Consider the following 72089-nt stretch of genomic DNA (forward strand, 5'->3'; position numbering starts at 1 on the left):
CTTATGTTTTTCGTAACTGGTAATAATCAACCCAGCAGATCCACTAATTATAAAATGCTTCCAACTTGGAAGAGGCTTTTAAACTCACATACATAGTCATCCTGACAGTGATTAGTACGCTTATTAGCCCCCTATACCAAAGACCAACATCTGCTCTGGACTTTTCATAAAAAGTGTAATTGTGTCCTTTTTTATTAATAACATTTAAAAAAAATTCAATATAAAGTAAGAATGTAGCTAATTTGCCCAAAAGGATGTTCGAATCTAGATAGATATACCTTCAGATGTATATGCGCAAACAATACAAAGACACAAATGCACCAAGATGGGGAGATGCTGAAACATCCACATATGTGCAAACAGACAAAAACAGATAAACAGGCACACAAACAAAGTAATCCAAATAACCAGCACACACATACATAGCCACACACAAACACATTTAAACAAAGATAAACAAATAAACGCACATGCGGACATACACAAACATACACTTACCAACACAAACAGACAGACTCACAGTATCTACAAAATAATTCTTGTAAAACTATTGCTTTTTGGTGAATAATTACAGAACTTGAGCTGGAAAATGCATCATTGAACTCTATTTTTTAAAAACAATCTATTGGGGTAAGACACTCCCCCACCTCCCAATTCGGATACCCAGGCAAAGTTAGGATTTGGTCATGTGTCCAGAGCCGGACTGGGATCCCAAAGCATCACTGGCAAATGTTGTCAGACCAGCCCTCGTAAGGTGCATAGTGATTGCAGTAATCAAGCCTGACCACGAAAAAGAGGGTTTGGGGAGTTCTCCCGCCAAGAAAATCTGGGCAAAAATGCTGCATTCTACAACACACTTTTCTATATTTATTCAATTGTGAATGATTACCTTACAGTGCAGAAGGACAGGACAATCTTTTTTAGGGCCCTTCAATGATTCCCTCACTATCATCTTCCAACAGTGCCACTCTTCACTCCATAGCCCCTCTCTCACATGTATTTTATTTGTTTTATAGTGCCTCTCATACCAGTGTAGAGCATCAGAGCACTTTACATCACACACAAATTCAGAGACAATGAATCATACATGTGTAAATTAGTTTACATAAAATGTTGCAGAAGACAAAGGGGACAATTAGGTGGAGCATTCATGTCATCCATACAGGTGGTCATTTTTTGAGAGTGCTTGGTCTGGAGAAGCGCAAACTCAAGATTCAGAACATAACGCAGCAGTTAGGGTTGGTTTTATATATATGAATGTATTTCCACCACAACAAACCCTTTTAAGCAAAATTAAGATATGAAAGACTCCAAAAAAACATAACATTCTAACCTGTACCATGCAGCTCTTTGATGACACTTCATAGCTCACTCTGCTAGATTATGGTTCTAACCAATGAACTGCACAGTAACAAAAAGGTCTCTGTGACAAAAGCATAACCCACTAGGCTATGCACATAAAATACTGTTCTGTGACGTGCATGGCACATGTTCATTGAATCATACAAATTATTCCAAACTCAAAACTGCCACTAGACAAAACGCTTATTTCTCTCCAGCAGGTACATTAATTACTAGAATTATCCTGACACTTTTATTGTTGCCTGAAAACATCTGGGTGTACAAGGAACTCTTCAGCGGGTTCTTTCAATGGGCCCCGTAACAAGTAAGATGGCGTGTTAGCAAAGTGCAGAAATGAGTTATCATGGAATGGCATTGGAAGACCAGTTTGGTACCGTAGGAGCGTCCATTTTGGGAAGTTAGAGACAAATGGTATGCAAAGGATTTTTTTGTAAAGAAGAGGAACTAGTGCATACATTTGTGGGAAATGAGGGACATTTAGGGTCATGCAGAACGTATGTGATTTGACCTGATGGGGAAAGATTGTACTATTTATGAGGCAGCCGGTAAGACAAATAAGAGGGTATCAATCCATCAATCAATCAATCAGGGGTTTAAAGAGTGCTCTACTCACCCGTGAAGGTCTCAAGGCGCTGGGGGGGGGGGGGAAGCGGCTCCGGATCTGTGGAAGAGCCAGGTCTTGAGGTCCTTCCTGAAGTGTGCAGGGTAGGGGAGTGTCTGATGTTCACAGGGAGCTCATTCCAGGTCCTGGCTGCAATGTAGGAGAAGGCTCTCCCGCCTGTTCTGCTTCTGAAGATGCGGGGGACCTCTGCTAGGGTGAGGTCATTGGAGCGGAGGTTCCTCTTGGGTACGTGGAAGGATATTCTCTCATTTGAGGTATTTGGGTCCAATGTTGTTGAGGGATTTGTAGGCGTGGGTGAGGAGTTTGAAGGTGACCCTCTTCTCGACAGGGAGTCAGTGGAGGCCTCATAGGTGTTGGGTCATGTGTTTGTGACGTGGTGTCCCGAGGACGAGTCTGGCTGCGGCGTTTTGGATGGTTTGGAGTTTGTGTAGAAGGGTTCTGTTGATTCCGGCGTATAGGGCGTTGCCGTAGTCCAGTCCTTGAAGTGTAGTGGTACATTTAGACGCCACGACCGTAGTGGGTGGGGAGATGCCATTGAAGGACTTACTGCGTGATATCCCCGTTACGATACAAATTAGTCACATGCAGATATCACAATCAGGAAGGCATGTGAATATGATTATAAGTGTAACGAGGGAGCGAAGTACATTGGGCCACACACGCTAGTAACCCACATGGTCCTTTAAACAATAAGGGGGCGCGTTTGCGTAGCAAATAGTACACGCAAGTAATTAACATGGGGGACATGATAGATTGTCGGCAAACATCACTAGTAGCCAGCCATTATGTTATAACGAACCCACATGTAGTGAGTAACAAGTGCATGAGCTTAGGCTGTGTTAAATCTATGTCCTAGTGTGCAATGATATTATGTTTTATCCTCATGCACTTCAGATATATGAATCCGCGGTTAGCGGGCAAGCAGCTCAGAACTATCCGAGGTAGCATACATCCACCTACATTAAGGGTTGAGGTATGCTGTAAATGAGCAACCCTAACGGTAAATATGAACAATAGAAGTGTTGCAGGCATTGTTTTCATTGAAGCAAACCAATGAAAGTTGTAAATCGCTTTCTTGAATGTGTGTATCCCCTATATGAGTAAGTGGGGAGCCAGACTGAATGTATGTGTTTTTAATTTGTGTTTCCCTTAGGCGCTGACAGATACAAAACTGGTCAGAACTAGCAAAGCAGAGAAGCGAGTCGACCCTAGCCCTGAAGAAGTTGCCGCCAATCTATACAGGCAACGAAACATGTTGGTTTTAGTGGACAGCCACACAGCATAGAATAAAAGTTTCAAATAGCGAGTGTGGTATTGTCCGGTTTTAACTGGGAGTTATCAGACTCAGTCTCCCTTGTCCCAGGGTCGACACTCACTTTATTTTTTGGAACATAGACACAGTTTAGATTATTAGTTCCACCTGACACTAGTTATTAGAATAGACACAACAATTCTTGATTTATTCCTTATCTTCATTTCGGACGCCAGTTGCCTATGATGAGAACGTGAGGTAGCAGGCGAGTACCAGTCTGCACAGCCTCGTTGGGGTTACTTCCGTGAGGCACTGCCGGCCTCCTCATCTTTTTCCACTCCTCACTTTGAGGCATTGTAACAGGCACCACATCTGATGGTCCTGTCGGGTTTGAGTTTTCTCTTCCTTCCTTCTCTTTTTCTTTCCCACACTTACCATTGGGGAAATAGATCACTAGGGAACACCTTTTTCTAACCACACCTAAATATTTAGGAACTTTTAGAGCCAGTGACACTAGACCCCTTTTGACGATTGGCAAATAGTGCTGCAGAGACGGTTCAAAATGCAACAGTTTGTGCAAGTGCCAAGGTTCTTGATCTGGTATCCATTTGAATGTCTTACAGAGGATGTGCAGGCAATTGAAACTAGTGGAGGCGACGGCGTTGATCTGGTGGGTCATTGAGAGGGAGGAGTCAAGGATGATGCCAGGGTTTCTTGCGTGGTCTGTGTGGGTGGGTGGATTCCCAGGCAGGGGCCACCAGGTGTTGTCCCAGGCGGAGGTGAAGGGTCCGAGGATGAGGACTTTGGTTTTCTCTGAGTTGAGCTTCAAGCAGCTGTCTTTCATCCTGGCTGCCACGTTCTTCATTCCTTCCTGGAAGCAGAGTCTGGTGTCCTCGTGATTCCTCTTGAGTGAGAGGATGAGCTGGGTGCCGTCGGCGTAGGACACAATGCTGAGCCCATGCTGTCTGACGATTAGGGCGAGGGGGGCCATGTAGATATTGAAGAGCGTGGGGCTGAGCGATGATTCTTGGGGTACTCCGCAGTTGATAACCTCTGGGTTTTGCCAGGGAGAAAGGATTGAATCCAGTTGAGGGCGGCTCCTTGTATCCCCGCGTCATTAAGTCTGGCTGCGAGCATGCAATGTGAAACAGTGTAGAAGGCTGCGGAGAGGTCTAGGTGGAGGAGGGCCGCAGTATGTCCCTGGTCGAGTAGCATGGGGATGTCGTCAGTGGCGGCAAGGAGGGCAGTCTCGGTGCTGTGGTTGCTGTGGAATCCAGACTGGGAGGTGTCTAGGATGGAGTTCTCTTCGATGAAGGTGGTCAGCTGAGCGTTTACGAGTCTCTCAATGACTTTGGCCGTGAAAGGGAGGAGAGAGATGGGACGGTAGTTTTTCAGGTCCGTTGGGTCGGCCGTTGGTTTCTTGAGGAGGGGTTTAACCTCCGCCCGCTTCCAGTCATCTGGGCAGATGCCGGATCTGAAGGAGGCTTTGATGGTCCATCCTAGTTTGGGTGCGATGGCGGCGGCAGCCCTGTGGAATATGTGCAGTAGGCAGGGGTCCGTTGGGGCTCCTGAGTGGGTTTTTACATGGTCGCAGTGATGTGCTTGACGGTGGCAGGATCCCAGGTCATGATGGTTGGCTTGTCGACAGCAGTGGGGAGGGGGGTGGTGTCCGGCGTTGGTTCGCTGAAGTTGTCGTAGAGGACCCTGATCTTCAGTTGGAAGTAGTAGCTGAGTTTGCGCAGAGTTCCTGGGATGGTGTGACGTCCGTGGCTTCGCTGGTGGGTTTTGTGAACTGCTGTATGACGTTGAAAAGTTCCTTGGCATTGGTCGCGTTGGTCTGGACTTTGTCTCTTATGAAGGTCCGTTTGGTGTCTCTTATGCGCTTGTGGTAATCCTTCAGAGCGCTCCTGTGGACACAATGCTGAGCCCATGCTGTCTGAAAACTGAGGGTAAGGTTTAAATTGCCGCTTGGGCGTCTTTAAATCACTTAATCTCCCCGTGCCTAACAAAAATGAATGTGTCCATCTGTAACTAAACTGGTGCTCATGTAAAGCGCTCTGATGCCCGATTTCTCGGGTCTAGTTCGCGCTATATAAAACTATTCAAATATTATCAGAAAACCCATCCTGGGGCATGTCAGGAAGAGCATTGGTAAATCAGTGGTGAGATGCTTTATAGAGTTCTTGTAACAAAGGGACGGTGGTTTTCCATTTTTTGTTAAAACACACCTTGACATCATTTTCACAGAGGCCAATAGAATCTTTCACTTTGAACAAAAATCCACAGCTCTCAGATTAATGCCATAGCTGCATTTACACACACTCCATTAGCGCAATCTAAGAAATATGATTTCTAAACTAGTAACTAAAAACGTTGAATCTAATAATTCTACAACTCCCCATACTCTTGTGGAATCTGCCTTTTTCAGAGAAAAGCATTGAATAATTAGTATTGTACTGTGCTGTGCATTTGTATAGCGCTTCATACCTGTTGTGAGAGTACATAATTGGCAGTGATTTTTGTCATAGTGTGAGAAAGTGGATTATTAGTTGAAGTGGGCGAGAGTCCTCCTCTACTAATGATGGCACTGTTCCTTGCTAAGTCTAGTTACGTCTCAAAGCAGACAGTCTTAACTTAGGAAAAATGTGTAGAGCATTTATCAGCACAAAAACTGTTAAAAATAAAGTTATCCCCACACTATAGAAACCCCACACAAATGTATAAAAATAGAAAACATGTTAACAAACAAATAGATACCAAAACAATGAAAATCTGATGAACGGAGCTTGGAATCAAAAAACTAAAAATGCAACTCGTGGGTATCTTGTTATGCTAGGCTAAGTCATAGAGAGGCTAACTATACTGGATTGCAGGTCGGTTACTGAGACCAGGTTGTCCAGGTGGAAAGTTTTCCTTTTGACTCAGGGCCTGATTATGAATTTGGCGGTGTGGGAGCTGTCTACCATGACAGAGCCCTGCTCCCACACCGCCAAAGTTGACTGCTGCACGCCTGCCAAATTACTAGTTTCCTTGTGGTCTGGCTGCTGGTGCTTTGGCGGTACCACAGCTGTGCAGTTCAAACACGCCATATGTGAGCCTTAGCACTTCAGCACTGGGGGAGCACCAAAGCAAGTTCCTACATGGCATTTGAGGAGACCAGAAAGGCTGTCTTGATTCACTTTGCATCTGGTGGGAGCTACAGGGGGGAGCGCATGGGGGGAGTATGGACATCCCATGCACCCATCCATATATCGACAACCACTTGGGTTTGCTCCAAAATAGTACACCTACTAGACAGAGGCATTATGAGGGGAAATGTATTTGGTTCTCCTCTTTACTTCTCTTTCCATGTGCAGCACAAATACACCGAGGAGTATGCCTTTATGGATTGCTTTTGTGCAGGAAGGTATGCCTTCCTGCACAAAAACAATCCTGCCCCTAATGCAGGCACCCTTGCACCATGGTGCAATGCTGCCGGCATTAGTATCTGCCAGCAAATAGTGCACAAGCGCTGGGAGAGGGCAGATATACACCATATCTCAGTAGATATGGCCCATATCTGTTCTCTCCCTTTCACGCATTGCTTTGCATAAAACAAAAGTACATTTGGTCCTAAGTACAAAGGTAAAACTTCTGACTGGATCAAACATGGCTTCCTGGCTTCATCATGGTCAATATTAAATAGCATCTTTCAGATACAACCAGATGACAGTGGTTGGTGCTTAATGTTTTTTTCCACTATTTTTTATTTAAATTGTAAAAAAATGCACGTCTCCCACGTCTGACATTTTGGTGTCATTTTGTGCCTTAAATCATACTCTCTTTTATGAACTTGGAGATGAATGTTTATTGTGTTGTGTTATGGAATTTGTAAACTGTTCTGGAACTTCAAATACTTTAAATGCAAATGAATCTAGAACAAACTATTCTGTATATTGGTGTTTACATATAAATATTGAACTGAGCCACATTGATTACAATGTAGCCTTTTGCCACATATGCACACTTAGCGTCTGGAACGTTTGTTCTTGCTTCATTTGCATTTACATGGGGCTTAGGTGGAGCCCTGGTCTCCTAGTGCGCTTGAAGTATGATTAAGATTGTTAACATACACACAGATTTGTACTATTTTTGGATTACTTTGAGCGCATTACTACAATCCTTCATTTTATTTAAAAAAATGTAGACATTTTTTTGTGTTAAGCCTGCATGCTCTGTGCCATAACTAGCAGGAGTTGAGCTCAGGTTTACATTACTGATACCTTTACTGAACCTATCAAGACAGTGACATTATAACTTGCGATGGACTCACATCACTCCACCTAATAATCCACTAATTTAGCTTGATTGTAAAGAAGTCTTAAACTAGGATGGGGAGCTTCCTCATAGAACCAAAGATAGAAGTTGTCAGGGAGCTAGAATGGGTTTGCTTTTACTTAGGATGGGCTGCAACTGCGGTATGGGTTGCTAATGTTGTTGTTTTTTTTAGAAGACAGTTGTATGGGTCAGATGGATTAGACGTAATTGGTCCTTCCTCAGTGCTACTCTGAACACGTGAGATTACTGGCTCATCTTCCTCACTGCCAACTGACCTTTTATAACCCTCCTTTTCCCTTCTAGCCCATGGTCCACTTAATGTCACTTTAATCTAGAAAGAAGCTTCGAGAAGAACTTACTTCCAGATGGTTTTACATTTCCTCAGAGAGGATGGTAAGAATTATGTGTCTGATACAAGACTGATCACAACATCCTCTTGTGCAAGAAGCCTACATTTCGTGCTGTGCCCCCACCTCAGGAAGATGAGGTGTATGAGACTCTTGCTGCTGTTGAGTTTCCTAGGACAATTTCATTTAGAGTCACTAGTTTCAGCCATGCCTACAGTCACTGAGGCACTGAGAGACAAGGGTTTTGCTTTTGGTACTGGTGATCCCAATATTGATGGAGAGGTGATCTACCCGTTTTCCTGTACAGAAGGGTGTGCTGCAGGTATGCCTCATTGCACACCTTGGCGAAAGGCTGAAGGCTTGATGCCAGTGGTAGCAACAGCCATCTTCTCTTCACTGGCTGCTTACTATGCATGTTACTTTGAGCACCATCTTCTTCCCTGGTCCAAACTTCATGCCATCCCTTTACAAAAAAACAAAAGGAAACAAAAATCCCAAATAATGGTGGTGAAGAGTCTTTAGGATAGGAAGCGGAAGTTGAAATGCTATGTACAGAAGCTTCACTCTCTATGATACTGTCCCTGTCATATATACTAAAAGAAAACCAATTAGTGCTAATAAAAATGTTACCCATATTTTCTGCTTAGGTAAAAATTCATTGAATTTCGAGTTGATTTTCAATGCCCGTTTTAAATACAACAATCACACTTGGTAAATCCTACTAGTGTTATTCCTATGTTTCCCCAGTATGTTTTTCTCCAATTAAATCTTGTTTACATGAGGTGAGGTGATCTAATGACGTAATCTTGGGCATTACGTATCACATTCTAAAACGAAATGATAGGAATTAAGGGGGATTACACTGGCAAAAATGAAATTTCATCCGGCTTTTTCTTTAAGCGCTTTTAGTTCCAGTTTTTTAAACAGTTTTAGTTGCTGTTCTGAATGGTTCTAAAGTCATTCAAACTGATTTAAACTCCCAGGGGCATATTTATTATCAAATCATGCACAATAGCGCAGCTTGATAGGTAAAGGGCAGGAATGCACTGTACTTCAGATCGTACAACGCACTCCTGTCATTTCCCAACAATGGCGCACAATGTGCTAACTAGCAGCAATGCAGACCTCCTTGCCCCATCGTGCTGGGCCTGGTGGCTTAATGGACTAATGCGCCCACTGTATAGGCCTGTGTTCAACCTCATAGGCACAGGTTTGAATCCCAGTGGGTCCACTCAGCCTTTTGTCGTTCTGAGGTTGATAAAAGGAGTACCATTGAGTTGGGTGACAATAAACATCTGTTATTCAGTGCCACGATACCCTTGGGTGAACGTGCGCTTTAGAAATACACATTATGTTATGTTTGTAGGCAGGATTGTTTTTGTGCTGGGAGAGGCACCTCCCTGCACAAAAATATTCCTCAGAGGCATTTTCTTCTTTGTAAGTGTGTTGCAGAATGCATCAATCTTAGAAAGAGGAATTAATGAGGAGAGATAAATATGTTTCCCCTCATTGTACCTCTGGTGGGGAGGTTTACGATCCTGATGCTTTCCCAGGTCTACCACTCTTGGTAAATCTGGGAATTGGTCGGAATACATGGGTGGATGTGTGGAAACACCCACACTCCACCCATGTAATTCCCTCACCACGCAGTGTAACGCATGGCAGCAACTTGGTCTGCCTCGCATTGTACTAGATTTACCAAGCAATGAAGGGCCACCCAGCATGGTCTTGCATGGCTTGATAAATCTCATTGTAGGTTTTGCGCCACCCTGCATTGCCTTGCGCGGTGCAGCGAGATGCACAAGATAGGGTACATATGCCCCCCACTGTATAAATATGTTTCAGCAAGGTTTGATCCAGCTCACCTATCCCTAGTAATAACATCCAAGACACAGATAATGTTAAGGTATTAAGGTGTTTGCTGGTATTACTTCCTTTCAAACGTATAATGCAACAGAGCTAGAATAAATTGAGATACCTGGGAAATTTACTCTGACACCAGGTCACATTGCAAAGTTAACAAATGTTAGCCATTCGCCAAATTACAAAGTACCATGTGCAAAAAATTAAAGTGCTAATTCATTCATTCAACCATTGCTTTGTTTTTTTCTCACTGAAATGCTCCATGTGCGATGAGTATGTAGGCATGTGGAGCCCATAGATCACTGTGCCATTGAAAAGAAACTGTACCTCACCGATAAGGCCCAGGAAGCCCAAAATGGATCTGGGGTTGTGTTCCTTTTCAAAAGGGACATTGCCTAGTGTATCAACCTGGACTGGTTTTGTTTGGAGCCCACATATAGTGTTGATAACATTGCTATTTTCATATTAGAAATTGCAGTCAAATACTAATTGCAAATTGCCGAGCTTTACAGAAAGCAATTTAGGGTTACTGACAAATAAGGGCAAAAAAGGCTAGCATAAAGTCACCATACAGCAGGCTAGCAGCATTGGAAGTAAAAAAAGAGCTGGTTCACAAAAACAACAGTGGAATTACTTGCTTGGAAATTTTCGCAAACAACATTGACTACGAGAGTTACTTGGTGAGCTGGAGAACTACCATCAGGGCTCCAGTCCAACTCTATTTATACTTTATATAGTGCAAAATTTGCATCGTTGGAGGCTTTGTTGGTTCCACAAGTTTGACCCCTCGCCTTTCACCCCACAAGGACACAGTGGAATTCACACCCTGGGATGGCCATCACTCATGTCCCTACTCAAAATCATCATGCCCGGCATCGTGGTCCAGGGTTGGGCTCATGCCTAATGGGTCTTCATCCATGTCAAGGACAATGCACTGTTTTCTGAAACAAAATCCCCACTTCAGAAACACAGGGCCCGATTCACAGAACTAATTTAAGACAAAATCCTAAACTTACTACTCATAGTATTCACAGAATGCACTTACGACTGTCCTAAGTTTACATCCGCACTTGGGCCGGAATTTACGCACCCGGATTGTAAGCTACGCACCCGGAGTGGAATTTCCACCATTGGGCCGGAATTCCGCTTCCGGGCTGGAATACCCACAATCTGGTGTTAATTGACTATATCTGATGCATTGTGGGTATTCCGGCATGGAAGCCGAGATTCCGGCCCGATGGTGGAAATTTTGCTCTGGGTGTGGAGTTTACACTCCGGGTGGAGACATTCCGGCCCGAGTGTGGACGTAAAGTCGTAAGTGCATTCTGTGAATACCATTAGTAGTAAGTTTAGGATTTTGTCTTAAGTTAGTTCTCTGAATCGGGCCCAAAGAACTTTAGCTGGGTCGATACAACAAACACGGTGTATGCTCGGCAAAGTTCAATGTTTTCACTTGAACGGACCGACCATCTGCTTCACTGAAGGCAAAGAAATCCGCATCTGCATTAAAATATAACAAGAAGCCCTCCATCAGTGAATAGGAGGAATAACCAATCCAATAATAATGAAAAATGGGTGTGGGAGACAATGTTTGTGCTCCCTCAGAAGGATTCATCCTTTTGCTCCATTTTTCTAACATCACATTCAACCAGGTTTTATTGATCATATTTCTGAGGAGGTGAAAATCTGTACCAAATTTAAAAATATTTGTCAAAAGACAGAGAAGTGTGTTAAAGAGACAGAGCAGAATTGCACCATATCAACTGAGATATGGTGCCGTTTGCCTCTCTCCCTGCGCTAGCACACCTTAGGCTGCTGTGTTCCAACACACACACTCTTGCATTGTAGTACAAGGGAATGTGCATTCTCACAAGCGTAGACTTCCAATACAAAAAGTATACTTTGACATAGTTTAATGCTGTTCCACTTTGTATATATGCAGTACAGTACAGCCCACATACAAGGTTGGGAAGGTGCGGAGAATTTTAAAAGTTGCTCCACTGTTAGCGCCGTCCTCAAGGAGGCGTAATTTTTTCATGCAAACCCCTGTCTCAAAATATTAATAGATATGCATCAAGACACAGGGGTGACTGCAAGGGAATGCCTCTGAACTACTCATTGGAAATTCCCTTGAAGCAAAGTAGAACAAAGAAGCACCTGTCACTACTTTTTATTACCTTTGTGAACTTCTCAACACAAATCATGATTTGCATTGGAAAGTAAATCCCAATAAAACACTTTGCACAGAGTTAGGTTTACATTTGTTTTGAATACCTGGTGCAAAGTGGTAGCAAATTAACACCCTCCTCTCCCTGTCTGCAAATATTAATAGATATGGATTTGTGTCAGAAACCATGGGTGGTTACATGGAAAGACCCAGGTACCACCCAAGGGGCGCCCCTTGAACCTAAGTAGACCAAATTAGATCATAGCACTACTTTGTGTTAGTTAAGGCAACTTTTCAATACAAATCATGATTTGCAGTGGAAGTAAATTCCAACAAAACACTTTTCACTGGATTTGATTCATTTTTGTATTAGTAAATTCCATTGCATGAGTGAGATTTAACCTTTAAAGTTGAAGATGCATTATGTACATGTTATGGGGCAGATTCACAGAACTAATCTGAGATAAATCCTAAACTTACTACTTTTGGTATTCACAGAAGGCATTTAGTAGTAGTAAAGTTAGGACTCCTAACTTTACTACTACTAAACTGAGACAAAATCCTTACTTTAGGACTTTCGGTTTTTACAAAAGGCCTTTAGTAGTAGTAAAGTTAGGAGTCCTAATTATACTACTGCTAAATGCCTTCTGTGAATACCAAAAGTAGTAAGTTTAGGATTCTACCTCAGTGTAGTAGTAGTAAAGTTAGGAGGCCTAACTTTACTACTACTAAATGCCTTCTGTGAATACCAAAAGTAGCAAGTTTAGGATTTTATCTCAGTTTAGTAGTAGTAAAGTTAGGCGGCCTAACTATACTACTACTAAATGCCTTCTGTGAATACCAAAAGTAGTAAGTTTAGGATTTTACCTCAGTGTAGTAGTAGTAAAGTTAGGAGGCCTAACTTTACTACTACTAAATGCATTCTGTGAATACCAAAAGTAGCAAGTTTAGGATTTTATCTCAGTTTAGTAGTAGTAAAGTTAGGCGGCCTAACTTTACTACTACTAAACGCCTTCTGTGAATACCAAAAGTAGTAAGTTTAGGACATTATCTCAGTTTAGTAATAGTAAAGTTAGGAGGCCTAACTTTACTACTCCTAAATGCCTTCTGTGAATACCAAAAGTAGTAAGTTTAGGATGTTATCTCAGTTTAGTAGTAGTAAAGGCAGGCAACCTAACTTTACTACTACTAAATGCCTTCTGTGAATACCAAAAGTAGTAAGTTTAGGATTTTATCTCAGATTAGTTCTGTGAATCAGACCCTCAGTTCCAGATGTGACATACTAAAAAGCAGGGCTTTTGCAGCAGTGCCTACAGCTAATGAAACAACTATGTGAGCCATCAGTCATTTAAATACTATTCACCATTCAGAAAAAAATAAAAGGCTCAACAATTTGCAAAATCCTGGGTAGCAACAAAGAACAGCATGTGCATGTAGTGAACCTGGACAGGCATGTGACCCAAAACCTTTAGCAAAACAATGCTTCTGGATATGTTCGATTGAATTTGTATATTTTCAAATGTTGGAGTGTGATGTAATACCCGAATTCCAGCTGCTGTTTAGAATAAATATATTTTAAATGTAATATATAAAAATTATATGCAGAAACATCTTCCTTTTTCTTCTCTACTGCATAAACCCCACACCAGGGAGATTTCATCATTTTCAAAATTTATTTGCGCTTACTTAGTACTTACTGTATACCCAAAGGCCTTTACAAAGCAACATACAAAAACAGCACATGAAGAGTAAAAAAGAAAGATGTGTCATAAATAATTTATGAGATGTATGGAGTAGATTGTACCAGACATCGGGGAAAAGGCTAATGATAGTGAGCTCTTAGAAGACAAGAACAGAGGTAAAGGCAATTATTTGTAAGAAAAAAATAATAGTTTTGCAACTGGCAAGCAAGTTCAGTGGGAAAGCAGGTGGGACGTTTTGCTTATTATTAGCACAGTTTATATAAATGAGGCTCATCAGAATCCTTTCCACTATATTAGTCAATTAAAAAATGATACAGCAAGTTTGAAAATAAATATTTTTTAAACATCATGGAAATGTCAATCAAAGTTTTGTCAAAGTGCAGCTGACAAATCAGTCTAGGTGCAGGACAATCCAATATTATGATTAGTCTTCCCTGTTTTCCGATTTTACTGATTTTTACAGATAAATACAGACAGAAAACTATTTATTTTTCTGTCTGTATTTATTTTTTATATGTGGACAAAAACGGAATTTGGGTTGTTTTTACAGTGATTCTAAATGCTTTCTGTCATGACCACCAGGCAAATAGCTCTGTCGACCAAAAGGTAAGGCCGAAGGGGTGGGCTGGAAACGACCCTTGTTTGCCCACTGCCAAGAGCGCTGAGCCGCGCCGAGCTGCACCGAACTGCGTTGAGCTGCGCTGAGCTGCCTCCCGGGCCGGACCAGGTGCCTCAGAGGTGAGCGAAGGAGGACAGAGGTGTCGCCGCACATCCGCCAGCTGAGCCTGCTTGAGAGGCTGAGCGGTGCTCGCTGACCCCTGGACTGAGCCGATGCCTCGCGTAGGATTCAAAGAGGTCCAACACGTTGCATCACCCCCCTTCGGGTGAACCTGCCACATCTGGGATGGGTATTCCCAGACGTGGGACCCGTGCTCACTACGCCACTGGAGTCAAGCTATCCTGGCTGATGACGGCTGATAGCCAGAAACAGGTCCTAGGACGCTTGATTCCGGTCCAGGGAAGACATGGCTTGGCAGTTCGGGCTGGACTGTTCCCATGAGGCACAGGGTCAAGACTGATTTGCATATGGCCATGTCTGAACTGGGGTGGCGTATTGGGCAAAAGAACGATGGATTTAACCCAGATCTCTTGACTGGGGGAGAATGTCTGCATTGTCAGCATTCCGTCCATCATTTGTTTGTTGTAACGCTTTTCGCCCTAAGTGGGATGGGTATTCCCAGAGGTGGGACCCGGGCTCACTACGCCACTGGAGTCAAGCTATCCTGGCTGATGACGGCTGATAGCCAGAAACCGGTCCTAGGACGCTTGATTCCGGTCCAGGGAAGACATGGCTTGGCAGTTCGGGCTGGACTGTTCCCATGAGGCACAGGGTCAAGACTGATTTGCATATGGCCATGTCTGAACTGGGGTGGCGTAGTGGGCAAAAGAACAATGGATTTAACCCAGATCTCTTGACTGGGGGAGAATGTCTGCATTGTCAGCATTCCGTCCATCATTTGTTTGTTGTAACGCTTTTCGCCCTAAGTGGGATGGGTATTCCCAGACGTGGGACCCGTGCTCACTACGCCACTGGAGTCAAGCTATCCTGGCTGATGACGGCTGATAGCCAGAAACCGGTCCTAGGACGCTTGATTCCGGTCCAGGGAAGACATGGCTTGGCAGTTCGGGCTGGACTGTTCCCATGAGGCACAGGGTCAAGACTGATTTGCATATGGCCATGTCTGAACTGGGGTGGCGTAGTGGGCAAAAGAACGATGGATTTAACCCAGATCTCTTGACTGGGGGAGAATGTCTGCATTGTCAGCATTCCGTCCATCATTTGTTTGTTGTAACGCTTTTCGCCCTAAGTGGGATGGGTATTCCCAGACGTGGGACCCATGCTCACTACGCCACTGGAGTCAAGCTATCCTGGCTGATGACGGCTGATAGCCAGAAACCGGTCCTAGGACGCTTGATTCCGGTCCAGGGAAGACATGGCTTGGCAGTTCGGGCTGGACTGTTCCCATGAGGCACAGGGTCAAGACTGATTTGCATATGGCCATGTCTGAACTGGGGTGGCGTAGTGGGCAAAAGAACAATGGATTTAACCCAGATCTCTTGACTGGGGGAGAATGTCTGCATTGTCAGCATTCCGTCCATCATTTGTTTGTTGTAACGCTGCAGGCAGCTGAGAGCAGATGCAGGCCGTGCGAGGGACTTGCTCCCTGCTCTGTAGGGACAGCGAGCTAGGTGTCGGGTGCGATCCCACTCGCGGGCGCCCCCCGGCATGGGGAAACGGTGCACTTGGCCATGGTTGGTGCTAACCCTCTGCACGGGACTGGACTGATTTTGCCACAGGACCGGTCATACTTTTACTAATGCTCTCACAAGAAACCAAATAATTCATGCTGATGGCCGAGTGCTGAGCACGTCTTCTTGAAAAGTAAAGGGGCTCTACTCCAATTAACAATGATTTATTGGGAAGGTGCAGGGACTTACCTGCAGCACTGCTAATACGCAAAAGACTCCCCCCAAGAAGGCTGGAGTGCTCCTGCCCCTTGGCTGCACAGGCGCCACCATTTTGTCCTGGTTGCAGAGAACCAGCAACATTTCCAGGGATTCCAGGGGGAGGAAAACTCCTCCCCACCTACTCTGAGGATTCAGAGAAACTAACAAAGGACTAAGTCCTCTCCCACAAGCCAGGTTGAGAACCTGGAAAGAGGGAACTAAAAAAGGACTTATTCCCCCACCTATACTGAGGATTCAGGGAAACCAACAAAGGACTAATGGGTCTATTAGTATGGCGGGCAGATTGCCACCACCGGACCGGCGGTGGCAATCTGCCCGCCATCTGTTCTTGTTTCACCCCCGACATATTAATATGGCAAGGGGTGCCGCAGCGGACGGAAAGACCATCCACCGCTTTTGCGCGATTGCCGGCTGAGTGGAAAAGGGTCATAACAGGGTGGCAGTGCCTTGCAGGTACCACCATCCATATTATGATGCCTGTAGTGGGGATGCCTTTCCATGGCGGAGACCCTGCCACGGAAAGGCATGTGGGGAAACTACTCTGGGGGCCCATTGTGGACCCCCGGGGATGGCTGCACCGGGGGGTACCTATGGTACCCCCCTTCATTGCCATGCACAAGGTGGCAGGCTCCACGCGGTGCCTGTCACGTTGTGCATGGCAATACACAACATGGACTTTAGCATTGCGGCAGGTGCTGCTCACAGCACCACCTGCTGCAATGTTAATGTCGAGGATACGCCTGCCAGTGTGGGGGGCGCATCCTAATTGGCCTGGCATGACCACCACACCTCTGGCAGTTGGTCACGTCTTCCGTTACGATGGCGGGCGGACAATGTTCGCCTGCGATCGTAATGAGGCCCTAAGTCCTCTCCCACAAGCCAGGCTGAGAACCTGGAATGAGGAAACAAAAAAGGACTAACTCCTTTCTCTCAAGTCAGGCTGAGAAATAGGAAAAAGAAAGCGGCCTCTTACCAAGATGGAAACAATACTACCGGGGAAACAGGACTCAGGTCAGAGAAATACTAAGGAATCCTACTCCTCTTCCGCACCACTTAAACTTTGCATAATCTGTCTTTGCCAACTACATAGGCAGGAAGGGAAACACACACAATATAAATATAATAAGAAATTTACAATAAACTCTGGATAAGCTCCCACTCACCAAACCACTGAGAACGGAGCTAGTCCTTGACCATCTCCAGCACCTCTTAGATCTGCCCCTCATATACCAATAGAATGGGGAGTCCTCTTGGTGGTAATACGCCTATCTGCAAGCACACAACATCAGGGCACCCACTGAGACAAGATGATACCTACCACATCAACTTCCCTATGCCCCTCTGCGCCGAAATGTCTGAAACCCCATGGCCCAACTCTTTCTCCGTTATCTTCCCCCCAATCTCTCACTTAAAGCGAAAAGAAACTTCAAACATAGGCTGATTAGACAACACCCGGAAACACTCTTCACTGATGTATACCACTGCTCCTCCACAGGCCAGCAAAAAATGGATCTCATTTTCCACACCTAGCGATCCGCGAAATGGAACACCATTCTTAGAACCCACCTTCACATATCCAAAACAACTAGCACCCCTCTCAGCTGCAAACTGGCGATCTCTAACTCAAACCATCCTACGCACACTGGCAACACCTCTGCAACCATTTACAGCAACTGTATAGTCTTGATTCAGGCCAACAATGCCAACCTAGACTCATTTGATTCTCTATTCCCCATGCTATGGAACGCCTATACTCATTTACACTATAACCACTTGCACAACTCCCTATCCCCCAACCTACTGATCCCCCCTGTGAAATCACAAAACAATCCCAAGACTCATCCCACCAACCCTAATTTTTCCCCCCTCTGACTCCACCCTCTCCTCCTCTACCACTATCCCTCACTCGAACACGAAATACTTCTCGTCCAGAACTATTCCGAGGAACGTCTCTGCTACGATTCCCCAACCCCCTTCCGACCCCCACCTCTCCCTTCCCTTACCACAAATCACTTCCCCACAGGCAACTAGTGAAGCCCACCCTCAGTCAATGCCTCCCAACTCACACCTTCGAACAGCACTCAACAAACTACTGTCTGAATCACGACTAGAGTTCTCACACCACATGTCCACGGCTAACCACAGGAGCAACACAGGTACCAATGACACTGTGAGCCACACTCTCACTGACAGGCACGTTCCACCCCTGGACTGTCCCGCTCAGGACATCTTGAACCTAAACTCCCCTACCCCCTCCTCACTGAATATGACTCAGAGACGTTCTCTGCTGGAAAGCCAACTAGAGATTGTAATACAGGGCATAAACACAATCTTATACAACCTCACCACACATCTGAAGCCTACCCAACACTTACACCCTCCACCCACAGACACAAACATTTAATTCTCAAGTCTTCCCAAGGCACAGTGGCACAGCTGGAACTCAACCCCCTCCATAAACCAGCCTCAGAGACCCAAAAGAACAAGCGCCGCAATGTCCTTGAGAGAGGTGACTGATCTTGCCAACTCTTATGACTAATCTACAACTGTCAACCCCGACAGGCAACCAGCCTTCCACATCAATATCCCCGTGGCACCTCCCATAAAGAAACTCAACAACAAGGGGGCGACCAACTGAATGCTTATAAACTGCAGATCTGCAACCAATCATGCAACAGAACTGGAAGAAACCTTCCTAACCAATGACATCGATATCACGTTCATCACTGAAACTTGGTTTAATGAGTCCTCCTCCCCAATCATTGACATGCTTGTGCCCCCGGGTTCTCAATCATCAATAAAGACAGAAAGAACCATGGTGACGGTGGGATTGCAATCATCCACAAGAGCAACATGACCATAACTGAAACTGACTCATTCACCTATAGCACATTTGAATATCTAACCTCCACCATTAAGACAAATGACAACAAAACGCCATACTGCCATATCCTCTACCATCTGCCAGTCAACACTCCCACATTCACAGAACACCTTTCTGACCTGATCACACACTTCTCACTCTTGGAGTCCAACAACATAATAATAGGTGACCTTAACCTCCATTGGAATGATGAAAATAATACTGTGATCCAATCCTTAAACGATCTTCTACTCAATAATAATCTTATCCAACACTGCACAGAGCAAACCCATAACAGAGGTTCAATCCTTGACGCCATTATAGCTCACGAAGATACAGTTACTATTGACCACATCCTTCCTGTCGATTGGTCAGACCACCACACCATTCTATTTCACATTAACCAAATGACTCATTGCCTACCCCGTACGCAGGAATCACTTAATTGGGTGAGAAATCCAAGACAGATTCCCCTTGCTGACCTGAAAGAAAGGATAAGATCACTATTTCCCCCACCACAAGCGACCTCTCTACAACTGAACTTACTACACACTACAATGCAACAATGACAACCATACTAGACCAAGTAGCTCCCTTGAAACAAAAAAAAGTCAGGAGCATCCCATCGAGGTCCTGGTTCAGCACAGACCTAAACTCTGTAAGACACCTCAGAGCTGCAGAAAGACTCTGGCAGGACAACCCGTCCACAACCCACCTTGACCAAATCAAAGCAGAATGCAGGAAATATAAAAACACTTCAAGAATGAAAAAACGACCTTCTTTCGTGGTGCATTAGACAAGGCCAAAAATCGGCCCACAGAACTCTTCAATTTCATTAGACATCAAACATTAAAGCCTCCCTCAACAACAGTGTAGGCCTCCAAAGACTTATGTGACAACTTTGCCAATTTTTTTTAATGATAAAATCACTAAGATTGAGTGCTCCCTTGATGACCACCTCCTGTCATCCAACAAAAGTCCGCCCCCCTGCAAAGAAGGCAATAACCCCTATACACCCCCTAACAACTGGAAGTCTTTCAACTCCATCTCTGAAGAAGAAATCATTGAAATGATTATCAGGTCCAAATCCTCCTCACACATAGCAGACCCTATTTCTGCCCAACTGGCTAAAAAGCTCAACCTCGCCCTAGCCCCTCTCCGGACCAAGATTATAAAAAACTCCCTGAGAACCGGAGTCATGACAGACTGTCTTAAAATCAGCCAAGTCACGCCATTACTAAAAAAACGAGCTCTGACCCAAACATTCCCAATAACTTCAGGCCCATCTCCAATCTCCCATTCTTAGCCAAAATCCTGGAAAATTGTGTTCTCCTCCAACTTAACCAACACATTGACAGAAACAACCTTCTGAATACTCACAAACCGGGCTTCAGAAAAGGATGCAGCACGGTGACAGCGATCCTGAATGTCATAGATGATGTCTACAAATCACTCGATACAGACCGATGCTGTTGACTCATACTCCTTGACCTATCGGCAGCCTTTGACATAGTCGACCACAAACTGCTCATTAATGTACTCCGCAAAAGGATTGGAGCAGATGAGGTGGTCCTACAATGGTTGACCTCCTTCCTTCAGAACCACTCCCAATGAATAAAAATTAACAACTTCACGTCTGACCTTCTCCCTATACCAGGGGTATCCCTCAAGGATCAGTTCTCTCCTCATCTCTGTTCAACATCTACATGGAGCCCCTAACCACCATACTCAAAAAAGCCAACATCCCCCTCCACCTCTATACTGACAATACCCAGATCTACCTAGAAACTTCCTCAATTGGAGACATAGAGAGTAAATGACACTCTAAGAGAAGTCCAACACTGGCTATCCGACAACCACCTAAAACTCAACCAAGATAAGATGGAAATCCTTCTTATATCCAACAAAGAACAGGCCCCCCAAGTCACAGAATGGCTAAAAACCACTGATGCTCTTAACTGCAATCTCACCCTGGTCGACTCTGTGAAATCCCTGGGAATCACTCTAAACCCAAACCTAAACATGGACAAACATGTCAAGAACACTGCAAAGAGCGCATTCTTCAACCTAAAACTACTCAACGAAATAAAACCCTTCATCCCTCCCAATGATCTTAAACAGGCCACACAATCCCTGGTTCTGTCCAGATTGGACTACGGGAATGCAATCCTCAAAGGTACAGCAAAATCTCACTTAGCTCCCCTCAGATCAACTCTAAATTGAGCTGCCAGGATGGTCACCAGAGTAAAAAATTACGACCACATCTCTCCCTCTCTAAGAGAGCTAAAATGGCTCCCAATTGAAATGAGTTCCAACTTCAGAACTGCTTGTCTCACACACAAAGCTCTTTACACTGGTAAACCTGCCTACCCGCTTCCAAACTCAATAAGGCAGGCCAGACAAGGAATTGCAGGAGTACTAACACTCTATTTCTCATTCCCCCAAAAACTTGCAAACAAAAGACCTTATCACGCTCCTTCTCTGGAAATGTGCCAAAACTTTGGAACTCCATCCCAGTCCATATTAGGACTAACTCTTCCTTCATTAACTTCAAAAGTCAGCTCAAAGACCTCTTCCTAAACCGAACTCATCCGAATGGATAGCTGCTGCTCAACGAGACAGAGTTCCTCTGTCACAGGAATCGAGCCCAGCGCAGAATATAGACACTTCGATAAGAAGGCACTTACATTACCTGCCTTTTGACTTGCTCCCTTGTCCCCCCCCCACCCTGAACAGGATTTGATACAAGGCAATGCTGTTTATTGAAATACTCTGGGGGATATTCACAAGGAAGTGGCGGAGAGAGGCGCTTAACGCCTCTCTCCGCCACTTCGGAAATTCAAGGCTGCACCATATTCACAAGGATATGGTGCAGCCTTGCATTTCTCCCTGCGATGGCGCTGTTTCACAACTTAGCGCCAATGCAGGCACCCTTTCACCAGAGTGCAAGGTTGTCTGCAAGCAGGGAGGTTTGTTTATGTACAGGAAGGTGTCCCTTCTTGCAAATAAACAAACTGAAATGCCAGTTTGTAACTTACACATGCAAGTTACAAAACGGCACTTTCAAAAATGTTTTTTTTATGTACAGGAAGAGGCACCTTCCTGTACATAAACACACCATGGCATTTTGCTTTTTCTATGTGTGCTGCACAAAGCAGCACACATGGAAAAAGCAAAAACGAGGAGAAATAAAGCATTTCTCCTTGTTTCGCCAACTTAAGACCAGGGTTGTCCTGGTCTTAATTTTGGCGCTACCTCCTATTTATGCTCCCCTTGTGATTAGGAGGCATCGTCAAAATCAATGGGTGTTGTGGTGGAACACCCACCACAACACCCACTGCACGCCCCTTTCACGCTAAACACAGCGTGAAAGGGGGCCTTATTCACAAGGCAGTGTTAAGCTACGTTAAGTGGCTTAACGCTGCCTAGTGAATAAGGGCGAGGCCCCTATCGCCACCACAACATCACTGAAGTGAAGTTGTGGTGGCGATAGGGGCTTGTGAATATGCCCCTTTGTGTTCAATTGCATCACGATAAATGTTGTAAAACGGTCTGATACCTTCAGGTCTGGCCAGCGCTATATAAAACTCTTAAATAAATAAAGTAAGTAAGGAGGTTAAAAAATATAGGGAATTTTAGTAAAGAGCCTTAAACAGCAATATATATGCACAAGGTTGATATTAAAATGTGCATGTTTTCTTATAAGAGCATATTTCATCATCTGAGTGTGTTTATATCCCTGAACCCAGCCAGTCGTTCAAGCATTAGTGCATATTTATCTGTCAAATTAATGTAGAAATATACTCACTTCAGATTCATTTTTTCACAAAACCCAAAATAAATATGGATAAATACTGATAAAATGAGCAAAAAGTAAATATGGATACATACAGACAGAAATGTCAAAAAAACAAATACTATAAAACCGAGAGCCCTAATTATATTCACACTTGACCGAAAGTGCCCTTTGGGTGCTGCCACTGAGGCAACGTGTTTCATGTGAACAATCTTCTTCAGGGCTGCGATAGAGGCAGGATATCTAGAGGAAAGTTGTAGCCAATCACAATCTCCATGCTGTCACAGTACATTTTTATTTCTATATTGAAGTTAGTCATTGCAACCTTTTCTCATTTGGCTTTGAAGGAAGCAGGCTGCTAAACATTGTTCTAGGCATCTTTCAGTGACATCTATTCTTCATTCAGTTAAAACATTCTCCCACAGTTCTAATTTAACTTGTATGCAAGTGGTACAATCTTAAGCGAAATTGCAGAATCCCATCCCCAAATCTGAGCCTATTGCTGTATTCTGGTCATCATACTTGCCAGATTTTCAATGTACCTACGGCCATAAGTTCCCTCTCCTATGTGGGTGGCATTATTCCATCCACTATCTGGCCGAAACTAGTTGCCCTTCATCTCTATTGTGAAAACTCAGTTTCCTCGAAATATCAGCTGTTGAAAAGGTGCAGTTTTCCTTACACCACTCTTTCTTTACATGCCTTGCCTGACGTTTTGACACACATCTGTGAACTTCTCGGCATTTCACCAAAGTCTTGGGATCATCCCTTTCAGAAAGTGGAAAGGCATTATTAAATATGTTTCCCCTTCTTTTGTGCTAGATGCTACTGGCTGGTGGCTTTTAGGAAGGATGTTCCACAAATTCCAGGTCAATTGCACCACTTCCAGCATGGTCTTTACTTCCTACTTGGCTTCCGAGGAGGTTACTTTATCTGATACTGGAAAATAGTGGGCACTTGGGTTCATTTCTTGTTTGCAGATTTATTGTCAAGGTTGGGACTAATGCAGCCTATACAGCTTCAACTATGTTGTAAGAATTTCAGAAACTTTTAATTGTATCCAAAAGGGGACCTAACTCTTTGCTGCGTTCCTTAGAAATTCTGACTTGTGTCCTATCAGACTTTATATATAATCTTCTATTGTCCTTGGTCACAGCTCCTGATATTTCCCTAGAAGATCATCATCATAAACTCTGGGTAAAGACGTGGTAATTGAGAGGTCAAATGGATCACTTGAACAATATACCCTTTTTTGGTCCTAAGTACAATTCAGTTCAATTAAATTCAAAATATTATTGATTAATAAAAATGTTTACAATAAAATCTAGTAGGACTTTCTAGAAAAGTTTCAAAAGTTTCAAAGATGTAGTGACACCAAGGCACAATCATTAACCTTATGGCCTTGTACCGGTGTCCCATGAAAGTGATGTGGATCTCCACTCCTTACTCATATTCTTAGAACCTCTGCTTTTCTCAGATCCCCAAAAAGCACTAAGGTTATGTTGGGGGTTGAATTTTTCAGTTACTCTTGAAGTACTGAGATGAGTTAATCATGAGAGCAACTTCTAAAGCAATTGCAGATGTCTGCAAGACATGCAGTATACAAACACGTACACTTCTGCTAATATACTTTCCTAATATTCTACATGAAATACCAGCAATTGTAAAGCGCACAGCTACCTCCAGAGAGGTGTCCCGGTGCTGGAGGCCGTCTGGAAGATTAAGCGTGCTATTGCCCAGAGTCACAAGCTGCTAACCTGCCGCCGGTGTCTGAACCGTGAGCCCCTGTGTTCCCGAGTCAGCCGCCCTGGCCGCTGCACCACACCTCTTTCCTCTATATTATATCCCCCATTATGTAGCATACATCAGTGAAGGCTTTTTTTATCCCACTTATGACTTTGTGGTTAATACCTATTGTGTCTCAGAGATTGTTCTTAATCGTTAATTGTAAGATTATTGCAGTATATAGAAAATGCAATGAAAATAAACAAGAAAAAGTACCAATAACGTGAGTATTTTACAAAATCTCAGTTTCTACACAGATGAAGCACTTTTTATTGAAGTCATGAGAAGCACATGGGACATTATTTATGGCAGCCTTACGTCACTTTTGCAACACGTAAAGTAGTACATGCATGATGCAGGGCTCTGAATCAGATTTATAAAACCACGCAAAGCCTCCATGCATGGCTTTGAGTGGCCTCATACATTTTGAGTAAGGTGACACAGCGCAAATCACTGCATTACTTTATTCAGCGCTCAGGAGGTGTTCCATGGACGTTTCTGTGGGTGTTTTCTCACAACACCCATGGATTTTGACATTGCTCCAGATTTACAAAGTAATGTAGACCTGGGGAAGCACAAAAACGTTATGCCTCCCCAGGTGAAGAGTAACAATGATAAATACATTTATTTCTCCTAGTTTTTTCTTCTTTCTATGTGTGCTGCATTATACAGAAAGTGGAAAGCACCTCTTAGCATTGTTTATGTGCAGGAAAGGGCCCCTTCCTGCACAAAACAATCCTGCATGCAACGTAGGCACCCATGCAACACGGTGTGAGGCTGCCTACATTGGCGATATGCTGCCAAAATGGTGCCAGCACAGAAAGAAAGAGCAGGAATGCACCAAATTGAATACCTACAGGCATTCCTGCCCTTTCACTTTGGTGTCCATTTCTGCAATCCTGGAATCTTATGAGTGATATCAGGTGCCCTGGCTGCCTTCCAGTGCATGGCAGAACTACGTTTACCTAGGGCCAATGCCTTAGCTATAAATCAAATCTTCATATGTTTTAGCTCGGGGAGATCTACTAAACATAACTAGCAGGCAGACTGGTTTCTTCCCGGCCCTGTTAGCTCTTGTATAACATCTATTAATGCAGATCGATAATATTGTATGAAGGGACACACCCAGACCAAAATTCAGCCCGGGTTGCCTTGTACCTCAGGCAGGATGCTAATGACCCTGGGTACATCTTTGCTAGCCTAGCCACTGAGAAATAGGTGTAGTAAAAAAATTATCTGTGTATATTTTAGAAAAGGGTTACTATTAAAAGTTAAAGTATACCTATTGCCTGAAACTCAACTGCAAGAAAACGGAAGACCTCATCCTCTGTTCCATTCCCTCAGCTTGAGATGACACCTGGTGGCTCCCCACACTCGGAAACCTCCCCACCCTGACAGACGATGCGCGAAACCTCGAAATCATACTAGACTCATCACTCACTATGAACCGCCAGATCAACGTTGTATCCTGGACCTGTTTCAACTCCCTCTGCATGCTCCAAAAACGTTCAGAGGAATCCCCTTGCAGAAAAACGGTCACACACGCCCTCATCACTAGCAGACTGGACTACAGCAACACCCTCTATGCCGGAATCAACAAAAAACTCCTTTACAAGCTCCAGACCATCCAGAACGCTGCAGCCAGAATGATCCTAGACATCCCCCGCCATAACCACATCACCCAACTCCTCCGCGACCTCCAGTGGCTCCCTGTCAAAAGAAGAATAGCCTTCAAGCTCCTCATGCATGCATACAAGGCCCTGCACAACATCGGACCAGCATACCTAAACGACCGCCTCTCCTTCCACACAGTAATGAGACAGAATATCGAGGGTAAAAAATTCGACCTACCGTAATATTGGGTTAAAAATATTATGGAGTGGAAATATTGAGTGCAAGAATATCGTTGTCAAGAATATCGATTTGAAAGTATGTAATATCAATTTTAAAAGTTAGAAGTTATTAATAACGTTTGCAAAAACGTAGCTGTTTGAAATATCGATTGTTTAATTATTGTTATGTATTTTAGCATATATTTTAAAAGTATGTGATGTATATTTGTATAAGCATCGTGTATGTTTTTAAGATGTCAAGCTTTTAGCAGTTATTGATTTTATTGTAATTAACTTTTGTGTTTTTTAGTGCCGTAGCCGGTTGTGGGTTTTTATCGGAATAGGGTGGGAAGTAATTTAATTATAATAAATATTTTTAATTTATTAATATTTATTTAATTGAGATTGGTTCTGTTTGGTAAATGTTAGGTGCGCGTTGTGTTGTTTATAAGGGTAAAGGGTGGTAGGTACATTATTGTTAATTTTTTAATAATTAGTTGTTAATTAACATTAATTAATTAATTGACAATTATGGTAAGTGTGTCATCAAATTTAGGTGTGCCTTGAGACCCTCACGGGTGAGTAGCACACTTAAACCCCCCTGATTGGTTGAGTGATTGATTGATTGATTGGTTGATTGATTGATTGTGGAGTTTATGGGGTAAATGGTGGGAAGTAGCTTATGCTTGATTAATTAATAATTAGTTGATCATTAATCTTATATAATTAATTGAGATTTAATTAGGGCAATTATTTATTTTTGTGTGTGGGTTTTACTTTTATAGGGGTAAAGGGTTGGGAGTAAATACATTTTACTTATTTATAATTAGTTGTTAAATACTATTAGTTTTTTAATTGAAAATAAGTTTTAATTGTGTAAATAATTTTTTTTACAGTTCCATTTTAGCTGAGGATTGTGGGGATTATAAGGGTAAAGTGTGGGAAGTTAACTAATTTTTATGAATTTTAATTTGTTTTCTAATTAATAATATTTCTTTAAATGGTAATTAATTATGTTAATTATAAAAGTAATTTTTTTAAGAATTTAGATGTGGGTTGTGAATTATGTGATGTTATAGGGTAGGAAATGAAAAAAACTACATTTTTGTCATAATTAATGCATTTTTCTAAATATTTTCGAATTACAAAATAAGTATTTGTTTGGAATTGATGTTTTAGTTTATTCAATACATTATTTGTAGGTATTTGTCATATGTATTTAATATGATAATATGTTTCTATTTTTATATTTAATATTAAATATATTTGTATTTACATATTTAGCGTACTCATATATTTAAAAAAAATAATTGTTCTTGTTAATATTTTTAATTTTGAACTGACTGGATTGGGAATAGTAATTTTTATCCCTCCGCTATCCAACACTTTCCCTACTGTTGCACTGACTGGAGGGAGAATCAAAGATTTTAACCCTCTGATTTGTTAGAATGTATATTAAATCTCATTTATTTTTATAAATTAATTTTAATTTTAAATCTATTTGATATTTTATTATTTTATTTTATATGTATAAAAAACGATATTTTGTACAACTATATGTTTGACATCTATATTTTTTTGATATTTTTGTACTTTCCTGTTTAAGTATAGGGGAGTTGATATTTTTGCATTCTATATTTTTATCTCAATATTTTTTTATTTACATTTTTGAGGTTGATAATCAAGAGAAACCTCCAATTAGCCAACCTCTTCTGGCCTCCATGCCACTCATCTACAAGACCAGAATGGGTACAGTCCTTCTCCTACCTCGTAGCCAAAACTTGGAACGACCTCACCCCCACCTCTGGTAAAGTCCCACACTGCTCCAATTCAGGAAGGACCTCAAGACCTGGCTCTTCAGTTGACCCCAGCACACTACAGAGCCACCTACCCCCCCGTCCCTTGAGACCCTCACGGGTGAGTAGTTGCTCTTTACAAGCCTCTGATTGATTGATTGATTGATTGATTGATTGATTGATTGATTGATTGATTGATTGATTGATTGATTGATTGATTATAGACTAGGATGTGGGTCTAAGTTCAGCTGATGTTCCCAGGTACTGTTGTGGTGGAATAGAGAGTAGGGGCCAGAGAAGTAACTCACTACTTAAAAGTTATAATTTGTGAGTTGTTAATAGTTTGACAAATGCAGTCATTGCCTTTTATTCATGTTTTAGGTTTAGCAGCAGGCAAGTATTGCTTTTCATGGTTCTCAACAGAGATTTTGTCTTGGAGAAAGTCACACTGGTGATAATGTACTTGTGCAATGCATATAAGCTTTAATGGTATTCTGGCTTCCATTTGTATCAGTGTAGGTCTCATAGAATTGGTAAAACATGACTAAATGCTACAGATATTAGCCTTGCTGATGTATAAAAGTTTACTTTAGCTAGGACAATGGTCTCCTTCAGGTGATCCATGAAACATGTTTAGCCTCCGTGCTAGTGAACTAAGATCCAAGAATAAACATCCTGTTAGATGTTTCAGACAGGTTTAATTGCTTATATTTTCGTGAGCATGTGAAGTAGATTTGCAACTGTCTTCCTACTTTTGATATGTTTTCAATGGTGACATTGACATGTATTGCCAACGTCCGTGTGTTAGCTGAGGCTTCTGATGAGGTGACCAGTGGTTCACATTGTTAATCTTTTCATGGACTTCTGATGAAGGTTTTCTTGAGTGCTGAAGCAGAAACTTATTTTTTCTGGCATTTAGCTTTAGAGTAAAGACTAATACTTTTTTGGGGAGTGAGAGGAAACATCTTACATTCCCAATGGTGTTTAATTATAAAACCTTGCAGTATAGCTGCTTGTAATATGCATATTGAAGAACAAGGGCACCATGTTCCCACAGCAATCAGCATTTGTAGTGCTTCAAAATAGAATTTTCAGATTGTGATTGAGAATATTGTTTACTTTTTGTGGTCCTACATACATGAAAAAAGAGTTGTGATTAGAGGATTGCAGTTGAATGAATGAGGTGGAAAACTTACTTGAGAGTCACGCAATGTCACGCAATGCAGCTTAGCAACAACATCTCCATCTGGCTGCTGATGTATTGTTTTCAAAGGCAGAGCTAGAAGGCCACCACTGATGGAAATGTGATAGTCTGCCTGAGTCTCAATAGAGTGGGTGGACCTTCAGTTTGGCAGACAGGGTATTCTGCCATATTTGTGGCAGATTACCCTGCCAATAAACTCCACATCAACCTCTCCAACAGGACCCCCAGCAGGACAATGCTAGAGGCTGTAGCCTGGCAGGTCGCGCAAAGTCAGATTGGGCAGGATTTACTGAAGTCTTCTTTCAGGTGGCAAAAAGGTCATAGTGTGATCAACCTGATTTCTTTTGCCCGTTGAGGTCGGATTTGGTCAGATACCTTGAGTCCTGCTTTTGATCAAATATAAGCTCCCAAAACTTCCAAGACAGCATTAATAGTCAGGAACTCCATCCAGCAGAGACCACCAGCACACTCCAGATACATTTACCACTGGTCACTTCTCTATTGGTCACTCTCGAAAAAAATCATCTTGCAGCTTTTTATGTTCTTAAAGCCACACAGGAGATCATCCAACTCACCCTTTCCTCTCGTCCTGGATTCAAGTGAGACCAGGTCCATCATATCCTGTCCTTGCACAGGTCACAAATAGCAGATCCAATCCTCTTCTCTTTGTCAAATGGTCTGGTTGTATTCTGAGGAGCTGGTTGATGAGGTGCCACTTTTGAACAAATCACTAGCCAGTGGGTGGAGGTGACTCCTGGAAAGTCCGTCACTAATAGTTAAAAAACTTCCAAGGGCAAAAACTCCTAATTTTGCAGCACATCTGTTTGCCTTACTACAAAGTATCTAGTTTGGACCTATTCTTAATGAAATCCAACATGGCAGAACAGGTTTTTCCTTAGAGGAGGCTTGTGGCCTAGTCATAGGTGTGTCTAGGAAAAGAAGCAGTGTAATCCTCCTCAATCACACCACATTGATTGTAGCACCTGTGCCTCCCTTCCAATGGGATGGTGCCAGGATGGCTACATTCTATCCTGGGTCTAAAAGGACTCTTTTTCCCAGGTCACATTTTATACTTAACTATGAATGGTCAAGCCGTACCCAGGTACCTTTCAAATTAATGCATTTCTGGCCCCTCCCCAAATGTTTTTTCTGTGAGATAATGAGTCACATATCTCACACCCAGGTCTTCCTGTCAAAAGGTCCAAGCCATTGCTTCTGCCTTGGAAGCTTCTTCACAATGTATCAATGGAAAAGCACTGACCAGAGGCAACAGTTGCAAGCCTAATGCTAATTAGACTACTGGAGATTCAGGCAGGTGCAGTCTAACTTTGAAAACATATTTCTTATGTATATTAATCAAAACTCCAGGTTCACCATTGAATTGGACTTTTAATAAGCATTAAGAATAGTGGTGGAATGGATTCTTTAACATATTCTAAACCAAAGGCTCACAAATAATGCATTAACAGTCACTTACTTAATGTACTAAGCTTAATTTCTTACATGATCCTATTTTAATACTAAGCAGCCTACCTTGATGGCTAAAATTCCTACTTAGGGGTGACAGACTTTGGGGTCCATTAGGATGGCGGGCGGACTACTGTCCGCCCGCCACCCTACCGGTACTGGTGCCGGCTGCCAGAGGTGCGGCGGTCCCGCACCGCCAATTAGGATGCGACCACCTCTGTGGCAGTCGCATCCCACATATACAACATTGTGGCGGGCGGTGCTGTGAGCAGCACCCGCCACAATGTAGTAAATGCATGTTGTGCATTGGCATACACAACGTGATAGGCACAGCGCGGAGCCTGCCACCTTGTGTATGCCAATGTAGGGGGGCACCATGGGTACCCCAAGTGCATCCTCCCACCTCCCCACCCCATGGGGGCCCGCAGCAGGGCCCCCAAAGTAAACGCCACATGCCTTTCCATGGCGGAGTCTCCACCATGGAAAGGCATTAAACCGCCAACATCATAATATAGATGGCGGTGCCTGCAAGGCACCGCCACCATATTGCAGGCATTTTCCGCCTGGTAGGCAATCGTGACTATTGCCTACCGGCGGAAAAGTGGTGGACGGTCTTTCTGTCCACCGTGGTACCCCCACCATGCTAATGTGGAAGGAGTAAAAGGTCGTCCGCTGGGGTGTTTTGGCGGGGGGATCGCCACCGCCGGTCGGGCAGTGGCACTCCGCCCACCATGCTAATGGGCCCCTTAATATTTAAAAGAATGATTCCTTACTGACAAAAATTGGTATTTTGACAAGATCACTTTCAGGTTTAACAGCTTCAGAAGTCATGCTGCACATTTAGGCCTTAAACCATGTTTTCCTTGGCAAACTTCTAGATGGCACAGTATATGCTGCAGTCTATAGGTGCCATTTACCTTTCTGTGCCTCTGGTATATGTTCTTGCACCACAAACCATGACCTTAATGGACACTAAAATATGCCAGTTGGGGAGTACCTAATTTTACCATGTTTTTAAGAGTCAGAACAGATACACTATGGACTGGTCAGCAGTGCCCCTACTGTACAGAGTTTGAAAAAAACAGCAATACTGGTCAGCAAAAAAAATGGGAGTTACTACTCAGAATAAAAGGATTTTGTAACATTAGGAAAAGGGGCAATGAAAAGTGCACTGCTGTAGATGGCAAAAACTCTAATTATGAGCAATGAAAACTATGAGTCCTAAAAAAAGCATTAGAAACGAGCACTAAATATTATAGACACTTAGGGGCAGATTTATGTTCCCTGGTGCATCCCTGCAAATCAGCAGGGATGCGCCAGGGAAGATGCGTCACGCAGGTTTGCCCTTGCGCCACCGCAGATCCGCCACATTTACAATGCGGTGCATCGTGGCACAAGGACAAGCAGATGCGTGACGCATCTGCCGGCGTAAGTTTGGCGCAGTGCTGAAGTTGTGTCGCAAGCGCGATGCAACTCCAGCACTGTTCCCTTCTGCCCTCTCCCTAACATGGTGTGTCACGCCTGGCGCCTGCTTGAAGCAGGCATAAGGATTAGACGCACCAGCGTCGGAAAAGTGACTGTGTAAAATCATGTAGATTTCACTGCGTCACTTTTCCAAGGCTTTTCTCCGATGTAAGCTCCCCCCTGCATACATTAAACCTGACGGGGTTTAATGTGACGCAGGGCTTTACAACGTGACGCATCTCCCTAGATGCGTCACATTGTAAATCTGTCACAGTATGGCGCTAGCTTCGCGTCGCCGCTGCATCACAAAAGTGACGCAACGGCGGCGCAAAAGTGGCGCACGGGGCTTGTAAATCTGCCCCTTTATAAACAAATAGAAACTCCCTGAACAAGTAAATGTTAAGGCAGAGCTGGTACCAATGGGTCCAAAGACCAGTGAGGTCCCTGCTCCAAATTGATAGTTGAAACAGTAGTAATAGCAGTCATCTCCTGAACCTGTTTGGTGAGGGGGAGTTAACAAGGTAAGTGGAGGAACAAAAAAAAAATTTGAAATAGCAGTAAATGTAGAGAAAATTCAGCAGAAGCAGAAAAATACAATAGGAAATGTTTCAAGTGGAATCCTGAGCTTCTTTAATGGCATGTTGGCGAATGTGATCAATGTCTATGATAAGTAGAAGAAGACTAAGGGGCATATTATCAAGAAACGGCGTTAAAATTATCGCCGCTTTAAGCGGCGATAATGGGCTTGATAATATGCCCTTGAGAATTCCCATAGAAGCCCATGTTCTGGTGTCAACATGGGCTTCTATTGGAATTCTCTGCAGCATATTATCAAGTCCATTATCGCCGCTTTAGCGGCAGTTTTCTGCCGCTAAAGCGGCGATAATTTTAATGCCGTTTCTTGATAATATCCCCCTAACTTGTTCAAAGCCTCTCCTGGTTGGAGCATAAATGTGTCCGTTTTATGTTCCCATAAAGGTATCTAGTGGGTGGATCTTTTCCAAATAAGAAAAGCATAAAGATGGAGCTCAATAATGACCATCTTATCAGCTGACATCAGAGAGGAGAAAGGTGAAAATGGGAAACTGACATTACAGACCACTCTTATGTAGTGCTGGTAACTATGATAGAAACATAATACAACAACTTTTCTGATTCCAAACTGGCTAGAGAAGCCTTCCACTCTCGCTAAATAGCTGTGCATGTGTAAAGCTATTTTAGCAAAGCACAAAATAATATATTAAAGTCATTTGCAATGTTAACGTGCATTCAAAGTGAGTAAAATGCATATTTTATTTTTGAAAATGTAGTAACTAACCATAATTATACATAATAGGCCACAAAACTGTTAAAAGGCAGCGTTGCTTAAAAATTGTTTGATTAAAATATGCTGATGCATGCTTTGTATGTTAAGTTCTTGACCTTTTCATGATTACGCTTTTATTAAATAATTGTTACACATAGCTCTGCAAAACGTTAGTTCTTAATTTCAGGAAGAGTTCAAAATGCCTGTTTAAAATGTATTATTTAGTAGAATTAGGACGAATGATCACATATAATGCAGAACCAGAATTTAATTTGTTTTCATTTTACATATTTGCCTTTTTTCCCAAGAATGACATTTTTAAGAAAATGTTCTTTCATTATTATGAATGTTTGGGTTGTTACATAGTTTATTGTTAGCTAATGATTCATTTTCTTCATTAGAATGATATAAATGTAGTTTCATTTGTGAAAAAGGAGCTCACGTGAAGTGGGATATTTGAAACTACAAAGTTTCACACTTGAAGGTTCCTGTCTGAATGCTATGGTATCTTGTGTGAAAAACCAAGGAGTGAACCTGTTCCCAGGAAAAACCTTGAAAGATGATTGGACCAGAGGAAGAGAAGACGCAACATTTTCTGCAACATTGATTTTGATGGTTAATATTAGTACGTGTTCCTAGAGTAGGTTATTGTCATTCCCTTCATTTTTTTTTTTTTGCCTTTACCCATACACCATTGCTCATTGCTCTTGCTACTGCAAACTTTCCCTTGTGTTTTTCCTTATTGCTCTGAGAATCTACTGAGTTTCGTGGACCTCTCTTTTTGGAAAGTTCAGATTTATTGGTTATTGATTTTGAAGATTTAAACTTTATGCTTAATCTCACTCTCTTTTGAATTTGAACTATTTATGAGCTCCTGCTGACGCCTTTTCACCCTATTCTTAGAGTATTCCTAGAGTTTCTTACTTTTGAAACACACTTAATGCATTGTATTTTGATTGACTTAACCATTATTTCTTTATCAATTCTTTAACAGATTGATTATTCTGAGACCGATATGATTAAAACGTATGAATCTGAATAAAGACTATCTACTTATCTTTGAAATAGTAGAACCCTTAAAATATTCAATAACTCTCACAATTGACTGAACTTAGGTAAAAATTGTGAATAACATTTTATATGATGATTTTCTCCTGAATTTCTGTGACTCAACGTCCAAGGTCCTTGTCCCATTGGATGAAGTACATCAGGCATCAGCCCGGTGTGTGTTGGTAAACCTTGATTTGTTTAAATTTATTCATGCTGCAGCACATGTGTAATTTACTTTCTCACCTTGGAAATGTATGAAATAGTTCTGTAAGTTGAGTGGCACAGACTATTTAAACTCCACCAAAATGAAACAAAAATGAACTTGCTTGGAGTAAACCCCGCTATCCACATCCAGATATCCTGCATATTATTTCCGAAACTATAAATTACCTAACAGCACCATATGCGTGCAGCAATCTCTTCTTCGGTGCTCCTGCTGCAAATTAACTTAGCAAACTACCCAATCTCCAAATAGAAAAATACGGCCAAGAAGCAAGAGTAACACAAAGAATCCTATTTTTGCTCCCACTTCTGTCCAAGTCAGGATAAAACCCTGAAGCACATAACCGAAATGCTCCTAAAATGAACATGTGTGAAACCTTGAAAGAAGTGACACATCAAAATTTGCCCTGATTAAAAGGAAAACTGTGCCTGGACTGGTCAGGTTTTGTAACCTTTGCTTACTGAAAAAAATCAGCATCCATGAGTTCCTATAAAATTGTTGAACGTGGGACACAGATTTTTCCATAGATGCTAAGAAGAACTTTCAACATAACTCCTTCAAACATCACAATTGACTTTGCTCTAACTAGAATGAGCCCACAAAAAAAATCCCTAAAATTTACCTTAGATGCTGGTCCTGTCTCTGTCCATATTTCATTCTGTACCCCAGTGCTAAGAGGAACAAGTCATTTGAGAAATTGTGCTGAAGGATCTCAAAGCAGGAAGAATTTGAATGAACAAAAAGCTAATGCCCCGATTCACAAAGGCAATCTGAAACAACATTATGTGTTGGCAGTTCGGGCTGGACTGTTCCCATGAGGCACAGGGTCAGACTGATTTGCATATGGCCATGTCTGAACTGGGGTGGTGGAGTGAGCTAAAGAATGATGATGGATTAAACCCAGATCAGTTGACTGGGGGTGAGTGCTTGCAATGTTCAACACTCCGTCCATCATCCCCTTTGGTTTTGCTTTGTTTGACCTAAGTTGGCAGGGTATGCTCAGATGTGGGTCCCTTGCTCACTTTGCCACTGGATTCAAGATAGCCTGGCTGATGAGGGTTATGAACCCGAAACCGGTCCCAGGATGCGTGTTTCCGGTCCAGGGAAGACATGGCTTGGCAGTTTGGGCTGGACTGTTCCCATGAGGCACAGGGTCAGACTGATTTGCATATGGCCATGTCTGAACTGGGGTGGCGGAGTGAGCTAATGAATGATGATGGATTAAACCCAGATCAGTTGACTGGGGGTGAGTGCTTGCATTATTCAACACTCCGTCCATCATCCCCTTTGGTTTTGCTTTTTTCGCCCTAAGTTGGCAGGGTATGCCCAGACGTGGGTCCCTTGCTTACTTTGCCACTGGATTCAAGATAGCCTAGCTGATGAGGCTTATGAACCCGAAACCGGTCCCAGGATGCTTGGTTCCGGTCCAGGTAAGACATGGCTTGGCAGTGCGGGCTGGACTGTTCCCATGAGGCACAGGGTCAGACTGATTTGCATATGGCCATGTCTGAACTGGGGTGGCGGAGTGAGCTAAAGAATGATGATGGATTAAACCCAGATCAGTTGACTGGGGGTGAGTACTTGCAATGTTCAACACTCCGTCCATCATCCCCTTTGGTTTTGCAATATTCGTCTTGCATCTGGCAGAGAACCAATGGATAAAATAACATTCATGGAAGAAATGATATTATCACTATTAGTCATTGTAATCTGAATTAACACAGTTCTCTAAATCAAAACTTTTTGACTTCACTGCTAAGGCCATGTAGTGGATGGCTGACACAAATTTTTAAGTTGACAGGGTTTTTTTTATGACTCAGAAGCTATGTTTTACCTCCCATCGCCACGTACAACTAGCCACTTTACTACTGCAAAGTTTTCTACAACTGTCTATTAAATCATGCCAGGAACTCGTAATACAAGTGACAGTGAGAAAACCAGTAGGCTCGGAATGAGTCTCACTTCTATCCCCCCCTGAGTGCAATGCCCTCTGAGGTCTTGGCTTTTCAAAAGGCTGTCACCCATTACATTGATGGTTTAAGAGACTTTAAAACTCATGCTTACCATAACCTCAATACAAAGCAGTTAGTGAAATTGATACTCCAGACAATATTATCATAAAACCAGCCAACAACTATTGCTGCAGGAGCAAGATGGCACTTGCGTAACATGCCTCCACGCTCACTGCTCTCCTCCCGCCTCGCTAGCTCGAAGCTTGGCTACATCGACTGAGCAAAGCGAGGGGGTGCGGGGCTGCTGTGAAGAACCAGGAGAGTAAATGCCACCGGCAAGAGAACACCCGTTGATATGGACATAGGGGCATTAAGCGAACGGCCCAGAACTGCCTGGACTCAGCGGTGGTCTCGCAGCTGGCACAGCACTTTTCTCGGCTCGGGACCAAACTGCTATGGACTCAGGGAGTGCTCCTGCCCTTTTTCCCTTAAATCCTTCATATATTTTAAGAGCTAGTCCCTTAGAATTCTCTAATAAATGGCTTAAGAAAATTGATGATGTTTTCCCACAGTTTTTATGGGCATATTCAAGATCCAGAAGATCACTTAGATGTCTTTCGATCCCATAAGAGAGAAGGGGGTGGACAATGCTGAATCTTTAGATATATTATTGGGCCACTACTTCGCAGTCTGCAGCATCTATCTACAGGTACAGACTGATAGGGAGGCCGAGGACCGTACTCTTTCTCCCTTTGAACTTTTAATCAGTGTAGAGGCATTGGGATGTCTTTGGAGACAACTTGAGTTCAGTTACTATAAAAAAGTTCATCTTAAGGCTCTTTTAGGCGCTAATAACTTTTATGTGTCTGTTCGTAAAATGATGGGAATGGGTAGATTGAACTTTTATACGCCCCTTCTGAATAATAAGAATGTACTGGAAATCTTTAGTGATCAATACATGCTCACCTGGTTCAATGCCGAGCTGAACAGAGTATGGGCATTTTTTCCTCAACTGATATTGTATCATTTGATAAACTTCAATCTGAGATTGCCATTAGGGAAAGGGATTTTTTTTACAACCTCCAAATAAGAGGTTTTCTGCAAAGTGAGGGGCAGGACCAGCAGGGTTTGTAAAAAATTAATTAGTAGACAGACTGATGGGTCAGAACAAATGTCAAATGGGGTCAATATACCACCTTTTGAATGCCACTATGAAAGATGATTTAGGAAATTACTCTCTAAAATGGTAAAAACTAATTTTGGATATAGGAAATTAAATTTTTTGGAGCTTTTAAGTTAGCACAATTTGTCTTAATGTTGGAAAATTTACAAGCTCAGTTTTACAAGACCTGCCTTTTTCTATATAATACATCTTATAGGATTGATAAAAGGGGGGATGGTAAAGAAACTTGCTGTCCCCGGTGCTCTTTGCATGGAACAGATATAGTACATATGTTTGCTTTGTGTGAAGCTCTCGTATCTTTAAACAAGGAAATCACCAGATTTTTTAATGCTGAACTTAAGCTGAAGGTATTCATGACTCCGTCACTGGTTTTATTAGGAGTACAAGAAGGAGAGGTGGTAGAGGCCAGCGGATCCTTGCTTTGTGTCTATATGTCTATTTTAAGATTATGTATCGCCTCAGCTTGGTTAGATCCTAACCACCCAACAGCAATGGCTGCCTCATTTATTGTCGGTCTGTAACCTAGAAAAAGCTGTTTATGCAAGAAAGGGTAATCGGGCATGGAAGAAGTGTCTGAGAATTTGGGTACCACTAGCTGAGTGGACGGGTCATATCTCTAATTAGACAGACACATTGGATCTCTTGACTAGGTGCTTGGCAGGTATTGCACTTGTCACTTTAATTAGGAAGGGCAGCTTCTAATCTAGGCTGAAATGTATTGTGCTATGGTGAATTGTTGTTTTTTATTTATTGCATCCAATTAACTGTGCACGTGGTATGGGAGATGGACATTTTTGTTTTGTGATACATCTTCGCAAAATGTGGGGTAGGGCGGGATAGGGTGGGTTCTTGTGGGAAAAAAGAATTAAAGAAAATAGAAAACATCTGACAAGGGGTGTGCCACATTAATCCTCCCTAAAGAAATCTCCAGCACAGAATGCTTAAGGCTTCTGCACAACCGCAGAAACTGCACGTGACCAGATAGAGACACTATGAAGTATATCATGGAGGATGTAAAATTCATGGTGACCCAAGCCAAAGAGAACGGCTGGGTAATACTTCAGGAGGTAGTATTTCTCTATGAAAAACAAAACAAAAGTACTGTTCCCAAAATACACAAAGGTACAAACCCACGCACACTCTCCCAAGGCCAATAGTATGTGGAATTCAACCCCCCCACAAACCACTGTTCAAATTCACTGATCATTTTTTTGGCCATTATTAAGCCATATGCACCATGAACCTGTGAGGCCAATTACCCAATCACTGTCTCCCTTCCACCAGCTTAAAGACTGGCACACACAAATCCAATGTGTTGGGCGGTGGTCTCAGTGGGAAGCTGTAGGAATCGCAGTTAGGCATAACTCCTTGATGAAATAAGTGGGGGCCAGTATGTGTGCCTGCTCCGTACCCTTTAAGTATACTTTCACCTGCTTTAAGGCTATTAACCTGAAATAAGAAGCATTTGCTGATGTTGAGCATCCAGGGCAGGCACCACAGAGGGGAGGGCAGCTCACTTACATCCATCTGCTAGGTGGCTAAAAAATGTTTTAAAACATTGAGTCAAGCCCGCAAGCATTGGGAGACAGGGGCATACCACATTCTGTTACATCATTGTGTATGCAAACACCTCCAAAAGCTACCTCTAGGAGTGTATGGGCATACCTAACCCATTGAGGTATGCTACAAAGTATACCATCATAGCATTAATACATGTCAGACAATCCTCTAATGACTGATTTTTAATGACTATTTTTTTCCTAAACTCTGGGAATCCCATTAACAAGTATTATAATGCATGTCAGTAGAGATCACATAGATCATGCCCTCACCTGAACCATCAGAGAATCCGCTGAACCAGGTCATCAGGGGAAACAAGAAATGTAATAATAAGCCTTAATTATGATCATTGCAACTAGTCGCGTCATGCTTTTGTCATCATTATATGACTATAGAAACGTGCCATCCACCAGATGCGCATAATCCCGGAACAATCCGTAATCAGGGTAAGTAGTGTGTCTGTACCCTGGTGGCTTCTGTATTGATGAAATGTGAATACAATTGAATGTGCATGCTCACATGTGTTATCTTTTTATAATGGTTTGTCATGCTTCACTTTACAGCATCTGTGTATAATGGTTTGCCATGCTTCACTTCCAAAAAGAACAATTGATGGACAGAATGCAGAACAATATCATGCATTCACCCCAGTACAGATATCTGGGCCTAAATCCATCGTTTTTTTGCTCGCCATGCCATTCCAGTTTGAACCCAGCCATATGCAAATCAATCTTGACCCTGTGCCCAATGGGAACAGACCAGCCTGAACTGCTAGGCCAGGTCCTCCCTGGACTGGAAATAAGCATCCTAGAACTGATTTCGGGGTTTCACCTCTGATCAGCCAGGATAGCTTGACTCCAATGGCATGGAGAGCACGGGACCCTTGGCTGGGAATACCCGTCCCACTCGGGGCTACAAATCCAAATAGAACAATTGATGGACAGAATGCAGAACAATATCATACATTCACCCCACTACAGAGATCTGAGCCTAAATCTATCGTTTTTTGCTCCCCATGCCATTCCATTTTGAAGCTAGCCATATGCAAAGCAGTCTCTTGACCCTGCACCCAATGGGAACAGTCCAGCCTGAACTGCCAGGCCAGGCCCTTCCTGGACTGGAAAGAAGTATCCAAGGACCGGTTTTGGGGTTTCACCTCTCATCAGCCAGGATAGCTTGACTCCACATAAGTGTGGAATGCTGTTGTATACGAAATGTAAAGAACCACATCTGTATTAACCATCTGATTTGTTTTCAAATTTGCTGCAACCTTCCATCATGATAATGGACACTTATACAAACTTTGACATTAATCAAAATTCAGAATGTGTTCATACAGGTTTGTTTAATTATTTTTCATAAACCAACAAATTATAAACATATGCATTACACATTTTTTGAATAGGTTAAATATAACATAAAATAGTAATTGCACTAGACAAGGCAAACCTTTTTTTAAATATAAATTCAATGTTAGTTCTAAACTCAAATCATATTTTGTATTTATCTATGTACCATTTCCCCTTGTTAGTGCATTTGCCTATATTTTATTAAATTGTATTTCTTTTTTTATGGTGTGATGCATATGTGTTTATTTTTTCACTTACTAAGTTAAAAAAAGCACCTGTCTTAACACTTCAAAATTATGCTTCCATTTTTTGGTATGTAAGTGTCCATTATTATAATGAATGCTTGCAACAAAATCTTAATGTGCATTACATTTTTTCCTAATGTTTGGAATTTACAAATATGTTATTTAAAAATCTTTTCTAGTTTCAGCTATAAATGGAACTAAGAATATGTATTTTACATTCTATCATTGACATTTTTATTTTAATCAATGAATTGCAAATCAATAATAATGTTAGGATAAACCTTGTAATATTGAAGATTTCTATTGATAATTGAGATAATTCTCTCATGAATTTTTTTCAACAAAAAAATAAGACAAAAGAGTTTTCCACAACATCTTGTGGCTTTGTCGCTGATAACTTTCCTCCTAAACAACAACCCAAAGGGTAACCTCCACCGGAAGAAGCAACTATTGGGCACAAAGCAGACATATCAAGGATTTTCTTGGGAGGGGTAGGTTTAGGCCTGGTTGGGGTCAAGGACAGACAAGAGATGAATTTGAAGGAGGAGTAAAGGTAGAAGGGGTATAGAGGATTGACTTTTGGAGGTAGAGGGAGCTGGAGTGGGCGATTGTGTCTGTATGTTTGACAGTTGCATGTGGGTCTGGTGTTTGTTGTGTATGTTTAGATGGTGTTTAATATTCTGATGAGTGAGTGCATTTGCTTTTGATTGGTGTTGTTTTGTGTGTAGGTGTGCTTTTGTGTGAATGTATTGATTTTGACGAGTGTGTTGTTGTGGTGGCTTTTGTGGTTGTAGTATTTGTAGGCGTGGTGGTAGCGGTGGTTGATGGTGTAGTTTCAATAGTGTGTATATGCTGTTTGTGTGTTTGTGTTTATGTGTGTGTGTGATTGTGCTGCTTGTGTCTGTTGGAGTGGGTATCTGCAAAGAAGTAAGTGTGCTCAGGATTGGGGGGGACCTTGGATTTGGGTTGAGGAAGGGACCTGAATTGAGGCAGAAGGTTGGCTGGTTGGGAGACTGGAGTCAGTGTGGAGGCTGCTTTTTTGGCAAGCAATCTTGTCATGACAGACATTGTACTGTGAATGGCAATCCAGAAATGAAACCGTTTGTTGCATTTGACAAGTTAGCCCCAGGATGCCATGCACTATTGCAGTCTGGTCTACAGAGGAAACAAGAAAATGACAGGATGCCATGCACTATTGCAGTCTGGTCTACAGAGGAAACAAGAAAATGACAATGTACAACAAATATTTCAAAACATAGCATCAATCAGAGATTGATAAATACACATCACTGTAACCTTTATGAAAATATGAAAGAAAAGAGAGAATGGTTGAAATAACACTGCAAAATTATTTTAACAAAACCAAAAAGCCGCATGAAAAACTGTAAATTAAACATACCTGGCGAAACTATGCACTAAAAATAAATAGATATTTATCATATAAAACACACATATGAAATATGTTATTAGGTGAATAGTACAATGTTGAACGCGACCTGTGACGGAATACCTCCATCAGGAATCCGCAGCTAGGACAATGCCAGCACAACTGAGAAACCTATATTGGCTTGGTGCAATTCTGCCACCCTGACAGTGTATGGAGTACTGTTACCCAGCAGAGGAGTCCGCCGCATCAATGGAGGTTAGCCGCATATGCGAAGGAAAACACTATGTCAAAGTCGATGGAGGATCAACCAGCCCACATCTATATAGGGCAGGTGGGAATCGGAGTATTTGTAAATGCTGCCACAGAGGGATGACGGCAGTCCGGCTAAGATCCTAATCGGCTACTAAGTCCTTAGGTTTGAAAAGTATCTATCAGACACAAGACTTTGTCCGCCACAAAATTAAAATTTCCCCCTATGAGATTTTTCCACCAAACCCAACAGCTTCAGCTTGATCTTGTCCAGCCACTCTCCAGTTTTGAGAGGACTTTGGCAGATACAGCTTGCAACCAAGTGGCTTATTATGAGTACAGTGGTCCTGGGACCACCACACTTGCGGTAGTTGTCCAACCACCACCACCCCTGCGGGTCCCTTCTCCTTTTTAAGAGTCTGGCTGCCGGACCACACCAGGACAGCAGCTACTGCCAGGATCCAGGTTCTCATGGTGGTACAGATTGGAGGCCAAATTTGAGGCAATGCCGCGGAGCTATTTACGACCTACCTTCCCACCAAGAATTTCATAGCAGTGAGCCCGCCATTAAATGCTTGGCAGAAAGGTTGGGGAAGGGGACCCTATCAGGGCTCCAAAGAAAATCAGCCCATGGGGGGAGCAGAGGAGTACAAGATGCACCCCCCCACAAGTCTATGTTCCTGCGTGCACTGTGTGACATACACAATATAGTTCATGCCAAACAGCGCACATTCCAACGCATTGGGACCGCTGCCACAATGCCCACCCACCCTGGATTTTACTCGTAATCTGGTGGGCAGGTGCACCGCGGGCTTGGTGATCCTCCTGTGGCCGCAGTGGTGGCCGTCCTACATGAGGACCGACAAACTTGTAATCAGGCACTAAGCCTAAAGGTAACAGTTTTTGATCAGGACAAACCTGCTTGGTGTATCAGACCCAAGCTCCATTGCAGTTAATCTGAAATTGCGGACTAAGTACCGATTAACCATGAACAGTGACTACTGATTGGTGTTTTGCGTTTTCTTGATGCTTTCAGACTTAAGTCTTTAAAAATTCATATCTCTACCTCCTCTTTATGGTTTTTTGCCATTTTGGTGTCATTTTATTCAAATGCTTCTCAGGTCCAATGCAGGACTGGTTTCTTCATCTATTTCTACAATGAAAACAATGTTGTCTCCTCATACTATGTATAATCCTAAAGCTACTTGTTTCACGCCATGTGATGAGCTAAACTCACACTCATGGCTTTCGTTCAAGATCCTATCAATGGTCTGCTCAAGGCCCTTGAGGGTTGCCACAATCATTCTTCCATCTGCTTTGATTACAGCCACTGTTCGGTGGGAATCTACCATTACAATGCATGAATTATATTGTAATGCGTTTACAACTAAGCCAATACATCGCTTATGTCTGTGCAACGCATGTCATTACAGCGCATGCTATTACAACGCAGACGCAAATGCAATGGGGAGAGGAGTTGGCCTAATGGTTAGGGCGCTCGACCTCGAATCTGGGGAACTGGGTTTGAGTCTCGGCAATGACGCTGAATATCCTGTGATTCTGGGCAAATCAATTAATATCCCTGTGCCTAACAAAAATGAATGTGTGTCCTCATGTAACGTAATTGGTGCTATGTTAAGTGCTCTGATACCCGATTCGGGTCAAGTTCGCACTATATAATCCTCTGTTAAAAAAAAAGTATACCATTACAACACAGGTGAGTTATGTTTTTGATTATTATTATTATTTTTATTTTTATTTTTTTGTTTTGTTAAATTTAATGTATTTAAAGATTTAACATTAAATTATTCATAAAATAAATATTTTTAAAAAATACTCTGCAGGGTGTAACACCCACTCTGTAGCACGGGATGTGAGGGAAATAAAGGTTTTGGATGAAGCGGTGTAATAATACCAAAGTATACCATATTCACAGCACTCACAACATGTGGACGTTTGGACAAGACAGATGCCTTGGATCGACTATTGGATTTTGTGGAAATTTTGGATTGTTTTGGGTAAATTTTTGGTTTCTGCTGTCTGGATTTTTGAAACATAGGAAACTTTTGTCTTTTGGATTTTGCACATTGTTTCCATGAATATGGATGGATTTAAATCGTAGGGACAGTGGATGGCACCAATGGATTTGTTGTTGAGTTTTTTGCCAGAAAACACTACTTATTCTTGACCTTGTGGGGGATTGCATTTTTCTTTTTGATTGCCCAGTAAATTTTCCAGCAGAGATTTGGCTGGAAAATATAGTTATGCCAATCTGTGTATCCTTTGGTAGTTTACAATTTGTTATGATGGCTTCATGGATTAGAAACTTTGGATTGTTGCAGTGAAGAAGACTCTTGGTAAAAGCTGGTTGTTTAAGAATCACCAAGAGTTAAAGAAAGAAGACAACTCTAGGTAAGAACCCGGACATGCCTTTAATTTAGAAAACTAATTTGAAAAATACCAATTTTTTTTTTAATGCAGAACAGGCAAGTGAGATAAAATAGGTATTAGTGTCAGTTGGAAATGTACTATGTGTCCAATAATGTCTAGGTAGTCTGAATGAAAACTCAATGAAAACTAATGAATTTGTCCAAATAGTTGCCCTGGCATTTCTTTTATTTTTTGGGAAATTTGTGGTTTCATCTTGCCAGTCAATGATTGTGCTTGTCTCATTTCTTGGATACTCAAATTTTCCAAGAAAATATAAAAGTTTGGATGAGGTTTTCTGATTGATTTCTTGAAGGAGTTGTGTCATCCCACTATGACCTTATTACACTTTGCACCTCTCTCTAAGTGGACCATGTAACAATTCTACCACTTCACTGGAAACCTTGGATTACACCTGCGACCCGACCTGCTTGGATTGGCAATCCATGTGTCCTCAAAGTAAATTAGTAAGGGAGCCAATTTGTCTTCGTTTGCTGTAAAATACTCTGTAATTGATGTGTAGTGTTTATCCACACTGTCAGGAGGTACAAAGCATAAAGCAGTTAGTTTCTTTAATTCATACTGCAGTTTACTGATGGAAATTTATTCATCAACTAAGGATGTTTTTTTAATTTTTCCCCAATAGACCTGTCAAAAGTGAAAGAAGCATCCTTGAATGTGGGTATCAGTACAGATTTTGGTTATGGTGTTGATCATGGGTAGTTCCAAATTAATTATCACTTTTCTAGGACTTTTATTGAGGGTTTATATTTTACCACTATTAAAAATTCAGCGTGTGTTGAGGTTTGCTTATCAGGAAGTAAACTGTATACTAAAGGAACTGTAGTGTTATTAATGTTGGCATGAATGGTGTGGGCTTAAAGGTCCCATCCATCTACCAAATGTCACTAGTCTCCAATTTTACAAAGTTATGGCGTATGCTAAAGATTAGTATCCTTTTCTGAGGGTTTTGTTGTCATGCAAAAGAAAGGTTTTATTAGTAAAGGTTATAGTAAGTTCAGGAGAAATGTTAATATCACATTATGTTTCGTGTGTTACACTTTGGGGGTTACTTGCCTGTTTTTTTATTTGGATAATTTTGCATAAGTTTGAAATTGTTGCCATACAACTTGCTACATACATAAGAATATCTCGAGATACCTCCGCCAAAACTGCGCAACAGGTTTCATTGGAAGTGGATGCAAGTACTTTCATTTAATTTATGTTTTCTCTAACCTCAATCTCCATTGCAGAGTGGTTTAATCTCTGAAGTCCTTTCAACTGTGTCACCAAGAGTAACAACCCAGCCTCTGCAATGGGAAGAGTAATACAGCACACACCTCCAATGACGCTTGGGCGCAGTCAATCTCTCCTTAGTCATAGTCATAGAGTATTAGTCGTACATATCACCGAAAGGATGTCAGGGCGCTCTAGCGAGAGCTGGTGAAGACAAAGATAAAACAGCTGAAAATGTGAAAAACAAAGTGAGCGGTCAAGGCAGCTGAACATGGGGGGAAAAGGGGAGCGGTCAGAACATTCAGGTTTTAAGCTTCTTTTGGAACTGTTTGTGATCTGAAATAGTGCAAAGTTGCAGTGGGAGTTCGTTCCTTACAATACAGGTAGTCACCATACTTTAGTAATCAATTGCCTCTGTTGTTCTTGATGTATGCTGCTTCTATTCCAGTTGCCGTATTGTTTTGTTTCTGAAAAAAAGAAGATAAAAGTGATTACTTGATAGGGTAGTTTGAAAATGTTTATTTGTTACAACCTGTAAAACAATCTGGTTATTATTTATTTGCCTTCCTGTTGACTCTTCTAGGAACATGTTGTTTACTCTATTGCTGGACTCTACTTTTGCCAAGTATGATTTTGTACTGTGGTTTGTAGTTAAGGCTGGTGAAAAGAAGGATAGGTATTTTAAATAGTTTATGTATTTGGCTTCACCTTAGTTAGGTGGCTTTGTCTGATTGCTTGTCCTTTTGGTGTTATAGGACTTTCTCCAAGTTATAAGGTTGACTTATTTTTCTCTTTTCTGGGTGTTAGTGGGTAGGCCTAAAAGGAAAAGTTGACAACAACACAGGTGTTCAAAATAATTGTTATCTTAAAGACCAGCCATTTTTTGACAAATGTTACTTTCTTTTTTTTTAAGCTTATTGTTGTTTATGGTCTTTTTTGGACGTTTTACCTCTCAAGGTCTTTTGTTTGTTGAACAAGTGCTGGTGATTATTGTTTGAAGTCCAGATGATGGTTTTGTTTGTAATTTTTGGATGTCTATTTTACTAGTCCTGTGGAAAAAAGTATAATGAAATTATGTTCCACTGTAAATGCATTACAGTTCAAAAACCAAAAACTGTCCAGCACCTTCCTTGAGGCAACCACCCGGTGGAGTTAGATTAGTAATTTTGCCCCACCACTAATCAGCATCTTCCCTGAGGCAAGCACCCGGTGGACTTAGAATAGTAATGTTTCCCCCTACCACTGACCAGCACCTTCCCTGTGGCTACCACCCTGTAGTGTTAGAAGTCATTTTGTCCCCCACCACTAACCAGCACCTTCCCTCAGGTAAGCACCCGGCAGACATAGAACAATTTACTTACACCACAACACTGACCACCACCTCCCCTACGGTAAAAATGTTTAAAAGATTTTTTAAGTGGTTTTTGAGGAAAAAAATTGTTTAGCATACATTTACAGCGGTTTCTCTTTAGTTACTTTATTCAAAGACGATTTCTTTGTGTTTCTGTTCTAATTAAATGTGTTTTGTGTTAAATGTTCACTTCTGTCTATAGATGGCATTACTTGGAATCAAAACTGTCAGTGTCTCCTCCTCCTTCAGCAGATGTATTGTCTCCAGGGAAGTCAGTGTACCACTGAGCACAAAATAGTGGTCGGCTGAATTTATACGTTTTTTAGGGGTTATAGATTTTTTTAAAGAAAATATGTTTTGAAGTGGATTTTTTCACATGATTCAGAACCACATCCATTTTGTATAGACCTTTGCTGTACAGTCACAGTGGAAATAGAGGAGGGACACCAGTTTCTTTTGCATTGGAATGCTCACTCTGGATTTGCCATTGACTGTACAGTGTTTTTACTAAAGTTCACCTAGCGTGTACTCCTATTAATTTACACCCCGATATGTATTGCATTGCTTAAGTTTACAATATATCTATATTTATTCATTTAATTAATTTTTACAAGTTTTTTAAAGGAGCATTAAAACCCTTTTTACATAGGTTCAGTAATAGCATTGTTGTATTGGTATGCATGGTGATGCTATGCGTAAAAGTGGTGCTTTTATCATACCCCTATGGACTTGCGTTGTACTGTTTTGCATTGTAAAATTATGGGTTGTAGTGGACGGTGCATTGTAAGATCAACGTTGCAAAAGTATGTGTTGGAATGGTAAGCGTTGTAACGTCTTGTATTCCTGAGCAGTTGATGTAATCCTCCAAAAGTATCATCATCATCTCCTGGAAAACAGCTATCCTGAATAAATCCCCATCATATTAACTGCAACAAATGCCCTCCACCCAAATTCATAATACAATTTCTTATGCGTATATGTATGTATGTTCGTATGAATATATATGGTGTATCTATAGCACAGACCTGGCCAAATGGCACTGGACTGCTGTGCAAGACACGGTCATTAAGTAATGTTAGACGAAAATGGGGTTTGGATAGTTAATGCATTGTGATGTAATGTTCTTCAAACTTGTGAGTATTCCACTCTTTCCTATGTGTCAATTTTGGCATGTTTTCCTATTTATTCCACCTAGACACTGTCATGAGGGTTTGGGGGTGCCAGCAGACGTTGCTAAGTTAGCATTAGTTTGTGCGTTGCATCACCGCCATCTTGCCGCTTATGCACACGACACTACATGCCTTGGTTCCCTTAAACACTTTTGCTCATGCTGCTTCACATGGGAACTGTCTGCCTTTCACTATTTCTGTTGTGTACTGAGTTCTCGTCTGTACTTCGTGTTCAAGGCCAGAGAACAACTCCACAGGTTAATAGGCTTTGGTCCGTCCCACACACATATAGACATAACATGGAACACAGCTGCACTTCTGACTTTCTGGGTGCTTTTAATATTGCACGAGATGCAAGTTAACAACACTTGGAGAAAACCTTTCCAGAGGAAGAGCTGTGCTTGTCCGGAGATGTAAATCCTATCATCTAAGACTTGAGGTAGGGTGTTCCGCTGTCCAAGCCCAGAGGTTTTCCACTGACATAATAAACATAGCTTGTAGCACGGGAAGGGTGGTAAAGCACTATAAGGATTAATCCACTGTCACTATAATATGCTATCCCCGTTCGTATTATATGGAATTGAAACCATGTTGATTATATTGTTTTTATGCATTTTTTCCTAGTGTTAGCAAGTGTACTGCATTACAGAGCATGTTAGTTTAAATAAACGTTTTAAACTATACAGTGTCTCTGGTTACTCACATTGTGAACAGGTATGAGTATCTAAGCGAAAGAGTGTCTTGTTTCCACAAATTCTGACAGGCCCTGAGTCGCATGTTCTAGGATATCCAATCATTGGTAGCTCCGCTGTAGTACGGAGAATGAATGGGATACTATGGCTAGCCGGATAGGGGTTCTGGGCACTGAGGCGTGTTTTTGGGACACCACAATACACCGAGGTCCTGGTTACCTGTGCATACTTCTGTATATGTGCAGAATCCCTGCAACTTGGCGCACCTAACGTTTGGTCTGGTACTTATTTACGAGGCACTTTAGTAGTTCTCAGTACTTGTTCACAATCCCCTCGCCTCTGTTTACGGACAACATTGGTGACGGTTTACCTGCCTATATTGTCGCTTTTATAAGTGATTCAAGCTTGAAATTTACAAAAGGTATCGTTCGTATTTTGAATTATGACCCGACATTGTCTTGCCGCCTTTTTCCTTAGTGTTTTATTTTTCGAGTTTCTATATGAAAGTTGACATTGCGGCGCACAGCCGCTTGGTGGTCCGGCAGCATTTGCAAGCATGTGGAGTGCCGGATGTTGGTGTCAGTCTGATCTTTGTGGTCCAAGCCAGCCCAGTCTACACATATGAAGTGTTTTATTCCTGGGTGACATTTTCCAGCAATTGAGTGGGTGGATAATCTATGGCATAAATACAACCATTCCGCCCTTCCTGCTGTGTATCGGCCATATAGAACTCTAGAAGTTCAAGTGACGGCATGGCAGCATCGCATTTGGTTTGATGGCGCCCTTCCAGTACCCTTGACACCTGTCATGTCTGGCCCGTTGTCGATGGATGGGGCCACTTGGCCCGTGTTGGCGGGTTTTAAGCCGCATCCACGGCATTTAATGTGCGAGGTAGCGGCCCTCTGTCTCATGCACACTACACTAATCTGTCTGCATACAGCATTGGTTCAGTATGTGAACCGCAACATCCAGACGGGAGCACCTGGAGTTGCACAGCAACCAGCTGGTGCTGGCGGTGTTACTATTACCCACGTAATGGTTAATTCGGTTATGGGCAAGCCTCCCCCAAATAAGCAAGATTTACCTTATTGGCTTGCTGAGAAATTTGACCAGCTAGAAGCGGTGTTTCCACATACCACTCCTATGGAGAAGCACCAAATTGTGATAATTAGTTTTCAGAAAGACTTAGTACCCGAAGTCACTGATTGTGAGAGTTGGGGTAAAATATTTGCGGCAGTTTATGCATAGTGCTTTGGCACACCATCCATGACAGTACTCCCCTCTGTAATAAAACATGTTCAAGATGAACAAGGACCGGAGGCGGCAGTCGAATTGGGGATGAGGTTAGTTGAAGCGTATGACGTGGTTGCTGATCTAATCCTTGCTAATATTAAGGGTGATGCAGTCAACTTTCAGGTTTCTAATGCTTTGGCGCTTGTCCCAGATGTGAACAAGCCCCGCAAATTACCTACAATTATTGCCCAGGCATATAAAACATTTGGGCGTAATAGTTTGGGTGTTAAGCCTTTTGCTAAAGTGCCTGCACATACACAGGCACAGCGGACGTCTCAAAATGATTAAGGAGGCCGTCCCCAATTCCCTAAAAAGAATTGGAAGAATATCAAACAGGGCAAAATACAACAAAAGCAAGGGGGATGGGCACTGTCCCCTACTCCTTCGGTCTCAGAACACACTTATGAACTGTGTGACCGCTCGAGAATTAAATCTCCTGATCGATTTCAGGTTCCTGATACGCGTTCTCCTCGTTCTTCACAGGAAGCATCAGGCTCATATGCCGGTGGAGGTGATCGCCTGGAGCGCGGACGAGGTCGAGGTGCCCTGCAAGGATGTGAGCAGCCACGGGCAGGTGACGGAAAGGGAAAACAAGAAGACTTTCCTCGTCAGCGCCCCCCCTTTTCAAAAGAAAAAAGTTGCCGCTTTAACTGCGAGGTATTCCACGGACGGTGAGGACCTAGATCCGGAATCAAACATGGGCAGTAATGCTGCTAGACAGCGCAGCGGAGGTTACAGTAGTGCAGCAAGCACTGCATCCATTTCTGAAGGCGACAGCAACTGATACTTTCATCACAGTTGAAACTGCTGACACTGGCTTCCCTTGACAGACTTTATGACATTAGTATTCTCATTGAAGTTGACATAAAACGCATAATCAAAGGTTTTTGGGGGGAAAATCTGACTTCTTCATATAACATCCTGTTAGCAGAGGCAGACTGGCCCCCACCTTTTGTTCTAGCAGCTTCGAGAGGGGAGGAGGTAATCCTCCCTAGTTTTTCACACAGTTTCCCGAAGGAGCATGCGCAACATTTTGTAGAACAGTGGGCATCGGCGTTTGCACCGGCTTTATACTGTACACCCGTGGGTTGGGATACAACATCTCCCCATCACGAGATTCCATTGCGGTCCATGCCACAGGCACAACCCCAATATCCCATCCGTAGGGAAGCAAAGGCTCCTGTAGCGGAAATACTAGACCAATTGGAGTATCAAGGGATAATTGAGACATGTGTGTCACTGATGAATAACCCTCTTTTTACTGTGACCAAGCCAGATGGGTCGTAACGCATAATTTTGGATTAACGACATTCGAACTCTCATTGTCGGATGAATGCGTTATAGAATACCAATAGTTCAGCCATAGTGGACAGTCTAGTGTAGAAAAAAAATAAAACTACACTAGATATATCCAATGGCTTTTTTAGCCACAACCTGTCCCCCTTGTCAAGTCAGTGGACAGCCTTTACACACGACGGCAAACAAAACATTTTACAAGACTGGCGATGGGCTATAAGTACAGACAGGTTGTTTTCGCCGCACGTGTAGTCTCTTTGTTAGACGCAATCGACCCTGATGCATATTCGTATGTAGTTGACATTTATCTTACGGACGATGAATTATATCCGCATCTTTGTCACGTGGACCGCATCATTGTGGAGTTTGCGGACTACGGTTACAAATGTAATTTTGCAAAATCACACATTGCTGAATTCGCAGTGCTGTTCTTGGGCTACGAGCTCAATAATGAAGAACGCGGTTTGGCTCTGCACTTCCTAGAGAAGTTCACACATTTGCGTCCTCCTACAACCCTGAAAAAATTACAATCTTTGCTGGGTTTCTTGAACTTTGGTCGTACTTACATACCAGAGTATGCCCAGCGTATCAAGCCACTTTATGCTTTGATACAACCAACATTTGAAAAGCATGCTGGCTTTCGGAACATACAAATATACTGCAATCTTTGCAGTCTGATTTACTTGACTCTAAACTCTTATTAACCTGTGACAACCATACTAATTTGGTGATACAAATCGTCCCAGGCATGGTGGGTTTCACATACTTGACGTTTAACGAAGGAGACACAGTCCCTATTGCTTACAAGTCACACTTGTACACTTCAGGAGAACTGAGGTTTTCCTCTGTCGAAAAAATCCTGACAGGCGGTCCAGATGGCGATTCTAAAAGAACGCGACCTGGCGCAAGGAAAACACTTGTTGGTGGTGACACCGTATCCTGCTCTAGAAGCAGTGACAAAGGCGAGTGTTCCTAATTCCAAAGCTTTACTCCCACGTGGATACAATGGGCTACATCGTTGACATCCCCGGATGTCACATTTATCTATGATTCCTCGTTACAGACTCAGGAGTCACTGCAATATGAATTCGTTCATCCAGCTCCTCTGTCTATGCGCCCGTTCGAGGAATTCCGTTATATCATTTATACTGACGGTTCGGCGCAACAGGCGATTGGATATAAGCATTCTTATTCTGCAGCCTGTGCAATTGTGGCTGGTTCCATAGTGAACGGCGAGTTTAAGTCCTGTGTGGCTCAAACACAGGCGCTCAGCGACTGTACCGCCCAATTGGCTGAGCTGCATGCTTTGGTGTTCACACTGGAGTTTGCAGATCCTAACGTGACTACTTTGATTGTAAGCGATTCCTATTACTGTGTACAATCTTTTAATGACAATTTATTCATTTGGTCTCAAAATGACTACCGTGATTCCAAAGGCAAGACAATGAAGCATAAGATGCTATAGGTTCGAGTGGCAGAGCTAAAGGAATGCCTGCCGCTAACACAGGTAATTCATACTCTTGGCCACCAACGTGTCGGAGTACACGCGGTTGGTAACAGCTTAGCGGATGAAGCAGCTAAATCAGCAGTGAACACATGCTTAGTAGCAGTGGTTACAAGATCCATGAGTAAGATTGATGATGACATCTTGGCAGCTATAGCTGCTACAGAAAAGGGAGGTAATTATCCAAAAGGATTCCCTTCCAAATACTCATCATTTAAACCCTGCTAACGTTCCCTATGTGACAATTAATAACATTGGTGAGAGGTTGATTCCTAATGCGGACCGCAGGCTCACACTTATAATCGCAGCACACGAGGGCATGGCCTCGGCGCATGCTGGTGTGTGTCTGCTACAGTCAGTATTTTGCAACAACATTACTGGTGGCGCTGCTTATATAAACAGACATGTACTTATGTACTTTCTTGTGGCATTTGTCAGCAAATCAAGCCGTCTACTGTGACCCGACCACCATAAACACCGGTATGCATATCCAATAGACCATTTGCTTGTGTTTATTTGGATCACTGCGATCCATTTTCTTCTGATTCTGCATATAATTAAATTTTAGGTGCAGTTGATTCGTGCACACATTTTCTATGGGTCTAGCTACAACGCAGTGCTGACGCTCGAACTGTTGTCAGGGATTTGTGCGTCTTTGTGGGAATTTTTGCAGTGGTCACCTTACATTCGGACCAGGGTCTGGCGATCACCTCTAAGGAGTACGAAGAATCCATGAGGTCTTTGGGGGTGCAGGTCAAATGTTCGTCTCCATACCGGCCTGAGGGCAATTCTGTTGTGGAGCGAATGAACCGTGACTTAAAGCAATCCTAAACAGCTAGAGTCCTAGGCACTGGCAGGAACTGGCTTGCCCATTTGTATAGCATACAACGTGCACTTAATAATCTCCCTAGAAGACCTCTGGTTGGGCGGACCCCTTAAGAATTTCTATTTGGCATGAAAATGTTTGTGCCAGACCCTGATGGTCTAGACTTGGTGGCTGCTACCGTCCCTTTTGACGTAGATAAACATTGTGCTGTATTACAGACCCTACAAGACACTAGAGACAGTCTAGCAAAAGACCATTTACCTGCCGCCGCGGATGGTGCACTGCAGATTCCAGTGATTGGCTGGCTGTCTAAAGTTGGAGAACTGGTCAGAGAGAAGGTGGAGAACAAAAAGGAATTTGGTCTATCCTATCAAGCTCCGGTTCCATTGTTGGGCATGCAGAGAACTCGTACAGTTATTTTACCTCCACTTCTAGGACCCAAAGACAACAGATATGTCTCAATTGACAATGTCAAGCTACACCATCTGGCTGATTCTGAATAGTTTACCTCCAGCTTCATCGTATACCACTATTCCAGGAAATCCTGACACTGCCATAGAGATGGACTCTGTTGCTAATCCCTTGCTGGTCCAACAATCCTCAGCTGCTAATGAGGAACCAGAATATACTTACCCTAGCAGTGAATCTTTGCCTGGGTTGAATGCTGCAGACAGGAACGAGTCGTGTTTTTCGTTTGTCTCTCATTCAACATCGACTTTGACCCCATCAAAATTTGCTATTTTTATCTCCTGGTTTAAACACACTTATTCATGTCCGTTGGATTTGTGACAGTATTTTTTCTTTTGATCAATGGACACTACCTTAAAGAACGCTCTGCTGTAGAACTGGTAGATGGAACTTTGGCCCCGCATTCTTCATCACACATCATGAAGAGTGGCCTGACTTTCGTCAACATTACAGCCTGGCCAGTTACGGATGGCATAGTTTGGGATACAGTCTCATTTCAAATTCATGGTCCGACAGAGATTGTTAATGTTCCAAATGTACTTCGTGTCTCCATGGTTAAATATAACATACGTTCAGATGACTGGGATGTGTGAGCAATACAATCTCTGTTTTCAGATTTAAAATACTATGCAGCATTTGATGCTGAAGACTTGTATTTGAATTCTGCAAATTATGCTGACTTATTTTGCTATCAGCATTTTGGCCACGATTATTTGCATGAAGCAACTACTTTTCGAGCTGTATTCAATTACACACAATGGGAGCATTGTCCCGCCCACCAATAGGGATTTCAAAGACCCTGATGAATAAATTTACATATTTTACGAGTTTTGATAACTCAAGCCCTTAATCTCACTATTTTAAATTAAATTATAAATCAAATACGAAAGTTATGCTTACCCATACTAAATTTTTATACTCTGATTCCTTCATACTCTGATTCCTTGGCGGTGGGTGGCTATGAACACTAGAAAAATACAGCTGATTTAAAATCAGTTTGGGGTTCCAAAACCTGGTAGGGCACAGAAGCTTTGTATCGTGCCTATCTTATACCAACACAAATAGTGTTCTTGAACGATTCCATCTATCAGACTACTTGTCTGGGTTTAGCTACGGCTCAACAACTGAATGCTCCTGCTTTTCCTTCCCTTGCAGAATATCCAGACTGGAATGTTACTACCAATTACACATTTGAGGAGTTGCAGTCTCTATTTACAAATTCAACATTTAATGTCTCTAATATTGACTCTATGGGGTGGTTGGTTTGGCAGACCAGTGCAGATGCATGCCAAATGTGTTTCCATGACATGGCTCCAGGTTACACACGAGACAGGACTGATCCACGATTTTTGACTACACATTCTGTTACAAAGTATTCTGTTGGCAAATGATATCAAAATTGGTTGCAACACTCTACCTTGCCTTCTGTTAAACAGCATTTGTCAATGTTATCGAATGATGTGGATTTAACAGATTTCATAAAAGGCCCAATTGGCCCTAGGCCTAAACTATGGATATATGCGGTTTACAATGAAATTTGGAAATTGTCTCAAATTGAAGACGCTTCACGTTTAAGGGCTATAAACCAAGCTATTCCTAAAAAAGTTCTTGCTGTAGTAGACAACAGTATTAATACCCTGTCTTCCAGGATATACACATTGGACAATATTGTTTCTTCTGTTGTTGATATTGAACAGGATGGGGTATCTGTGTTATATCATGGTCAGAACCAATTGCGCTCTATTATGCAGTTAGCATGGACCTTGCAGACACTTAAAATGGGTTGCATGCCATGGGACTATGTAAACTCGTCATCTTTGTTTTTACCTTTTAATTTGACTGACAGACAACAGTCTATGTCCATGAAAGATGCAACCTATACCCTTTTACAAATAGAAAAATTAGACCCTTTACCATTCTCAGTAGCGGAAACAAACTCTGTTGTTTGGCTCGGTCATGGGGTTATAACACTGCCGTTCTCCCTATTTAAATTTACATCATGCATGAAACATTTTCCCCTAGGTCACTATGAACCATGAACCATGTGCCATTTCCTCCACCTCATGGGAGTCCCGATATCTCAATTTGGCCTTCCATTCCGACCTTGAAGGCAGAGTTCGACAAGCTGAGCCGAATAAGAGCTTTATTGTCCCAGAAAGAAGTTTCTCTCACTTCTGCCTGTGAGACCTATGTCCTGCAGGTGGCTAATACAAGAACATAAGTTCAAGCACAACATTTTGGTAAGCTAATTAATTCTATCTGCAATGCTTCGCATACAACGGGACTGGCTCATTTTTTTTAAAACTGTGGGCTCTGGCCTTGTAACATCTTTTCAAACTATTTTTGGTGTGATCCCGGCTTTCCATCATTCTATTTATTCCAGCGTCTTCGGCGGGTTGGCACTAATACTCGCTTTAGCAGCCGGGGTCTTCCTAGCGATTTGCCTGCTCCAAAATGGCTGCCCCTCTTGTGGTTGTACACAACTCGACCCGGCTGCAGCTGCTTCGTAGCCGCATGCTTCATTGCTACGGTACCTTGCCACTGGCCACTCTGAGCGTGGCTTATCATCTGTCTTTCCGATTTCCATGGTACACTTGCATGCAACCAGTTTTCTCCTGCTTGGAATGTCCTTTTCAATGGGCTTTGGCTCTCTGCCTCACAAATAAAGCATCTCCTGACCCGGACTTTGCCTTACTGATGAGCCCACTAGTGTCTCATGAGCAGGACTGTTCCGGTATGGGTTTGATGGCATGTGCGGCTGCGCTAGGGGTACTAGCTTAGTGGGACATCGGTGCAACTGCACGTGAATTCCTGCAACGTAGTTACATCGAGTACCATGCAAGTTAGCCACCGATGGTACAGGAAGCACCCATCATTAATGAGCATGTTTGCTCCTTTGAATTACTTAACTGGAGGGTGTCTACATTTTCAGACGATGACAATGATTTCCTGTTGGAAGCTGACGCCACTTTTTGCGCTTGCACGCTAATATATATATAAGACCAGGCCGCCCAGAATTTTTTTTTAAATATTTTTTTTTCCTTTCTATTTCTTTTTTAATCCCCTACCAGAAGGATATATATATTTTTTTTTTAACAAACATAACTATACCATATTTCTCACCCTATTGACATGCTTCACTTCCAAGTCACATAAGCTATTGTTGCTCAGACTTTTTGAACTCTGTGTCCTGCTTCGATCACTGTGCGTAGGACTGCCCAAGGGGAGGGTGTCGTGAGGGTTTGGGGGTGCCAGTGGACGTTGCTAAATTAGCATTCGTTTGTTCGTTGCATCACTGCCATCTTGCCCCTTATGCACATGACACGACATGCCTTGGTTCCCGTAAACACTTTTGCTCGAGCTGCTTCACATGGGAACTGTCTGCCTTTCACTATTTCTGTTGTGCTCTGAGTTCCTGTCTGTACATCGTGTTCAAGGCCAGAAAACAACTCCACTGGTTAATCGGCTTTGGTCCGTCCCACACACATATAGACATAACATGGAACGCAGCTGCGCTTCTGAATTTCTGGGTGCTTTTAATATTGCACGGGATGCAAGTTAACAACACTTGGAGAAAACCTTTCCAGAGGAAGAGCTGTGCTTGTCCGGAGATGTAAATCCTATCATCTAAGACCTGAGAAAGGGGGTTCCGCTGTCTCAGCCCAGAGGTCTTCCACTGATATAATAAACATAGCTTGTAGCACGGGGAGGGTGGTAAAGCGCTATAAGGCTTAATCCACTGTCATTGTAATATGTTATCCCCGTTAGTATTATATGGAATTGAAACCATGCTGATTATATTGTTTTTCTGCATTTTTTTCCTAGTGTTAGCAAGTATACTGCACTACAAAGCATGTTAGTTGAAAGAAACGTTTTAAACTATACAGTTTCTCTGGTTACTCACATTGTGAACAGGTATAAGTATCTAAGCGAAAGAGTGTCTTGTTCCCTCGAATTCTGAGAGGCCGTGATTCGCATGTTCTAGGATATCCAATCATTGGTAGCTCTGCTGTAGTACGGAGAACGAATGGGATACTATAGCTAGCCGGATAGGGGTTCTGGGCACTGAGGCGTGTTTTTGGTACAGCACAATACACCGAAGTCCTGGTTTCCTGTGCATAGTTCTGTAGATGTGCAGAATCCCTGCAACAACACTAATCACCTGGTTGAACATCACTGAGAAGCAGTGTTTCAGCTAGACTCATAATGGGCCCAGTAACTACCTCTGCTGGGCCTATCAGAATGAACAAACCACTCGAATTAGAGCCAAAATATCCATATCACCAGAGGCTCACGCATTAGCCAATTTAATGTGGGTCACTGGTATAAGTGCTGTAAGAAAAATAGTCCTGAGGGCCAGGAGTGTGAGAAGCTTACTTCACCCAAATTATAACTGTCTTTTACTGACTAATTGGTTATCAGCTGGCCATGTCCATGCTTACTTTAGGGTCCATGTCATACTAATGATGCTCCTTGCTCATTTTGCAATTCTGAGTCTCATCAGTTGCAAAGGCAGACATGGCATTACTGGAACAATTTAGGCATTACTATCAAGGCCTTGGCTACTGCTAAATAACTGGCATGCTTCCGATAAAATACACTAAAGTATTCAAAAAAGTGATGGATGGAATGCTTTAATTAATCTCAGCCACTTGTAATTGTTTAGGCTGCGTCCAAATGCATCATTGTTTTGCACACCATGTCGTCTCAGTTTGGACCAAGCTATATGCAAATCAGTCTTGACTCTGCGCCATCTGAAACAGTCCTCTCTGCCGGAACACAAGCGACTCAGAACTCATTTCATCCTAGTTATGGGCTCATCAGCCGGGTACAGCTTGGTTCCAGAGATACGGCTTGCACTGGACACACATCCGGGCATACCCATCCAACTTACGTCTACACACTAAAGTATACAAAATAAATTATGGATGGAATGAGTGAATTAATCTCAGCCAATGGTAATTACGTGGGCCGTATCCCAACCCATTGTTGTTTTTCACACCATTTCACTTCAGTTTGGACTCGATCAGGCAAAAAAACGATGGATTAGAATGAGGCCCAAGTATTTGCCAGTGGCTGAGATTAATTCAAACATTCCATCTGTCACCTTGTTGTTCTAGCATGGGATGAAATATAGACAAGAGCCCAAAGATGTTTTTCGCTGGCATCAAAATCCAATGCTTCCACATACTGGTGGGCCGATTCACAAAGGTAATCTGATACCAAAGTCTAGCTTTATGATTTTTGGTATTCACAGAAGTCATTTACGACATTTGGTATTCACAGAACTCATTAACAAGTCGTATCTTTACATCCACACTTGGGGCAGAATCTCCACACTCGGTCAGGAATTTCCACGCCCAGGCCAGTATCCCCGCAGTCGGGCAGGGCCTCCGGAGTGAGGCTGGAATCTCCGCAGTCGGGGCGGAATCTCTGGCTCAGGCCGGATATTTGTTGTCTTTGATTTTAAACACCGGTGTAAGATCTTACCATCCCCCCCGCTCCAGCTAAAACACTGCAGCCCAAAAGTCAATCCCAGCCCTGCAGATAACATAAAAGCAGAGCTAACACATACAAACTTTTCATCATGCCACTGAATTTGTTTGTTGCTCTCCCCCTGTCCATGCCTCAAAATGATTTGAGGAGGAGGGGATGAGAGAGGATTTTCGGACAAAGGATTAACCTATTTGGGATGTCCAGCCAAGATGTCAGGGCCAGATACCGTTTCACCCAGATGTCATCTTGGAGATGGTTTGTGTGTGGAAGCAGGAACTTGACTCTGTCATCCTCTGTCACAGATCATATGCTCTGCCATCCTTCTGCTCTATGCAACCCACCTACCACCAACATGGCTGAGGGAATGGAGGAAAAAGCCCCACTGAAAGAGAATTCGACATATTAGAAGAAGGGGTGCTAAAAAAGTACCCTTAGCGTTTGGGGGTCCAAGGACCAGTTGAGCAATGCAGCGTGTGCCAGACTATGGGCCACCATTGTGGAGCGCTGCAGTGCAGTGGGCATCTGTGGCCGGCAGGGCAGGGCATGCCGAAAGCTCTGGGAGGACCTTAAACTTTGGGCCAGGATTAAAGTCCAGGTAATTTTGGCCCAGTCCTCCCAGTACTATGTGCACCGACCCCGCCTCTCGCCACTGTACAGGAGTGTCCCGAAGGCAGCCCGGGTGACCCTCCATGCCTAGCTGGAGGAGCATGACCAGTAGAGATATAGTAAGTGTCTTAACTGTAATATGCATCTGAAAGTATGATGTGAGGGATGACAAAGCTGTACCATCAGGTGTACCAGGCCTCCATTTACCTAATCTGTACCAATGTAGCAGTCTTTATAAGGCCAAAGGATAGAATGCACTGAGCAGAGTGCATTCTGGGAGCAGTAGTTTTTCGAAGCCACTGGGGGAATAGAGCCACACTCATGCATTTATATATAAAATTGCACTGGCAGCACCATTACCAGTGAACCAAGGGCCGTATAACTGAGGTGAGGGATGGTAAAAACACTGTCCAGTGTGTGGATAAGAGGCCTTTGGGTTTTGAAACCTGTAACTTGCATTGCCTTTTGTGAAATTATGCTCTGATTAAGACAGATCATCATGTGCCTTTGAATTAAGACATACTTTGAGATCCTTGCCTCACTGTTAAGTGATACCAACTTCTCCAAGGGTTTCCACATACCCACCACTTCCCAACAGTGGCTCGTTTGTCATTTGTCAAGTCAAGGTAGCTGTAACAACTCGCCAGAACTGTTAACCAGGGTACGGCACTACCTGAGCAGTCTTTGTAGGCACATTGTGGCACTAGACTGTCAGCTGTTGTGAGGAAATATCAAAATGTTAGACTCACCACTTAACAAATCTGATATCAATGCCCCTATTTGGATATGTATACACAAATCTGCATTTGTTTTTTTTTTATTTTATGGAGTTTTATATAGCTCGAACTTGACCCGAATCGGGTATTAGAGTGCTTTACATAGCACCAGTTGCATTACATGAGGACCAGTAGCGGCTCGTGGAGGGAGTTCAGTGGGGCAGTGAGGCGGGACGGGGTGGGGGAGGGGCAGGGTGGGGAAATGTAAACACCGGAATATGGATGAACGGAGGTAAGTACACATTTAAATTAATAAAACAAATTTCGTTGCGCGAGCTGCATCGCAAAATGCGATGCAGCGCGCGCAAAGGAATTTGTTTTATTAATTTAAATGTGTACTTACCTCCGTTCATCCATATTCCTGTGTTTACATTTTCCCGCCCCTCCCCCGCCCTGCCTCATTGCCCCACCGAACTCCCTCCACGAGCCGCTACTGATGAGGACACAACCATTTTTGTTAGACTCGGGAGAATAAGTGATTTGCCCAGAATCACAGGATGTTCAGTGTCATTACTGAGACTTGAAACCAGTTCCCCAGATTAGAGGTCGACCGCCCTAGCCGTTAAGGCCAACTCCTCTCCCAAAGAAAAGAAAAAAAACAAAGCTAATATCAATGCCCCTATTTGGATGTGTATACCCAAATCTGCATTTGCGTTGTCTTATACAATGCTATACAGTAGATGAAATTTGTTAGAGAGTATAAGAGTGCTGATATTACATATCACAGGATCATTCCAATGCCATTCGAACTGTCTATGATCTCTTTTTGTAGACTGGCATTGGAAGATGCCTATGTAGCAATGGCAGGAAACACACATTACAAGAATGCAGAAGGTGAGGGTTGGTCAGTACATAAGTGTATGCCATCAAAATTCAAGTAAGATGTCAATGTGTGAGTCAAATCTGGACATCAAAGTGAATGTACACAAACTTTAGGCTCCAAGTCATTTCTATTTGGATAGTGTTATCATAGCAGAATAAAGTGTGTACTTGATTCATGTAGTTATGTGTATTGTTTTGGCATGTACAACCACTACATTATTTGTCTTCCAGTTCACTGGGCTTAGCTGATCAAGAGGACCAGAGTCAGAGAGGGACATCGTTGGGGAACGGAAGTCCACAACCTCTCTCCACAACGGAAGAGGAGAAAGAGGACATACTATCAACCTCAGAAGGCAGGGCAAATGCACCCACCCGGAGAAAGCGGGAACACACCTCAAGTGCTACAAACCAAGTGGAGGCTGTGGACATAGTGGGTAAAGAACTGGACACCTCTGGCCACGGGGGAGCAGATTGACTCTCCCCCTGACAATCTACAACTTTCATTTGGCAAGGTGTCTCCGGGGCAGGTCACACCACAACATAGGCCTGTCATCAGCCCCTCCATGACTCTACAGGCCCCCATTCTATTGGGGTCCCCAGCTGCACCCCCTGTCACTAGTCCCCCTCCAAGTAGCTGACGGAAGACCCTAAAATAGGCTCTGACCCAGATATACCACACTCCTCATGTCCAACCTAAACCTCTCCCTGTAATGTGATTCCTATGGCTGCATCCCAGGACGTGATGAGAGCATGTGAGGGGCAGCCAGACATGTCCTCTTGCTTCATGCTGCAGCCCTTTGATGAGGTGCGTATGTTGTGAGAGGAACATGCAAGATCCATTGCCAGTCTCACTGCCAGTATCACTTTCTTGGGTGCAGCCATGTTGTCTGCCCTTGCCCAGTGTCCCTCAAAACCATCCTCAATGTTTCACCCTGTACATTGCCCGAAACTGTTTCCCCCATGCTCCTCGTGTGTTCCAACCCAGTGTGGTACCTGGTCCTGCACCTGCCAGCCAGGAGCCTACATCGGATTCTGAGGATCTGAACATTGTGGAAATTGAGGATGACCAGAAGGACAGTTGACTTGTTTGACTATGACTTTCTTTCAGACATTTACTTTGCCCCTTGTATATAGACAGTTCCCCTGATGCTTCCTGACCTGTTTTGTTTATGTTGTCCAACCCCTGCTAAGTCCCCTTGTCCATTATGTTCAAAAAGCATTATTTGCTTTCCTTTCTCCCTTCCAAACGGACTAACTTTTGCTTATTTTTTTTACCCATTTCATTTACATAAATTTATATTTTGATTAAAAGAAACTCTATCTTGTTACCTTCATTGTAAATGTTGTGTTCAAAGTATGAGACCTGAAAACCCGAGATGTCGGGTAAAGAACCTAGCCAAAGAAGGAAGAGATTTTCACTCAATATGAGTTAGAAAATCAACAGGAAAGAAACATTTATTTTCTAGAGTCCCCTCACTCCCCAGGGTTTCCTCTTGGTGACATGCTTCATCATAGGGGCCATCTCAGTTCTCTAAGAACTGAGGCGTGCTGCGACTTGTGGTATTACATAGAAACACTTTAGTGAAGACTATGTGTAGTTAAAAATACCTTGCTAGTGGGACAAATAATTTTATTCTTGCCCCTAGTTTGGTATGTCTAAAAACGGGGTAGGATACAGGGAAAACTAGCTACAATGGGTTAGGAATCCCTAGTATATGTCAACATGTTTCGAGCATTTCCCAGAGCTCTTCGTCAGGACTACACAGGGACCATCCCTGACTTAAAACACACATTACACAACTCCCGCAGGTATGGAGATCATTTTTTCATACTTTTAAGGTAGCAAAATTGTGCCCCATGGACTATGAGGGTTCTCGTATTCATAAATCTTGAAAGGAAAGAGACACGGGGAAGAAAGCCTTGTTAGTGGCCTCCTACTCTATAGAGCCATAGTCTGCTAAGTAGTGACTCCAGCGATCGGGACTGCCGTGTTCCCGGTTTGTCCATTAGCCTGTGGGAAAAGGACTTACTTGGTGGGAGATTTCCTCACGGTATGTCACCTAGTTGGTTCCCCTCCAGACCGCATCTTAGTATGGACATGTACCTTGGGATTAGTTATTTGCTCTGCACATGATACCTTGTTGCACTGCTGGGGTTACACTTTTAAATGTGTCACTGTTTGAAATGGGGGTCTCTAGTTGGCAAAGGTTTACACCTTTGTCCAAGTAGGGACTCTTACTTCTAGTCAGGATAAAGGGGATACACTACTGAAATAACCCCTGCTCACCCCCTTGGTAGCTTAGCATGAGCAAGCAGGCTTATCACAGAGGCAGTGTTACAGCATGTGCACACACCCTACAGTGAAAACATTACAAAAGCACACCACACCAGTTTAGAAAAATATCAAATTTTTTATATATTTGAAACAAGACCAAAATGATAAGAATCCCGCATACAGTACTTAAAAATATGCACTTTGCAAGAATTACTTTCAAAATGCAGTTCCTTGGAGTCAGTAGCTCAGTCCAGTGATACTGCGATATTGAAAAAACAGAATCCAACGTTTCCATCTGACTGCGTCACTTAGGGTGTCGGTAGACTCGTAAATAGTACCTTTTTGTTGCGGCCGGCTCATTGGTGCGAGTCTATTGCAGTTGTGATGCGAAGTGAAGCGGTGAGGCCTGTGGTGCCCTCAAGTCGCAGTGGAGGCAGCGGCTCGATGACAGTCATCCAGCGGCATCAGTGAGACCTGGGCTGCAATGTGGAGTGAGGCAGTGCTTGTTGCAGTGCTGACAGGTCACGGTGCAAGCGACATAGCAGGTTAACAGGAACTGGCATCGGTCAGCCCAGACTGTGGTGTGGGGCTTAGGCGGTGAATCATTAGACTTACGAACGCTGCCCCAGCCACGATGCGGACATGGGTCTCGAAGTCAGCAGGCAGCGAAGGCGTCGGTAAACAAAGGAGGTGTAGTGAAGTGAGGCGGTGCGGAGTGTGGTGCCCACAGGTCATGGATCAAGCAGCAGCTCGGTGGCAGCGGTGGGGGTCATCGTCATCAGTGAGACCAGGGTTGCGGTGCGAGATGTGGCGGTGCACTATGCTGTACCTTCAGGACACTGGGCCAGCGACAGAGTCGGTTGCTTTTTCCCATCTGTGGCAACTGAAACCACGGTTCCAGATGCGGTACCCAAAGGTCAGTGAAGTCTTTGCAGTCCCTGAGACTTCAGAACAGGAGTCAAGCTCTACCTCAAGCCCTTGTAGATACTCAGCACAAGTAATGAAAGTTCAGTTCAGTCCTATTACTGCCCAGGGCAAAAGCAGCAACTGCAGGCCAACCCAGTTTACCAGCAGAAGGTGGAGACAGCATTGTCTAAAGCAGACCAGGCTCATTCAGGTGCAAGAAAATCTCCTCCCACTTCTCTAAATGGGCCCAGGTCTATTCATCCCATCCCTGACTCCTCCAGGAAATGGAGGACACACCTCAACTCCCCTAGTGGCTGTCTGAAGAGAATGTACATCCCCAGCCCCTGTCACTCCAAAGCTAGACAGTCAATCCACAAACCCAGCAGAGGCACACAGGATGGCTAAGTAAGAAAATACCTACTTTATAAAAGTGGTATGTTCAAACACAGAACATAAAAATCATCTTTACTAAAAGATGCATTTTTACATTCCGAGTCCAGGCATACTAAACTCCATTCCCCTATCTCGTCCCAATGGAAAGTTCTGCTTATACAATGTTATAAGTAAACTCCCATTCTATCCTATGGAATAGATAGTCTTTCCATAGTGAAAAATGAAATGCACTGTAATTCACTACAAGGACATGTCACACACCAGTACATGTCCTACCCTAACACAGAGGTATCTTGGGCCTACCTTAGGGTTGACTTTTATGTAAGAAAAGGGAAGATTAGGGCCTGGCAAGTGGGTGCAACATGGCAGTTACCTACTGCATGCAGGTCTAAGAACCTTTTTCATGGCTGCTTGTGTGGGTGGAACAACCAGTGCTGCAGGCCCACCAGCAGCATTTAATTACAGGACCTGGCACTCTCAGAGCACTTTACTAGGTATTTACAAGTAAATCAAATATGGCAATTATGGAAACACCAATCCTTAACACAATTTACAACAGGAGCACTTGCACTTTAACATTGGACAGCAGTGAAAACGTGTGCACATGCACTAAACCAGCAAAAACAGTCAAAACCTGGAGGTCAGAAAGCAAAAAGACAGTTGAAACACTCCAAAAGATGCCAGGTCTAACAGTCACTTACACACATTCATCTTCACATCTCTAGGCCACCACAAGGGTAAACAATTGCCCATCAGTACACAATACTCAACTTAGTCTTGACTTGTGAGGACATTTATCTTTTATTTACACATATTCTGGATGATATTTTTTCCTGTGATCAAGAGGGATCCTGATTGTTACTTCGCAGATTTTGTGGTGATGATCGCTGTGAATAAGTGCTTTTATGTTGTTGCCCAGGTGCAGGTTGGTGTGGTGCATCTACCTGTACATGAGGAAGTTTCTGGACAGGGGCTGACGGTGTCGAAAGTGTAGAACTTGTATGGTTGCCGCCTACACTGGATTTGCGTTGTGCAGTTCAGCCACCAGATATTTATATTTTACTTTCTCTACATCCTTCTTAGCAGCCCATACACCCTCCCAAAACAACACATCCTAACTGGCATCAGTGCTACCCTCATGCGCATCAATTTTCATACATTTTTGGCCTTTTGATTTTGCTTGAGAGTTTTCATGTCATGGACTTACAATTCAGTTGTGACTACTCCACTTCATATGACACAATATAGTCAATTATGTATATACTGCACTCACTTGCCATACATTTAGGGGGATATTATCAACGCTTCGCGTTAAACATCGCAAATCACTCTTAGCGCGATTTTGAATATCGCCGCCTAACGCTGGTTTACATCGCCGTGTTAGCGGCGTAGTTACAACGTCTTGCTCACAGGCGATGTACAAACCTGTGATAGATGGCGATATTCATCATTAGCGTCTGAAATTAAGCGATGATTTCACACGCTAATGAAAAGCTTGAGAATAGGGGAGTGTGGACATAACCAAACAATCCACCTCCCATTCAAAACATGCCTAAGTCAAGTTCTGACCAGGCGTTAAGGATCCTGCAAACACTGCGGTTAGCGCGGCTTTCATTATCGCTTCATGGTTCCGGGGCCGCGTTGTAAATAACGCGATGTCCTGTTTGCGACCTTTTGTGTTACAGGAAGGTACGCCTATTTTGCATCTCATTAGCGATGTATATCACTAAGATGCGTGGCGTTTCAAAAACGGCAACTAACATGCGCTAATGCACGTTAGTGCCGCCTTGCTAATAGGGCGATTAAATTATCGCCGCTTCAGCGGCAAAAAGTGCTGCTAAAGTGGTGATAATGCCCTTGTAAATATGCTCTTAGTGTCATCCTATCACTAGTCTCCAGGGTGTGTATGGTATGCTGTAAAATGCCATATGAGGGACAACAATGATCTTGAACACATACCACATACTGCGGACATTAAATCCATATTTTATGAGCATTTAGCTACATCATTCTTGGGCTTACTTATCAGGGTCCTGCATCTGCCCAGTGTGTGGTTCCTGACCAGATGTCACAGCCAACCTTGTAGCAGATTTCACTGTGAGGACTGGAATCCTGGACAACATGATTGGGCCTACAAAAGTATGTGTGTTTGCCAGTTAACATTCCAGTTGCCACAAGCGATGCACTCAGTTTCAGAGTTCAGCTCACAGTTCTTGCAATGTTGAGGGAATACACATAATATGTCCATGTGTTTGCTAACTATGTAGGCTTTGAGACCCTCTACTGACCACTTTTACTTAGCAGTTTGTGATGGTGGTGTGGATTGCTGTGGATGACATTGTTGCCGCCAGCAGATGCAGGGATCTCTGGCACACTGGATGACTGTACTCTGGCTATATGTGTCAATAGATGAGAACAGAGAAAAGTCAGCAACCAAATGTACCTGTGCAACTTGCCACTAATTTCCTCACAGCATCTAGGTGCTAACAGTAATGCTATGTGCAGCCGCGGCCGGCGCAAGGAGGAGCAGTGGATTGGTGGGGTGCAGTGGGGGGAATTCGACAGACGACGGACTAGGGAAAAGAAACATTTTAAAAGAAAAACACTTACCTTGCACTCTGCAATGCGGTAGGTGCAAGGTAACTGGTTTTATTTTTTTATTTTCATTTTCCTATTCCTTTGCCTGTCCAATTCTCCACTTCCCGTCCACTACTGCTCCTTCCTGCCGCGGCTCGCTAAGTGGAAATTTACCAGTGTTAGGCATAGACGCCAGCACGGCTGGGCGCCTGTTTCTGATAGTGGAAATGGAATTTGCCATTTCCATCAGAAAGGCTTCTGAGACCAGTAATGCAAACGTTCGGAAGGAGACATTTGAGGCTCTGACTCACTATGTTTTTTACACATACTTGGGACAACTTTCATAGTCAAAATTGCGATGCACCGCAGACAGACATTTCATATCCATGTTCTTGTTATCACAGTTACCTGGTACCACATTGTGGACATCACTCACAGGCAGCCCATGGAGCCCGAGGGGGTGTATGTTGTTAAGGACATTCTCCTCTAGTGGGGTGAGATGGAGGCAGGGTCCAGATTGTACACCAGGGAGAACTCTGCCCACCTCAATCCTGGCGTACTTCTCCTTCCCCCCCTCTTCTCGTCCTGCCACTTGTTCTTTATGTCATTTACAGAGCTGCCATCCTCCCCAATGCTGTGACTGCTGTGGCTAAATGCTGCTATAGTGTTGCCTTCTGTCTGCCACTGGCGCCATAAGGGGAGAAACCATGGAGCCTTTTGAGGTGCCTCACAATGAACTCTAAGATCATAGTGGTCTCCTCCTCAGTATAATATTTTTTCCTCCTCTGGTGTAGCATTTTTTGAAGGAAGGCTGAGAGCAGGCAAGCAGGAACTCTATGAGGCATAACCTGGGGCTTGTATGTGTGCTTATTTTATATGGTTTGTAGTGCCGTTGCTGCAGGTGGGGGGGAATGGTAAGCACTTATACAGGTGTTTAACATTGAAGACAGTGACCATGCAGCCAGAGCTGAGATTCTTCCCCTAGCGTGGAGATTCCGGCCCAACTGCGGAGACTCTGCCCTGACTGCGGAGGTTCCATCCCGGGTGCCGAATTTCCAGCCCGAGTGCGGAGATTCTACCCCGAGTATGGACGTAAAGATACAACTCTTAAATGACTTCCATGAATACCAAAACTTGTAAATGCTTCTGTGAATATCAAAAGTCGTAAAGTTGGACTTTTGTCTCAGATTAGCTTTGTGAAGCAGCCCCTGGGCTTGTGGAATACAAAGGTTGTCCAGTCTGTATTTAACCTCATGCCGCTTTCTTCTTCTACCACACATTTGCTGTTTTTCTCTCTCACTCTTGCTCCTTTTTTCATCCCTGCTTTCTCCCTTTGCCACTATTGACCCTGCTAGCTTTAGCTTTTTTCTTCTTCCCTCCTTTTCTGTATTTCTTTCTTTTACTCTGTGCTAAAATTTGATAATGAGAAATATTTCCCGGGCCCCAAAAATGAGTGCAGGTGCTCACCAACAGCAACACCAGTACAAATTAAGAAGCTAATACCTGCGAGAGTTACTATACAGTCCAGTGTGAGGGGGAGGAGAAGCCTAAAGGATAAATATTGGGAGCTGCCTGCATAATAGTCTCTTCGCGTTCAATTTCAGGGATTCTGGAGGATTTACAAAGTCGTCAGCAAATTACTAGAGGCTTCCCGCCATTTTTAGTCTGCTGGAATGGAAACGAAAACTGTTGAAATAGCTATAGGAATGAAAAACGCCTATCTTTGCAAGGCATGCCTGTTCTCTGTAAAATATAAAATTGCATTTGTTTATGACTGGCTAATGTACTTGCAAAACGTAGTTATGCTTTGCAGAACTCAGCAATAACCATGTCCTACATCCGAGAAGCACTTAAACACACAGCAGGTGGCAAAGAGCTTTATTTAGAGAGACATCATCCGCGTTTGATAGATAAGTGAGTCTGTGCGAAGACTATTAAGAGGGCCATATTACAGACAATAACAGGGAAGAGAGGCCTCCCAGGTTAACATCGGAATAAAACATTAACCGGTCTTTCCGTTCGATTTGCTTGCTTTGCACTGGGGAAATAACTGCAGGTGTTGATGTTTTAAACCCAAATCAATGTATGATACATAAGACTGCTTCGAGAAAGGAGCGAGAACGATAATGAAATTAAATAGAAGATAGTAGTACCCGAACCATTATTATGCGGCGTTTCTGAGACACGTGTGTGTTACCACTTTAAGGAAACACACAGCCAGGGCTGGACTGAGAACGCAAACCAGCCCTGGCAATTTTATCAGATCGGCCTGGTGGGGTGAGAGGGCAAGGGGGGGGGGGGAGGGAGGGGTGCAAGTGTGAAGCATGCTGCTTAATGAAACCGACCCCCAGCGCTTTTGTTACTGGGGGCGGATATTGGAGCGCTGCTGCAAAACTGGCCCCCGCTGCTCCAAAACTGGCCCCCACTCTTCCAGCCTCCTCGGGAAATGCCCGATGACTTCTAAGGCCAGTCCAGCCCTGCACACAGCCCTCCAAACGCGCGATGGGAAATATACACAGGTATCTGTTGATATTCCGCTCTGTCTTTTGCATGAACCCCTCACATCTCTGAAATGAGAATATAAGTGGCGATCGGGTGTCTTCGTATTCCACTATTTTCTTTTCCTGCCGAGGCTCAGTCTGGCAGTTGTCTGCTGTCCTGCGTTTATATCATTAGATGTGTGCATATAACGGCCAGGACAAACAGTCAGCGCTGCTCATATCTGTACAGCAGAGAGGCAAGAAAACAACACAGCAGATCACCACTTGTCTGCCTTCATTTCAAAATCCTCCTTTCAACTCGAGGTACAAAACTGAAAAAAAATCTGAATTGACGACTGCAGCGGCGAAGCATTAATATTTATAATTCTGTTGCTGCTGAAACTGAACAAACTTCACAGAACGAGTGAGGAAACACAGCTGACAACTCCAGCTTGACTCTTAAAATGAAAAGAGAATCTAACTTGGGACTACAAATTAAAGGAGAAGTAAAGGTATGAACTTGCCCCAAAAGGTATTGACTAGAGAAAGTGAGCTCAGCATTTCTTGGAATAGCAGAGGGAAGACAGAGATGAGAAACTGCACAGGAAACCAAAACATGTAGC

This window comes from Triturus cristatus, chromosome 2_2 (genome assembly GCF_964204655.1).
Source record: "Triturus cristatus chromosome 2_2, aTriCri1.1, whole genome shotgun sequence".
NCBI lineage: Eukaryota > Metazoa > Chordata > Amphibia > Caudata > Salamandridae > Triturus > Triturus cristatus.